Below are 72,089 nucleotides of genomic sequence, written 5' to 3' on the forward strand. Positions count from 1 at the left end.
TTATACTATTCCATTGATTGTATGTATCCTATTAAAGACGTAGCTAATCCATACCTAGGGAAGACAAGTCGTACCGCATCTTAGTGGTTAGGCAGACGATCTGTGCCAACCGAAGATGAATTATACTTATACTTTAATAAGGTAATTTCTTGTTTATTTATAAAGTGTATAGAATAAATTTCTCTAATTAAATATGATTAACCATTGATCTCCAGATAACGGTGAAATCAATACTCTACTCTTTCTCTCTCTTATATTTCAATTCTTTTTTACGTTTATTTATGTACTTTAGTTAATCACAAATTCAACAATATTTTCTTTAGTTAGTTTTAATTTTCATAAACTTGATAACAATACCCCTGCAGTCCTTGAGGTTTGACACTCTCTCTATAGTCTTATCTTACAATGATTCATTTTATTGTGAGTGATTATTTATTATTGATATATTTTGGTAAACAAAAGACCACATCAACGACTGTCAATAGTCAATTGAGAGGGGGGTAACATTAAAAAGAAAGAGAGAGAGAGAGAGAGAGAGAGAGAAAGATAAAGTGGCCAGCACAAAACTATCTACGGCATAGGAATAATCTAAACACAATCAAGGAGAAAACTAACTACAAAAAGCACAAAGAATATAAAAATAGAAGGAAAGTTAAAAGAACAACAAAAACTTCACGGAATAGTAACACCGATAGAGGGAAGGATGGAGGATGGCGGCTTGGACACAGTTGTAGGTCGGTACGTGTAATGCCACTCAGTGGTGCATGAAGACCATGCACCAGCAATGGAGGCCAGTAGGCAGTAGAACACCACAAGATATCGATAGCATTGGTGAGAGGCGACAGATGGGAGGAACGAAGGCGTCACATGCGGCTCAGGGCTGTCCACGCGTTGACGTTTGTTGGTCGGACGAAGATGTGGTTGGTGGTGGCAGGAAATGGAGAGGCCTAGGACGAAGGTGGAGTGTCACGTCAGAGGGTAGACCTTCCTGAAGTGGATAGATCGGGTTTTGAGAAAACCATATCCAAAAATTTTAATAAGGGGGCGGAGTAGAGGTTGAAACCAGACAAATTGCGATGGATATGGAGCGAAGATGAATGTCGTTGGAGGAGGAGCTGGCGGAGCCGCTGAACTGTGAAAAAGGTGTAAAATTGAAAGAGAGAAGAGGAGAAGGAGAGAGGGAAAAAATGCCATCCCTCTTCCCTTGGAATAGCTGCACGAGGTGGAGGAGAGCCTCATAAGTAGGTGGCCGACTTCTACTAAGAGAAGAGAAAAGTCTTCTCTCTCAGAACGTGAGAGAAGTATACTCGATTTGGATTGTGATTGTGTTAGGTTTGTTAGATTTTTAATGTTGACAAATTCAATGTAAAAATATATTAGGTTATAAGCTACAAGTCTGAGATCAGTATGAATTTTCTGTGACATATCGGACTTAGGTGTTTGGACATCTCGTGAATAGGTCCGAACGAGACTTTCAGAGAGCATCAAAGTATTTGCATGTCCGGACGGCTTGTGTTGATGTCCAGACAGATCTTTCAAAGAGCTCCCAAGATTCTTCGTGTCCGGACGGCTTGTGATGATGTCCATATATGATCTATAGAGAGTTCCCATATGTTTTTATGTTCGAACAATGCGGCTTCATGTCCGGACACATGGGGCAATTAGAGTCTCATAACTCTAGTTGCGTCTGGACACCTTAGTGCCATGTTCGGATTCCACCACCTATTCTATTTCATTTAGAACTAGGTTTTACTTTAGAAGTCTATTTAAAGTGGCTTTTTTGCACGGATTTTTTAAAGATTTTACTATACAATTCAGTGTGCTGAGAAATGGTTTTAGACCTGAAGTGTTAACGTTATATCTCTCTTAGTGTTTTGGTTATTGTTTTGGTTATTGTTTAACCATCAATCTTCATCAACATTGAAGCCTATCAGAATTTCAGTAAAAGAGATCAAGTAGAAGAATTTTTCAAAGGTTCTAGGGGACTACTACGGTAGAAGCCAAGTGGGTCACTTTATTAAACCGAATTCTGAAAATAAAGTATTATCATTAGGTTGTATGTATATGTGACCACTTAAGTAGTTTAATCGAGAGTTGTTTTCATAATAACATATTTTAAAAAAAAAAATTGAGCAATTAATGTCTTTCAAGTGGAAGAATGTTAGCTCTTTGTATTTCTTTTTGTATTTGAACTTGGATTGATTATGGATTTTGGTTTCTAAAAGGAGTTGGACATTTCATCTATAATGCTATATAAAGGTAGACCCAATATTATTTATGGCCTCCTAAAAGCAAAGAAAGAAAGATTTGTAGATTCTATTTGTTTAATGTGTTTTTTGCGCTATTTTATATATATATATATAAATATAAAAGATTTTGTTGTTGTAGATATTTTAAATTTTATAAATTTTATAAATGATTATATTGTGATTATAGGATGGTCCGGTTTAAATAGAAGTAGGGAGCAAGATTTGGCATAGCCTGTGCAATACTGGAAATAAAGGCGGCTCACAGTGCGGTCAAAGGGGATGATGATGCTTTGATGGAAACACGGATTCATTGAGGGTTGCCTTTTGGGAAAAAAGGCTACCTTTCGATTCGATTACGACGATTTGGGGACTTTACAAACGCACAACAGTAACAGTAACAGTAAATTCCCTTCAAATAGTCTTTGCACATCTCCCTTACTTCCATCCATTCATCTACTACGGCTTTACTGCACTCACACTAGGTTTGTTTCAAGCTATTTTGCAAATTTAGGTATAATTATTGGTTGATTATTTTTGCCCAAATATTGGTAAGCACGGTAGCAATTCACTTGCACTATTTTATTTAAATGTTTTTCCCTTTATTTACTTTCACTATTCCAAAGAGGAGAGGGAATCATATTGATTTTTTTTAGTAGTATATTCATGCAATAGTGATTATGGATAAATTATTATTATTATTATTATTTTAAGAAAAATCTTGGGCTTGGGGGGTTACCTCAGCCCTGGTGCTAACAACTAGCAATCTTTTTGGCTAAATTAACAAGGCAGATGGAGATGAATTATTGTCATTCTACAGGAAAAGTCAAAATAACCTTTGACTAGCGCAATGAAAATGCTATAAAGCGAATAAATTGCCGGGCCGGATTAAAAAAAAGGAAATCATGAAATGATATGTTTGGTTTACACATGGTCAACAGTTTCCTCATCTACTATAATGAGTCGTCTAGAGGATAGGAGGTCGAAAAGCCTCATGCCTCGTGAAATATTTGTGCCTCAAAACAACATGTTGAACCTATGTATGTAACCGTACTACATTTTGTCCCTAAATTGGACCCTATATATATATATATATATATATATATATATATATATATATATATATATTTAATAATTTATATTATGCTTGAGTGCTTATCTTTTCCCTCCACACCCCAAACCAAATATGAATACCACCAACTTTGTTCCGTACAACCAAAATGTTCAAATTCTTTGGCTTTCTCATTACTCCCAAAAGCAAAACAGCGGGAAATACAAATTTCACATTCCCTCTTCTCTTCTCGTCTTCCATCCCAATTTCTGAGAATTGGGAACCCAACAAAACAAAATACTTTTTTATGATTGAAATATATAAAATTAAAAAAAAAAAAAGAAAAAGAAAAGGGAAACAAAAATCTCAGGGAAAAATAAAATGCCCTAGGAGAGAGTACAAAAAGAGCCCAATCTCACATCATCAAATAATATTAATATACCATCTGTTACTGTTTTTATTTCTACTTTTTGTGCAACAATTGACCAAACGGCAAGTTTTGAATGGCCTATTATATAACTAAAGTAACCCATAAACATCAAACACAGGAGAATTTAACAGCAAAATTAGGATCGATTTCCATTTCTTACACTTCTTGATATTACTCTTCCAGAGTCCCGAAAACAGTTAGTTAAGTACTAAAAACAGCTATAGAAATTAAAGAACAAATTCCCCTAAAAAATAAAAATAAAAAATAAATAACACTAATAGAAGAGCAGACACACTTCTAAGGTTAGGATCCACATCCAACTCCTAAAATTTCTAACGCCTTGTATTTTTTTTCAAGGCCTAAGCATAAACAGAGCCATAAGAGAGAGCCATCAACAGCACAGCCGCTTGTTCCTCCTCCCCCAACTTCTTCCTCTGCCTCTCGACCGACGATCTCTGCATCAACACCTCTCTTCCCAGAGCCAAAAGCCTCTGCTTATTATTACTATTATTGCCGCCGCCAATACTTGTTTTTTTGGGCTTTTTGTCCTCTTTGTTCAAACCCAGAGTAGCTCTTCTCTTCTTCCTGCTTCTGATCCCACACGCATTACATAGCGACTGCAAAATCAAAATCAAAATCAAAATCTGATTAAAACCCAATATCATTTTGACTAATTAGCACTACGAATTTCAGGATTTTGGGTAGATAAATAGCTATGTACCTTGGGACCAGCTGGGCCTCCTCGCCAGAGAGGGGTCTTAGACGTACCGCAATCGGCGCAGGTCTTCTTGTGGCTTTCTTCGGATGAAACCCCATTTGGGTTTTTGTTATTCACGTCCTCAGACTCCGATCCCTGCAGCAGAACACCAAATCAACCCGATCAGCAACTTATTGGATCAAGATCATATATCAAACAGTGAAAAGAAGGTCATGATCACCCACTTTATCGCTCAGATCCACCATGTTTTTGCAATCTATCATGAAGATCTGAACCAGACCCCAGACCCAGATAAGAGAAACCCAAAAGCTGAACTGGGAATCGCTTGGTTTTGCTCTAAAGAGAAAGTGGGTGACTCCTACAACCTCTATTGCGGAACGCAGAACTATCAGGATCAAAACAGAGAGATCAGAGAGACCACTGAGTAGAGCGAATCAGGGCCAGAGAGCACAATAGAAAATGAAGCGTTTGTTTGCTTATTCTAAATGAGAGAATCTACGGTTGCTGAAACGGAAAGTATGGGAATCTAAGAGAAACCGACATGCAGTGAGGGAGTGAAGGACTGTGTGAGCGCGCACAGAGAGAGAGAGAGAGATAGAGAGAGAGAGAGAGAGGACCGAACCGACACACGCACCAGCCGCAGCAGATCTAAAAAGACCACCTTATATAAATGGGACGCGAAACCCTAGCCCCCAGGGTGCGAATGAAAATGACCAGATTGCCCATGCCCCCCTATTACAGCCCAAAAACGTTTTTGATCCAAACGAGCTACCCCGCCAAAGACTGAAAAAGGATTGCTGAAATGAAAACACAGGGGCTGAGGGGTGCCAAGTGCCATGGATTTACAGTGAAAGGCAAAGGTGTGATTTGGTGGTGCAGTTTAGATTCCCATTTTGGGGTCAGATATGTTTTAGACTCTTATTACGTTTTTGATAAGTCAACTGCGGGTACCACACACTCGCCTTCAATTCCTTTTTCCCAATAATTAGTTATGGGCAGCCAATTTACCAAAGTCTCTGTTTATTAATGCATTTTTATGGTTTTTATTATTATTATTATTATTATTTATTTAAAACAATTGTTCTAATAAAACATAAATGTAAAAACAATTTTTTTTTTTTTTGAGTGTTTTGTGATTTCAAGTTTATTAACCATGTGTTTGGGAGCATATAAAACAAAAAATGAATTAAGATGAAATGGAATAAAAATTAGAAACGTTTGGGGTATTCTCTTTCTAGTATATATTTGAGCTTACATACCAAAACATAAAAAAATAAAAAAATAAAAATGAATGAAATTTACGATTTGACAATTCTGTCAAAATAGAATTTCATGTCCTCCCTAGTTATTTAACTGGGCGGTTAAAAATTGTCCCGTATTCGCTATTTACTATTTGTTATTAGTTTGTTTGCATAATTAGATTTTTAGTTTTTAATTCCTAGTAAACAATTATTATATTTGCTATCCGCACATATGTGGGTGGATAGCAAGATAAGTGTATCCGCCTCTGCTTACTCATATATGTTAAAAAAATAATTTTGTCTTATAAAACAACATTGTTTCATTTAGAAAATGCTGAAATGGATTAGAAAACGAAACCTTAATGCCTCATTTTCTTTCTCTCATTCTCTTTGCCGCCGCAGGCCGCAGCTCCCCTTCAGCCCCCTTTCCCTCTCTCTCTCTCTCTCCCTCTATCTGGAATGCTCTGTCTCATTGAAAAAAAATAGTTTTGTGGTGTTACTTATGATTCTGTAGACTATAACGTTTGATGGATTTGTTATGTAGTGATTTTGTAAACACTAAATAATGTAATATGTTTAGTAGATTATGGTGTGTGTGTGTTGCATGCATTTTGTGTGCTGAATGCCTGAATGTTGTGACTTTTATTTTTACGTGCTTCATGCATTTAGTATTGGCTAATTTAGCTTGGTGGTTTGCAAGGACGGAGCTAGAAATTTTTATGGGCAGGGGCCAATGGCCGAAATTTTTTTTTGCTAGGGGCTAAGTAAACTAAATTTTTATTTTTACCTTATATTATTTTTTTTACCTTTAAAATTTTTTTTTTTTAAGAAATTTGAGGGGGGGGGGGGGGGGGGGGGGGGGGGGGGGGGAAATTGACATTGTGTCTCTAATATCCGGTCATGAACATTATTTCAAGGCAATTGAAGTCAATTCGTTTGTAATTTTTTTTTTTTTCAGAGAATATAATTCAATTCAATTGTATTTTTTTTTTTCAATTTACTTGTATTGCCTAAAATTTATAAATATATGTATTTTTTTTTTTCATATTAGAATTTGGTTTAGAAATACTTGTATTGTCCAATGTTTTACAATTCAATTTGTATTTGTATATTACAATTTACAAGTGTATTTAGTTAAAAAAAAAAAAAATTGATTAAGCCCATCTAAAAAAGCTAATTAAAGATGTTTGGTTATATCAATGAAAGTTTCTACTTTCCTTCAAAAAAAAAAAAAAAAAAAAGGAATAGAAAACAACAAGCCCATATAAATTAAGTGTATAGTTAAAAAAAAAAAAAGAAGAAGAAGAAGGAAAGAAAACAAACAAACAAACGAAGCCCAAAATGCAAAGCGAATATAACGAGCGATAAGTACAAAAAATCGCCCGCCTGCGTGTGGTTATGGATTGATTTTGCCCGCCTTGGACAGGCGGGTGGTTACTGAATTCCACTATCCGTCGAGTGGGGATGCGTAATATGAGTATTATCCGCTCATATAGTACCATTTACGATAGGGCTGAAAGAATGGGCGGTGCTGTTAGCGGTTTTACGAGTAGACAAAAATAGTTAATAACCGCTAACCATCTACCCATATACACACACATACATAAAACGATATCATTTTGGTGTTAAACAGCAAAACGACGTCGTTTGAGATAAGGTTTTGGAGAAGTGTGGCTTATTGGGCCAAAAAAGACCCCTTTTTTTTTTTAAAAAAAAAAAAGGTCCATAAACATTTTTAGCGAATCTATAAAAAAAAGTCCAACACTCAAAATAGGCCCAACTTAGTAAAAGCGGTTAGCGGTACGGTTGTAGGTTAAATTACTGTTAACCGCTTAAGACAGTTATTAAATTTCTCCAATTACCTTTTTCATCCTTAGTTTATGCCCCTAATTTTCACTTGAAAATGGTTTAAATTTCAAAAAGGTAAAGAGACGGATCATGGATGCACATTTTAGAGGGACTGTAACATGTAATCGACCTAATTTGGAAGCTTTGAATGATGATCAACACAATAGACGTTCGTTGTGAAGAAGTACACAGTTTTTGGTTTCATCTTTCAAGGGAGGGAAACAAAATATAATAATAATTAAAAAAAAAAAAAAAAAAACATCATTTTTGCCACATTTAGAGCCAAGAGAAGGAAAAGTACACAAAAACTTTTCAACCTATTATATATAATTTCTTTAATTTTTTATTTTATTTTATAACTATTATACTATCTTTGTTGGTACTTATTAGACTCATTACCGACAAAGATAATATACTCTCGGCTTTCTCTCTTTTTAATTTTATTTTAATTTTTGGGAAGGTCCAATCTTTGGCTAATTAAGCAAGCACATTAGTAGCTAGAAGTGCAAACTTGGATGATTGGGCACTTGGTGGGCCCTATCAAACTATAGATTAGAAAGTAATGACATAATAAGCTCTCATATTCGCTAATTACCTGCCTGCCATTCAAAAAGAGAGGGAACTGGGAAGACAAAATAAAAATTTTGTAATCAAAAATCTACTTCTAAACCCTCCCTAACACAAATCACGCGCAAATTGGCGGGAGATCACTATCACCAATTCACCATGGCGGGAAACTCTTAACTGACGTGTCCAATTTTTTTTTTGGACATATATAAAATAGTAATTAGATCAAGGCATTGCAGTTACACATGGGAATGGGATGGAGGCAGGAGGATCCTTCTTGCTGGTCAGCCCTGACAAAATAACCTTTCTCATTTGTCGTCAAACTCCGACCACTATAACCATTTATGTATCTGTCATGAATATATCATCTATAGGATCTCTTAAACCTTTTAGGCATAATTGCACCGTTAGTCCTTGTGGTATGTTATAATCATTTTTTACTCCTTATGGTTTAAAAAGTTCATGAGAGGTCTATGTGGTATGCAATAATTACGTTTTACTCCCTGGGTCGATTTTCCGTCCACAATTTTGACGGAATCTGTTAGCCCTACACGTCAGCACGTGTCACCATCTTATTGGCGACACGTGTCCATTTTAATAAAAAAAATATAAATTTATTAAAAAATAAATAAACTTATTTTTTTTTTAAAAAAAAAAAAAAAAAAAAAAAAAGATAGTGAGACCCGATGGGTATTCTCATGCGCCACCAATCAAAAAGGCAAAACATCATTGTAATGCTCTTGACCCGTTAGGGCTAGGTTTATCATCAAAGTCTCTCAGAAATGCAAAGAATTACAAGATCTACTAAAGTAATTGACTAAATGTGAAAATAAATGCATGTTAATTGAAATAATGTCAAACTCAAAAGATTTATTAAATACGGAAATGTTTGGTCAAAGGTAGTTCCAAAAACCAAGACACTTATTAAATATTCGTAGTAATAAAATTGTTCATGTGCAACTACACTTATTTAAAAATCTTAAAAGAGTTCATGATGGACTCAATGATCCCCACGTCATCATTTCGACCTCCTCTGAGATTATGCTTATTATAACGAAAACAAAAAACAAAAAAGAGTAAGCAAAAAGGCTCACTAAGAAAAATTTAATCAGAAAAACAGTTGGATTAAATTCTTTTTTTTTTTTTTTTTTTTTTTTTTTTTTTTTTTGGGTATAATCAAATCAAGGCATATTTACTTCTTTTTAACATATAATTACATTTACTTATATTTAAACTTTCTCTTGATATGGCCTATGTACACCATTACGCTCTGTGTATTAAGGTTGCACAGTCTTTATGACCATGGTTGCGCTTGTGACCTCAGACTTACCGGCTTACCGGTTAACCAAGGTACACTAAGCATGTTAAACATGGTACTGGATTCCCATTTTCACAGAACGTCTTTTAGTGGTTGCGCTTCAATCCCATTGCCAATGCCGTGTTGTTTTGGTGTTTAATACCTATCATGGGGTGTTTATATTTTCTTTATTATTTTTAAGCTGCAATGTGGAATTAAAATATGGATTTCATCTAAAACACTAGGGCTTAAAAAAAACATTAAACACAAGCCCAAAACATTTTCAAAATTGTTTAAAATAGGCCTTAATAGAGGCTCAAAGAATGCCCAAGAGACTAAAATAGGGCAATTACCTGATATGCGGATAGCGGTTAATAACCACAATAACCCTGCAAATAGATGGTAATAACCGCATGATGCATATGCAGTTATCTAAAAGTGATAACCGTAAAATGAAAATACAGATGCAATTATTGGTAATCACAGCATCTACATTCGCGTGTACAACCCATTTTGACATTAAAAAAATAAATAAATAAAAAATGGAAAACTTCATTTTTAACCTTTGATCTTTCATAACTTTTGAAAAAATGTAGCCAAATTTTAAAAAGTGTCAATTTATGGTATCTATTTTTCAATTTTTTTTCAATTTCAACACTCCGTTAGAATTTTCCGTTAAATCCTGTCAAAATTCTCAAAATACTCCTATATTTATTTTTTTAAAAAAAAATTATAAAATTTTTCAAAGATTCAGGCATGGATATTTTTGCAAATTTCGTTAAATTTTGATTAATATCTAAATCCTAACAATTTTGTTTCTTTTTTCTTTTTCCAAAAAAAAGGGAGGGATATTTTAAAAATTTTGAAGAAAATTTTAATGAAGGGTTGAAATTAAAATAAAATAAAATTAGAGATAGATATCTTAAATTGACATTTTTTAAAATTTGGATACTTTTTTTTTTTTTTTTTGAAGCAATGAAAGTTAGTTATAAGTGATTTTTTATTTTATTTTATTTTATTTTTAAAGAAAAAAAAGGGGGGACGGAATCTATCATATTGATACTTGATAGTTCCAAGAGAGCAAAAGTAAGAGAGAGAGAGAACAAAATACTATTATCCAAAATTACACGTGGATGATTAGCTAAAAGAGAGGGTGAGTGGCATTGGGTTAACCAAGTTGCTCCATAAAAACCACACCTAAAAGATGAGGTTGCACATTTTTACGATACGTGTTAAATTACCACTTATTTTAAAAGTTTAAATTGATAGGAAGAGATAAATTTAATCACTTAATCAATACTTTAACATTCTCCCTCATATGTGAGCTCAGACTTTTTTTTTTTTTTTTTTTATAGATGAGGTTCAAAGCGTGAAATATTTAATTCAAATATGAGGTAAATGAAGGAGTCAAAGTTCGAACTCAAGACCTTTTGCTCTAAAAAAAAATTAATAATAAAAATAAAAATTGTCAAATGGACAAAAGTAATAAAAAAAATCATGTTTTGGGATGGGGATGTATTAGTTGCACAACTAAAAGTGCACAATTTTTATACAATCAAAATACATTGGTGGGGCCTATACATGGTGAGACTTATATGCATAAAACCCATCAATATGTCTTAATTGTGTAAAAATTATACACTTTTAATTGTGCCAAAATCATTTTTCTATCTCGAATATGAAATAGCATATGAATGGCGTAGATATATGTACAATAAAAGAGACAAAATATATATGTGGGGCAACAATTTTGTCTCTTTCATTGTATATCTACGCCATTCATCTATCTATGTTATCTGATAAGGAAGGAAAATGAAAGCTCATGAGACGGACACGTACAAGGACCACAACGCATGATATATATGATCAAAAGCTCAAAACCCTCTTATTAATTATTACAATTATTAGTAATTTAAATAGGACAAATTTGAAAACTGGGCTACAGTTGATAAAACAGCCTCGAATATACTCTCCTAAATGCAATGAAAAGATGAGAGAATGCAATACGAAGGAAACTTTCAATTTTTACCATGGAGAAGTTCTAACAAAAGAAAAAGAGTAATGTTCAATGAATATGAAGAAAGCATCTCATCTAGTTAAGTTATGAGCGCGAAAATTTGTGCTCTTATGAACCTTAGATGCTGACAAGCTGTGCAGCTTGGTTAACAATCCAAAGATGTCAGAAATCAAGAAGGTAATCTTATGCAGAGTCATAGTTGATGCTGAGTTGAAGGGTTTGACATACCTTAACAGAGATGATCAGCGCAAAAATGACAAGAATCATTTTTTCACTCCTGAGAAGGCTGAGAGGGTTGCTAATCTCATCAAAAAGAAATTTTCAGCTAGCTGTGTTGCTAAAATGGAAGCTCCTGTCACTAGAGCTGAGATTAAGAATGTTGTGTTTTCTATGAATCCGAGCAAGGCTCTTTTTTAGCAGGGTTTTTTCAAAAGGCTTGAGCTGTAGTTGGAGATGATCTTTGTGATGCTATTCTGAAATTTTTCACTTTTGGAAAGTTATTGAAAGAAACAAATGCTACTATTCTCACTCTTATCCCCAAAAAGAAGAATGCTTCTTATATGAGTGAATATAGGCCCATTGCTTGCTGCAATGTAGTGTATAAATGTATCACCAAAATCCTTGCTAATAGAATGATCCAAGGGTTGGATGAAGTGATTAGTTCCAATCAAGGAGCCTTTATCCCTAAAAGGGGCATTGCAGAAAATATCCTCTTAGCCCAAGAGGTTGTTTGTGATTATCATAAGACTACAGGTGCTCCTAGATGTACACTCAAAGTAGACTTGATGAAGGCTTATGACTCTCTGGATTGGGAGTATGTGCTGCACTGCCTCAAGTGTTTTGGTGCCCCCAGTAAATTCATTTCTTGGATTAGTGCTTGTATAACTAGTCCCAGTTTTACTATTGCTTTGAATGGCACCTTGATTGGGTTTTTTCAAGGGAAGAAGGGGCTGAGACAAGGGGATCCCATCTCCCCTTATCTTTTTGTTATAGCCATGGAAGGTCTGACTCTTTTGATGGAGGAAGCTACTGCATCTCCTCATTTCGGTTACCATCCGAAATGTGCTGCTGTCAAGTTATCTCATCTGTGTTTTGCATATGACTTATTGGATTTTTCAGCAGCTTTTGCCTCCTCTGTGACCACCATTATTGGAGCCCTTGCTGAGTTTGAGCATATTTTGGGTTTGAAGGCTAATCCTTCCAAAAGCTCCGTTTTTCTTGCTGGAGTTGCTGAGGATGTGAAGCAGAATATCTTAAACACTCTGCATATGCCGGAGGGTACTCTCCCTGTCAGATATCTTGGTGTTCCCCTCATCACCAAAAGACTTACTTCTATTGATTGTGAAGCTTTGGTGAACAAGATTACTGTCTGGGTAGACTCTTGGCTTGTCAAAAAGCTTACTTTTGCTGGGCGACTTCAACTGATTTCCTCTGTCCTCCTCAGCATGCAGGTTTTTTGGGCTAAATTTTTTTATCTTGCCTAAGAAAGTGATCCGGTTGATTGAGCAAAAACTCAACCGGTTTCTTTGGAGTGGAAGGGACACTAAGCGCATGCTAAGGTGGCTTGGAGTAAGCTTTGTATTCCAAAAAAGGAAGGAGGTCTTGGGATCAAAAGAATTCAAGTATGGAATAAAGCCTCTATGCTCAATCATATCTGGAACTTATTCACTAAGGCTGGATCCTTATGGGTTGCTTGGATTAATGCAAATAGGCTGAAGGGTAGGAGTTTGTGGCAACTTCCTATCCCTAAGACTTGTTCTTGGACCTGGAAAAAGCTTTTACAGCTTAGGGATGTTGCCAAGACTCTCTTCCGGTTTCAAATTGGTGATGGGAGCAAAATTTTCCTTTGGCATGATCATTGGCACCCTGTTTGATATTTGTGTGATCATTTTGGATTTAGGGTGATTTATGATTCGGGTTTCCATACAAATGTTAAGCTCTTCTCCATTATTCTTAATGGAGACTGGTTTTGGCTGGGGGTTAGATCAGAGGCTTTGGTGGAAATTCAAAGCAAACTTCCAGGGATTCAGATTGAGGGTGAAGATACTCCCCTTTGGTTATCAAAGAAGGGAACATTTTCTTGTGCTGAAACCTGGGATAGGTTGAGGATAAAGCTCTCGGAAGTTTCTTGGTGGAAGTTGGTGTGGTTTTCCTTAGCCATTCCAAAGCATTCCTTTCTTTGTTGGTTGGCTTGCAGGGATGCTCTAGTCACTAAACAAAAGATGGTCTGTTGGGGGTATACGGGTGATGTTAATTGTTTAATCTGCCATGGTGGGATGGAGTCTCGGGATCACCTCTTTTTTAGTTGCAGTTTTAGCAGGAGGATATGGAGGTCAGTGATGGCTGACTGTCTCTTTGAGAATCTTCCTATTTTTTGGGAGGATGTTGTTGATTGGGGCATTGTTATGCTAAAGGGAAAGAATCTTAAGGCTTGCTTGGGGAAGTTATGTTTTGGAGCTGTGATTTATCATATTTGGAGACATAGAAATGATCTCCAACATGGGAATACCCCTAAATCTGAAGAGGTTATTGTGGCTAGTATTTTATGGGAGGTTAGGTCTTGAATCTTGGCCAAAGGAAGGTTTAAAAATCTGTCCAACCACATGCCTCTTGTACATAGGTGGAATCTACATTTGCTGCTGCCTTCAAGTGAGGTTGGAACCGGTTAGTTGCTGTCAATTGAGGTTGGGCTGCTGACTTTGGTGATACGGATTTGTTCTGGTGTTGAGGAGTAGTGGGATACTAGTCCAAGTCCCTTCGTGTTGTTTGTCTTTAGCTGAGAAAGCTTGTATGTTGAAGCATTAGTTTTTGTTGTGTTTCTGTTGGAAGTTCTACTGGTTTGTAGCAGTTCTTGTGTTTTTGGATACGTTCCAGTTTTTACTGGAGGGGTGTTTTTCCGTTTGGTTTGGTTATAAAGCTTTAATTCATCCAAAATTAAAAAAAATAAAAATAAAATAAAAATAAAAATGACAAGAATCAAAATGATTAGGCGTAATTGGGACTATAACAAGCAATATGCAAGTAAAACATGCATGACTTTTGCTACGAGTATTGGAATCATGCATAAAACCCTAATTCAGAAAACTTACTTCATTGCGCACATCGTGGTCACTCAGCTACACTTTATGAGCGTCGTTTATGAGAGTTCACATCGTGAAGTCTTTATTATGGATGTCTGGACCAGTGCACCAACCATTCAATATTTCAATGCAATTGCAAGGGAGCAGAAGTCACATTCACCATTCATTCATTCAACACTTCTAAACCAGTACTGGTATCTTCAACGTAATCAACATAACGACTACGTACAAGATGATCGAGTAACTTTGTCCCGCATAACAACAAGAAAGAATTGAATAAAAAGATTAATTGTTTTTTCAATGAGCTCATAATCAAGACTGTGAGCACGGAGCAACGTGTAAGAATAAAAGAGAAAGTGGGGGGGAAAGGCAGCCAAGCAGGGAGCACTGCACTGAAAAAGAAGAAGAAAGGAAACGTAAGCTAGAATTAGGTTATAATTATTTCTAATTTTATTTTATATATATAAACCGGTTATCGATTAGCCAATTATTAACCGGATTTTTAAATGCTTATAATCGGTAACCACAACCGATCTAAGCGGTTATCCGATTGAGGTTATACAATTAGCAGTTGTCGACGGTTATTAGCGGTTAGCTGTTATTAACGGTTACTAATCGCTCCGCTTGTACACTTCTACTCAAAATCCCTATTTTTCCCTCTAAATCAATGTTTGAAGATTTTTTTTTTTTGCCATTTTAGAAAATATTTCAATTTGCAATTTAGAATGGATTTTGTTAAAAGATTTCTCCAAATTTTCGGAAGAATCCCTTTTTGTTTCAATTTGTTTGAGCCCGACTTGGGGCTAAGTTGAAACATTTGATTTTATAGTAATAAATTAGTATGTTTAGAGAATATCATGTCTATTTAGGTGACTAGGGTTTTTTCTCAACCCTTTTTGACTCTCTCTCTCTCTCTCTCTCTCTCTCTCTCTCTCTCCTAACATACTTTTTTTTTTCTTTTTTTTTTTTTAATTTTTTTTTATATAGGTAAATAAAGAGAAATTACAACTAAAATAATAAACTAGGGCTGGGCAACCCAACAAGAAATACCAGAGAAAGCAAACAACAAGAGACAATGCATCAAATGAATGATGCAGGCCTATTGATTCTTGACACAAATGTTAAGAACCTATGCCACCAATAAAGGCGGTTAAAGGTGTGTATAGAGTCCTAATGAACCCTACCCAAACACCTGCCAGGTAACAATTACAGGGAATATAGAGAAGATACATAAAATAAAACGCCTAGAAATACAAAAGTAGTATAACAAAAACAACAAAGTATCGGTATGGAGGAGGAGTGGGGGGGGGTCTCTAGTGTCGGCGCATGATGACCACACGCTAGTACTGGAGGGGGAGGGAAGCACAGAACTTCCATCCTCTCATGGTTTTTGGGTTTTGAGGCTTTTCAGATGAGGGCTTTTGGGAGAGATGAAGCGCAGACGGCGTTTTCTTATGTATTCCTAACATACCATTTTCAACCCTATTCTCTTGTTCCCCTTCCTTCCCTACAAAAAAAGGACCAATTTTTTTTTGTTTTTTTTAGACGGTTTTAAAAACCATCTAAAATTAAATTTTTAATGGCGCTTTTCAGAAAAGAGTCAGGAATTAAAAAATTTACAAATGATTTTCTAAAAATTGTCAGTAAAAAAAGAAATTACGACAGTTTCTTTTAAAACAATCAGTGAAATTTGTTGATGGTTTGTAAATGTAAATTTCCAGACCCCAAACCGTCTGTAAATTCATAGGATTAAAAGAGTCCGACCGTCTCTTTTAGCTTCGGTTGAAATTGTACAGACATGGCTCCTAGCGAATGGGATTGGGATTGTGTTTGAGAACGTTGAACCGATAAAGAAGCTAGATCATGCTTCCTTTGGTTACCTATGGTGATAATTTTCTAGGGACTATTCGAGGTTCCCTGGGCCTCTTAAAACAAACGTTAGTTTGTTGAATTTAATTGCTTCCTTTATTCATTAAACTTGCTGGGCTTTATAGCCTTACACTTACGTAGAGATAAAGATCATCCCATCTCAAAACAAAATAGGATTAACCTTCTCAAATTCAAATAACAATAACAATAACAATAACAAATAACAATAAGATAGAATATACTATACCTCTGCAACAACTCTACCTACGCAAGGATAACAATTCCTCTTATTTACTGATAAGCTAACCAATCAAATAATAACCACTTAACTCCTCCTGCTAATGCGGGACCGTATCACTCCATTCCCCTTAGAAGAGTCCTTGTCCTCAAGGACAAAGTGAGGTTTCAGCGTTCCCCACATTGTATGGAGAGAAATTTCAAGAATTTCTTCCTATATTGTAGCCAAGTATTCTTCATCTCGTGGCTCCTCCTCCTCCTCATAGCACCCATCAATCAAAAAAAATCTCTTACATTTGTGCCTTGGAGCGAACTTCTCATCACAGTTAAAGCAGAGTCCATGTGGACGTCTTTCACTCATCTCCTCAGAGTTTAAGCGTTTGATGACGGGATTTCAAGTTTTGGACAGGGACGGTGATGGAATTGGCAAAAAGCTTGGGAAATCCAAAGCTCTTCCGGTATCCGCATCGTAGGGCTGTTGCTGAGAGGTATGTTGGGCCTCAAATAACCTCGCAAGACCCACTGCTGCAATGAGCGACTATGGTCTGGATGCTTGCACGCTAGTACGAATGCTCTCCTTCAATCTGCTTACAAATCCCCCAATTTGTTGTGCTTCTAATAGTTTTCCAACCCTACTCAACAATCTTTCATATTGTGTTTGATAGTCCCTAACCGACGTCTGCTGTTCCAACTTGGTAAGATTGCCAAAAAATCATCGTAAAGAGTTGGTCCATAACGAACGTGTAATCCTTCCTTCAAGGAATCCCACGTCAGGCTTTCATTGGCCTCTCGAAACAATTGATGCCAAAGTTGAGCTTCTCCCTCCAAATGATACGCTCCCAAATGAACTTGCTCTTCTTTAGGGATGTTTTGAAAACAGAAAAACTGCTCCACCCGACAAATCCAACTCGTTGGGTCCATCCCCATTACATTTAGGGAAATGCAGTTTGGCCAACTTTGGTGTTGTGGGCTGACTAGACTCGTGTCGGAATGGACCCTTCCCTTTGTCATGATGAGAGGATTCTCCTTCGCCTTTTCCCCCTGCTGAACCACCCTTGCTACCTCCAGCATTAGGCACTCGAGCCTTAATGGTATCAAACATTTCCTTCATTTGCTGTAGCATTTTTTCTTGGCCTTTTTGTAACTCGAGTTGACCTGAACCCAAAGATTCTACCTCCTTCTCTAACCGTTCCAACCTCTGGTCAGACATATATGGTCGAACCTGACTCTGATACCAAAATGTTACGGGTCTGGGATTGGGATCGTGTTTGAGGACGTTGAACTGATAAAGAAGCTGGATCACGTTTCCCTTGGTTACTTATATATTAGGGACTATTCGAGGTTTCCTAAGCTTCCTAAAAACAAACGTAAGTTTGTTGAATAATTGCTTTCTTTATTCATTAAACTTGCTGGGCTTTATAGCCTTACACTTTCGTAGAGATAAAGATCATCCCATCTCAAAACAAGATAGGATTAACCTTCTCAAATTCAAATTCAAATAACAATAACAAATAACAATGAGATAGAATAGACTAGACTTCTGCAACAACTCTACCTACGCGAGGATAACAATTCCTCTTATTTACTGATAAGCTAACTAATCAAATAATAACCACTTAGCTCCTCCTGCTAATGCGGGACCGTATCAGTTTTCTTTCCTTTCCACAGTTTCTGGGTCTTTTACAGAATATCCGCTTTCTCTATCACTTCTGCGTTTCACTGACGTTTGGTTTGTGCTGACATAATCCTTGTGTGCTTAATCCGGGTTCTATCTGGTTTTCGCACTGTATTAACTGGGTTTTGTGTTTTTTTTCCTTATTTTTCGCAGAAATTTGGTTGGTGTTTGTGGAAAGTTTGTGCCTTTTTTTTTCCCGGTTTTGAATAGGGATCATCTTCATGCTCTTTTTTTTTTTTTTTTTGGGTCCAGTTTTCTTCTGTTGTTTTAATTCCCCCTTTACTTGGTGCATGTACGTTCCTGTAGTTGTGTACGAGATTAATGGAATTTGTTGTCCTGAAACACCGTTGGCGATGGAAGAGCTGGGCAGCTGGCGGTGGGACTGTATGAGCACATTGAGCAGCAAGTATTTCGGTTCAGGGAGAAATATCTTGAGTAGGAGGGAAAACCGGAGAAGATGAGGGAGAGATTGCAAGAGGAATAGACGTGTGGTGATCCGGATTGAGGAATGCCAAACATTCAAATATTTTGTTTTAGAATTTAGTTTTAATTTGATGCGTTACAATTTTATAAGATTTATTTTTTTTAAAAAGTGTGTCATAAAATTGTAACACATTAAATTAAAATTAAATTCTAGAAAAAAAATGTTAGAATGTATGGCATTTCTATACGGTTTTGTCTAAACCGTTCAGAAATTTATTTTTGACGATTTTACCCAAACCATCAGGAATTAAATTTTCTAACGCTACATTCTGAACGGTTTCAAACCGTCCAGAATAAACCATCAGGAGTTGATTCCTGACAGTTTTTCAGGAAGTTCTGGACGGTTTTGAACCGTTCAAAAATATGTGAATTTTTGTAGTGCTTATGCTGTCTAGTTCAATCTTGTGATCTATATTATGGTGTTAGTTGGTATCAGAGTTTGGTGTCATCTTAGGATCAAGGTTTTATCAACTTTTATAGTTGGTAGTCGTGGTCGGCGTGGACAAGTTCTAATTCTGAATTAGCAAGTCCCCTACAGTGAAAGAAGTGTGCAAGACATTATAATTGAAGATTTGCGGAGACAAGTTGCATAAACCTAGCACTCGGCACAAACCTTGGAGTTAAATCGCAATATGGACATTAACAATTCAGAGTCCAATTTTGAGAACCCGTAAAACACTCTGCTCTTGATCAGGAGTAGTGTGGTGGGCAGGATCAGGGTGGATATGGGGACCTAGGCTTCAAAGTAGACATATTAGAATTCTCTTTGTAATTTTCAATAGAAGGTTTCACTGATTGACTGGACGTAATTGGAGTATCTTTGAGTATATGGAGGTGCCCGACAGCCTAAAGGTGAAGCTTATCACTAGAAAAATTGAGTACATGAGCAAGCCTTCATACCGTGATTATCGATTACAGTATAAGGGTCCGTTTGGGTTTGCGATTTTAAAAAGTGCGATTTAAAATAACGATTTTAAAATGTGCGATTTGAAAAAAGTGATTTTTAAAAACGCAGTTAAGCGTTTGGCAAAATCACAGTTTAGCCTTTAAAATCGCGAATTTACCTTTTAAAATTCTGCGTTTTCAAAAAAGCACCATCTGATCTGCGATTTGAAAAAGCAGATTTTCTGTATTTTCAAATCACAATTTTTATAAACGCAGTTTCCAAACGATCTATGTTCTGCGATTTGGTTTAAAATCGCACTTATTGTCTATGAAATCGCAATCTCAAACGCACCATAAGAGGGCCCCAAATAAGTTATATAAGAGGGCCCCAAGTATAAATGTAATCAGTAGAGCTACCAACAAACATGCCTTTAACAGACTTTAAATTGTCATTTTATTGCCCTTGACTTAATTATGTGGTCCACCTCTTTAATCTCAAACATTCAGAGCGAATGTTATTAACTATTCATAATTACAGCCGCCCCCCTTCCTCACCATTATTGAAGGTCGAGACTCGAGATGGAAGGTTTTACTTTACGCCGGTTAGAAATGGTCAACCTATCTGGACAATTTTTTTTATTTTTTTTTTTATTTTTTATTTTTTTTTTTTTAATTTTTAACCATGATCTTCTTAATTCTTATAATTTAAGCCGTTTTTAGGTATCGAAAGTTCAAGATGCTTGAATTGTGTCGCCTATTAAAAATGTGGCATGTTATTGGGGCAGCCAAAAACAATTTCCATCCAAAAAGACTCTATCTTCACTTTTGCAAAGACATTTCATATTCATATAATCAAAATATAGTTTTTGACTGAAAGCTTTTTTACAATATAGAGAGCAATAACCTGATGAAAATGAAAAAGATTATTCCTAAAGTTGAGACTAAGAGGAATGTATAAACCAATGCTTCCATAGATTCGATTGAGGTTTACAATTATAGCTTACATACCTATTTAATTTGGGTAGTCTCCCAGACAACTATAAAGCAAGAGTCAAAGAAAAGACGGTAATTCAAATCAAGATTTATCCGGTACCTTATTTATGTTAAACTCTATTAAAGTACAAAAATAAAGGTGAAAAGTAAGAAATCAATCTTGTATCAGACTGTTTGTCTTTTTGTAGTCGGATCCCCAAGTTTTTGGATTGCTCCAAATTCTACTTGAGCGTCCAAATTTGAGTCAATCCTAGTAAAAACATCTCTTAACAAGGTTCTAGCACCATGCCAAAGGTGTCTGCAGAAGAAGAGTAGAGCAAACGAAGCATGTCCAAAAGTAAACCAACCCCTTGGACTACTACGAAAAACACCATCGGATTTCCAAATAACGCGATCTAATATGTGACATGCCATTTTTTTAATGTATCATTTTTCAAGCATTTCGATGCCTAGAAACGGCCTAAATTGCATAATTTGAGAATCAATAATTTCTTTAAAATTATAGAAAATCTTAATCCAACATTGATAGGCAACAAATTTTGATCATGATCGTCTGCAATTATTTGCCCAAATTGTAGACGATTTAGGTAGGTGATTGTGAAAAGAAATAATTGTATCATTGGTCCCTGAGATTGTCATAAATTACAAATCACTCCTTATGATACAAAAAGTTCATGGAGGGTCCCTGTGATAAACTATAATTACGAATCATTCTCTGAACCCGTTTTTGTCCACCAAGTCAACATATTCCGTTAATTTGCTTCGTTATATCCAATAAGAAATCAACACGTGTCCATTACAATAAAAAAAAAATATATAAATAAACAAAACTTAAAAATTATTTTATTTTATTTTTTTTAAAAAAAAATAGAAAATAGCAAAGAGGTGGTGGTTGCTGGGAATGGCCCGACCATGTTTGGGGGGATGACACGGCCTCTCCTAGGCCTGTGGTGGCCACGTGTCTATTTCCTATTAGGTATGATGTGACAAATTAACATAATCTGTTAACTTGGTGGACAAAAAACAGGTTCAGGGAGTGATTCGTAATTATAGTTTACCATAGAGACCCTCCATGAACTTTTTGTACCACAGGGAGTAATTTGTAATTTAGGTCAACTCCAAGGACCGGTGATGCAATTATCCCTAGTGAAAAATCACTTATAAAACTTACCTGATCAAATAAAAATTAGACTGCCCAATCACTTATAAGTAGGTTCCATAAGTAATCTTTTACAATTACTTGCTCGAATCGTCTACACTTCGAGCAAATAATGTTGACTCCTAATCCACAAATTTGCTGCAAATTGTTTGATCCTCCCTCGCTCAAGTAGAACAAAAAAGAGGAAGAGACTAATTTTGATATAATAACTAGGGTTAAAGTTAAACTAGGGGTGAAAATAACCGTCCGCAATAACCGCCCGCTAACCGTCCATAACCGCTAACCGCTAAACGCCTAAAAACCGGTAACTCCTTAGAAGGGCGGTTAGCGGTTTTTAGAAAGGCGGTTAGCGGTTTTTTATTATTTTTTTTAGATATAAAAACACCAAAACCGAAAACATGTCGTTTTGGAAATTTAACCTAGACATTAAAAACAAAAAAAAAAACCCTAGACTCATCTACATTCTGTCTTGTCTCCCTCTCCACGCCGCCAGCCCCTCAATGCCCTCACCTCTCAACTCTCTCATGATTCTCATCTCTATTCTCTCTCGTCTCCCTCTCCAGTCGTTTAACGCAGTCTTCGAAGAGAAGCTCCAAGGTGATGGGGAGGAGATCGAGGGCGGTGGAAGCTCTATTGATGGAACCGGAGAGATCGGAACAATAGAGGAGTTGGAGGACGGTTATGTGGCACTGGAGGGACGATTAGCGGTGGAGCACGTGGGAGTGAAGGTAGATCTGAGTGGTGGTCGTGGTTGGGTAGATCTGGAGCGGTCGTGGTGGTTGGGTAGATCTAGAATGGTCATTGTTGTTGGATGAGGACTCATCGGAGTTTGAAGTGGTGGTGGTGGCTGGGTCCACGAAGAGGCAGAGGATGACGTCGGCGGTGGAGGGGTTGATTTCCGCACGGCCAAATGTAAAAAAAAATAAACGGTTGCCGGTTGCCGATTTTTAACCTTAAACCAGCGGTTTTTTCATAACCGCCAACCGCCTAGGCGGTTGGCGGAGGCGGTTTGTGATTTTCGGTAACCGCCTAGGCGGTTACGGTTAGCGGTTTTGGCCAATAACCGCTAACCGCCACCGCCTTTTCACCCCTAGGTTAAACAACTTTTTAGTCCCTGAATTTTGACAATTTTATTTTTTAGTCTCTGAGTTTCAATTCTTATCATAGATGATACCTCAATTTTGAGAAAAGACCAAATTAGTACCTCAGTTAAGTTTTCCGTCCAAAACTAACTGTCCACCACATGTCAACCTCTGTTGACACGTGACACTATATAAAAAAATTAAAAATTAAAAAAAAAAAGAAAAAAAAAAAAGAACAAAAAAAAAGGGGGTGGCTCCCTTGGCCAAAATGGGGGTGGCCGGCGACCCCCATGGTGGCCAAGGAGCCGCCCCCTTGTTTTTTTTTTTTTTTTTTTTTTTCAATTATTTTTTAAATTTTTTTTAATATATCTTTTAAAATTTATTATTTTTTTAATTAATTTTTAGAGTTTTTTAATTTTTAATATTTTTTTTATATAGTGCCATGTGTCAACCTCTCAACCTATGAGGTTGACACGTGGCAAACCATTAGTTTTTGAACGGAAAACTAGAATGAGGTACCAATTCAGCGGCAGCCTTTTTTCAAAATTGAGATACCATCTGTGATGCAAATTGAAACACAGAAACTAAAAAATAAAGTTGTCAAAATTCAGGGACCACAGGTGTATTTAACCCTAATAACTATTTATGAGACCCAACATCACTAATTATCCCTAATTCACCAACAAATAAACCATCACTTTCGCTTGCAACTAATTCTACAAGATAAATGCTTCAGCAGAATAATTCTGCCGTTTCATTGAGAAGTCATCCACCTTGCGCTTATGAAAGCTCCCCTCCTCACTGCGATCGAGTGCAGTGAAATTGTAAACAAGCGATCGAGTGCAGTGAAATTGTAAACAAGCCCTCGAGTCTGCAAATAACATGAAGCAACATCGAAGAAATTTGGTGCCCAACATAAATGTACAATTTATGCCAAATTGTCACTCATCAGACTGGCCCCTTCCCTCTGTTGGTGGACTAGTAACACAGATTCGGCTAAACCCATATATAATTTACGTATTTGACTTGCAGCAGCAGTCAACGCCTATCAATGACTCATACAACAGAGCGACCTGAAGCACTCTTTAGGATGGTATGTTTAGCTACAAAGATTATATCAAACGCATAATAATAACTATAATAATCATGAGAAGATGATTGTCACACATTAAGATTCCAATATACCATTGATTCTCTTCCTTCCAGACACAAGAAAATGAGGTGTATGAATACTATATCCAACCGACAAACACAAAACAACTCCAGACTATATATAGAAACTGCTAATACATGACTCCGATAAAAAAAAAATGCAACTGAATACTCGTTTGAAAAAACCCCACCAGCACATCCATCGGGGCGCTGCTTATGCAACAATGAACTTCTTAGGGACACCTTCCACAGCATTCGGTGGTACCGTACAGGGTTAAAACACCAAGACCATCTGACTAGGCCTTCATGCCACAATTAAACCAACCTGCCTCCTTATTGAACATGGTAGTATAAACTGACCCACCTTGGCACTTCTTTGACTACAACGGACACAGGACTGAGACTGAAACGAGACACAGCAAAGGTGCCCTGACCTGACCCAACATATACCTAGCCATCCGCAGCATGAACTTCTGCTCCATCCACAATCATAATCCCTGCAAAATAAAAATTTTTGCAATGAGGAAAATAATAAAGTACAAACGGCGTATGACTCGTGACTTCCTACCTAGGTTAACCTCTCTTTGGCAACATAAATCCAAATTGTTAAAATGATAACTAGAGTTGAATGGATGTGCTACCTTCAGCTAAAGTTGAAACCGCCAGTTGGAACTTGAACCTCATTCCCTCCAAAGCCAAAGCCAGGCTGGGTGCCATCACCTGAAGGTAATGTGTCATCATCATCCTCCAACCAATACGTTTCGAGAATTTTGACTGCTTTCTCATAGATCTCATTGTTGTCATGACTCTGTAGATTTTCAATCTTCTCTAATCCCTCAGCATCATCTATCATCTGGGCGTATAAATTGACATCTCCAGTTTTACCCAAACTCTTCTCTGCTTCCCCAACTCTCAGAATGTTTTCTAACCCTTCTAAACAGACAGTGACAATCCTTGCATCAGGGCATACAAGAAGATCACACAATGGTTTTATACAACCCTGACTCACCATGTACCTATCACCAATAAAGAAAAGGTAGTCATGATATCTTTTTTTTTTTTTTTTTTTTTGATAAGTAAAAGGTAGTCATGATATCTACCAATTAAAAGAAATTAAGGGTGCAAAAGAAGAAAGTACAAGATCATACTTAATTTGTTCATGAGTACCACCCGATGTAGCATTTGATATTGCCCATGCTGCCTCTTTCTTTATATCAAACTCAGCATTTTGAAGCAGATTGACCAAGGGCCCAATAAGACCGGCCTCAATAACAGCCTGCATTATTTCAAAATCAATTTAAAAAGACTTCCAACTACTGATCAACAAGAACCTATACCTCTGCAACTAATTTCTTCAGGAGGAGCATATATAAGATGCTCAGAGAAGAAATTGATTCTTAATATTATTAAATGTGCCACATTAAGACTTATCAATGATTGTCAATGTTACTTGAGACCCGCACTTATAAGATGGTCCAATAACTCAAAACACTCAATATTTCCATTCAGAAATTGAAAAAAGAAAAAAATTAATGCAGTCCTGATCTAAAAGTGAAAGTCAAGGCTCATATTCGCATCCATTACCGATAAACAAAGAGGACTGAGATATTCACACAATTAGACATACTTAAAGAGTGAACTTGCTGGCATATACTTGCCTACCTGTATCTGCTCCCTGTTTCCAGCTGTAATGTTTGAGATAGTCCAGCAAGCTTCTTTCTTGATGCTCTTTTTATGATTGTGGGTCAACAGGCTCAGAAGGCATGGCAGTGAGCCATGGTTGATTATACTCTGAGAATAAGTTACCCATCAAAATCATAGACAAGCAAACAAAGAAACAAAAAAGAAATGCAATCGCATGAATGGTAATAAGATCATCCATGGTAGTACAGATTCACTGGTCAGAGAGAGAGACACAGAAAAATCTCTCATCCTAGTTACTTTTTTCTTCTTTTTTTTTCTGATAATTTGGCCATGTACACAAGGTTAAAATGTTTATTAAACTCTTTACACATTCAAGGAGTTCCCAAAAAATAAGTTCAATCTTGTCAGAGGCCATCATGTCCGTCACATAGTTCTACAAAAATAACAAGTGTTTTCGCCACTGAAGGTTACACAAAGCACAAACACCCATTGAAAACTCATATTTGACAACAACGTTGATCATATAAAAGTTCCACCTAAAACTATATATTAAGAGAAACAATCCATTCAGCAAGGCCACAGCATCCCACTGGTTAGAGGCTTACGAGTTCAATTAATCCTTCAACTTGCATTTTGACAGATTTATGACCGTTAGCTTCAAACCTACAATCTCAAAATACACATTGACCATGTCATGGCAAAAATAGGGTGATGGTGATATCGTTAAATTTTAAAAACTCTTTTTTTTTTTCAAGTAATAAGCCAATCTCATTAAAAGTGTGAGGCGCCTCTTAGTACACTGGGAGTATATATAGAATCTTGTAATAAATTTTTCTCCCTCTTTTCTTTGCTTCTTCAAAACCCAGGAAAAAGAAGAAGCAAAGAACATGACAGATGAGTACAATGTGGCAAGATTGGTGTGACACCCTCTCTCTATTCTACTTGAATAATTTCAAGTCATCATTTTCTACATCTGATATTTTAATCCACCCGTCGAGCAGGGACGAAAGTCAGCCTTAGTGATCCGACGGTGCCGAGCCACATTCACAGTTTCATTTGAGCTTCCAGCTTTCGACTTGCCCTTCTTGCCATTCGGGGTTCCTTATTGGCATTGTTAGGAGATGATTCTCAAACCTCTAAGTATTTACAACTGTATGACTGACAGCCTTTCTCTAACCAAATTTGGGTGGCACCATATGTAATTCATTACGGAAAGAACCAAACTAATCATAAGTCACGTAGCTCCTCAAATTTCAAAACCACCCCTCAATCCTCAAGAATTAATTTTTACCACTTAAGTGGTTTATGTTTTCTTTTCTTTTTTCCTCCAAATGTCGTACTTCGCTTTAATTTAATTCCCATGTTAATCACTTCTTTTTTTTTCCTTTGCATATGCATGTTACCTATGGTATTAAGTCAAGCATAACAAAATGTGGTAATTCATGATTCACACAATTTAATAATATCGTAAACTATCTATAAACAATACTACTGGCATAGATCACAATAGCAGAATCACAATAATTCTTTATTTTGTTACACACCAAAGTGAAAAAAGACAAAAGCTAGAATAATTAAAAACAAATAATTTAAACGCAAGAAACAGAAGCAAAAAGCTCTTACCTGAGTTTGAATGTCATCTCCTGTCACAATATTTCCAACTGTGCGCAGGGCAGGGATGAGCACCGAAGGAGATGGATGTCTGAAACAAGAAGCATATGCAGTACTTGGCATAAAAGCATATAATTGGAAACAAGATAATACACAGACATCAACAAAACACGCTATACTCACAGGAGGAGCTGAATAAGTCGGGCACAGACACCTGCCTCAATCACAGCTTGGATTTTGTCATTTGTACCATCAGAAAGATAAGAGAGAGCCCAGCAGGCATCTGTCAGGACTTCTTCATCATTGGAATGGACAAGACGCTCAAGAGCAGGAAGTGCTGGCCTCACCTACCCATATAAATTCAGAAGTTATAAAGTGCCAAAAAATGACCCCCAAAAATCTATGCTTGAAGTCAAATCAATGAACAGGAAAAGACAACTACCTGATCAAAGGGAGGTTGTGGCTTGCCTCTGCAGAAGTTAGATAGAGTCCATGTGGCATTCCTAAGCATTGAAAGCTTTGCATGCTCATTCAACTGTCCCAGCAATGGAATCAAGGCTCCATGGCTAAGGACAAGATCACGGCATCTAGGGGAATCCCCAGCAACATTTCCCAATGCCCACACAGCCTGCAGTTACAAAATAACGCTTCAGAAAAGGCGCAGATAAAATCAATGATTTTTTCTATTTTAAATGGTACTTTCAGATAATATACAACCTATTGGAAATTCTTCCAAAATTAGGGTTAAACACATTCATTCCAATTTATACCTGCTCACGAACATCATCACTAGGAGAACCCAGTAGCTTAACAAAGATTGGTACTGCTCCATGGTCGATTACCACCTTTGTGTTCTCCGAAGTTCCAGACGCAATGTTTGTAAGGGCCCAAGCAGCCTCAAACTACACAAAAACCAAGAAAAAACAACTAAATAAATAAATAAAAACACAAAGACAACAGAAAGATACCTATCTGCACGAAAAAAAAAAAAGCAATGTCGACCTGAATAACAAACCTGAAGTTGAGGAAAGTCCTCCCTTACAAGAAACTCAACAAACCGAGGAACAACCCCAGATTGAATAACTTCCTCAATTGGGGGGCTTCTTTCTGCAAGTCAAAGATTTCAACATTATCATCAATCACATTCTCTCTTTTCATAGTTGAATGCAGAACTCATAGAAAAGCTAAACAAATATATAAACAAAATACCAATCGAAAGCAGCTTTCGAAACTGCGTAGTAGCCTCAAGCTGCAAATTACTATCGTTGGACCAAACCCCAGCAACCATCGACGGAAGACTCTCCAACTATACAGCAATCAATCAAAAACAATTAACACCCATTATCAATACCAAAACGCCACTTTTTTATCGTCTATTCAGAAACCTAAAATCCCTAATCACACATCCTCCAATCCAAGGAAAGGCAATAAAGAATTTGTACGATCAAACAGTAAACCCTAGAAATCCACGGATCATCAACATTCAAAAACCAAATTTCCTACGATTTAGATTCTTCACCTTCTTTTCTACGGTGGAGGTTTGGAGAGAGGAAGAGAAGGACTGCTGTGACTGGAGGCCCTCGCGGCGCTTCTTCTGAAGGCTCTCCTCGCGCTTGCTCTTGCGGATCTCGACCATGTTGTCCTCGCGTCGCCGGCGGCCCTCGTCGGCGTCCACGGCCACCTTGTACCGGTTCCGGCGGACCTCCGTTCTCTCGCTCGGCCTCAGCGACATGGTTGGTTGCTGCTTCTGAAAGCTCGATTCGTCCCGAAACCCTAGCAGTAGTACTGTGTATATATTTATATATGTATATATGTCTATCTATGAGTATACGTGTATGTGTGTATCACAGTATCAGAATGGGATGGAGCAAGAAAAACCCTAGAGACTTAGAGAGAGCTCAACGGAGAGGAGTGGAGGAATAGGGGAGGGTTTGGATTTGAGTTTTTGTTTTTATTTTTATTTTCAAAACAGCTTAAAAATGGTTGAGATCAAGGTCATATTTGTAAACTCATTTCTTTTCCTTTTTTAAACGATGTTGATGTTTGGGCACCTTCTTTTTTCCCTTCTTGGGCGTCTTATTGATTTGGAAAAATGATTTCAGTAAATTAAAAAATAATAATAATAATAATAATAATAAAAAAAATATCGATCGCCCCATACCATCAATCTCAAACTGATTATTTTCTATAATTTGTAGGACTATAATTTAGCTGAGCCAAATTGATATTTGACTGTTTGAACTCGACTCGACAAATAAGTATATTAAGTTGAACTCGAACCGAGCTGAACCACCCTTATGCGAGCTCGACTCAAAATAGTTTTATAGAGTTATAGCCTGAGCCCGGCTCGAACTCAACAAATAAATCAAAAAGAATCACGTTTGAGCTTGATTGAACTAATGTGTTTGAGCAATCCACTTGTTGATATTCTTAACCCACCCAAAGAAAAAGAAGGCAAATATGGGCAAGTGCTCAGCAAAGCAATTCAGGTTTACAAAAAATTTGTAATTCTTGATTCTTGTTCAAGTTTTTACCCCTAAATATTTCCATTCATTAGATTTGTAGATAATATATCGGATAAAAATACATTTTACCCCAAAGTTATACTACTTTTTTTTTTTTTTCGCCTTTAATGTTTAAAAGTTGGCTATGTACCATAACCAAGTTTTTAAATTTTCCAATGTAACCACTCTCTTAATTATTTATGTCATTTCTAGCGAAAATTATTGTAAATATGTAAATGCCTCCACTTTTCTAAAAAAAAAAAAAAAGAGTAAAGAAAGAAAGGAAAAAAAAAAAAATCTAAGGCATGGCTGTAACCACCCACAAGGGCCATACCCTTAGCCACAAGGAGGTGGTCGAGCCACCCATCTAGTTGGAATTGGGGTGGCTTGCGTTCCAAGGAGGTGGCCGAAACCACACCCATTTGGCCAACCGAGTAGCTGAGCCACTCCATATATATATATATTAAATGTGTCATTTTGAGAATTTAACTCGTGTATATAAGGCAATTTTAAAAAAGTTTGTACCAAAAAATACACGTGGGGCGCACGTGATTCATCTTTCGTCAAAGAAAGACCGAAATGGCTAGCAGATAGATTACATTGAGAATTTTAGAAATTTTGTTGGGAGTACATTGTCAATTTTTAAACATTAAAGGTAAAATTTGTAAAACTTTGGATAGTAGACCGTATTTTTCCCTATACGTTTTAATTTTTGTAATTAATTGGATGAGTTTTCTCCAATTTTTATATTTATTTGAACATTATTCTATCATTTTTTTGTTCTATCAGAACAAGAGTGGAAGTCTAATTATTCTCCAAAAATTAAAACAAATTTACAAAAAAGCAAAGAAGAGAAGAAAAAAAGAAAAGAAAAGAAAAATTAGTTAGCCTCTTATGGAGTTTCAGAGGGTTTTCGCCACCCAACTCTCTCTGCAAAGGGATTGAGGGACCCCACATCAATAGAGGGTTCGCGGAAAACCAACCACTTCCGTAACGGGTTTCGCGAATAGGTGGAGTGAAGGTTCAACCCCCCCCCCCCCCCCCCCCCCCCCCAACTAAGTGGAAGGACATTCATGAAGGTGTGACAGCCTAGAAAATTAGTATCATATTGTGTGAGTGGATTGATCATACTGAATATGTGGATTATGAAGATGCTTATAAGTATTAAGTTTTACATTGATTTTTTATTAGATTAGAAGGAGCTTTAAAAGAAATTTTAGGCAATTCTAATTACAACTTAATTATAGTCATTTTAGAATAGTAATATAGATGTGTCTAATTCTTTATGTTGAATTGATACACTATATGACGTGTATCCCAACAAGAACTTCAGAAATTTGAGCAGGGGAGATTGTGATATTCTAAAAAATTAATTCCACATCGGGTGAGTGGATTATAAAAGAGTTTCTAAGTGCTAAATCTGATATTATTTTCTTATAAAGTGAGCCTGAACTTTAAAAATAATTTTAGAGAATTTCAATTATAATTTAACTAATATTTTTGAATAACAATGCAAATATAACTAGCGTAGGGCCTTGTTACAGAAGAAATGGATGGGTGGGCCTTTCATGTAGGGCCTTCCCTTCACCCTGTCGTAGAGGCCCAAGTACCCCCTTTAAAGAGGGTGGAGGGAGGCAGGGGCCCTTTCAACCCAATACTCCATGTGAAGAGGTGGAGGGAAGGTGATGTCTCTTTATTTTTTTATATTTTTCAACAATTTTTTATTTTTCTTACTTTTTGAAGGGGTTTTTATTTTTTTTTTGGTAAAATTGGAATTTCATATGAGTTTTTATATACAAATTTATAGAATAGCTAAGAACTCAGAAGAAGTAATCTGAAAATCAGAGAAAACATTAACCCATTTAGTTATAAAAGATTAGGTCTTCAAGGGGTAGCTCAATCGGTTAAGGATCACGCCTCATGAAGCGGAGGTCATTAGTTCGAATCTCCCTCCCCCTCTTGTGTGAACATATCAAAATAATAATAATAAAAAAAGAATAAAAGGAAAAGTTATTAAAGATTAGGAATCCAAGTCCCTATCGTAGAGGCCCAAGTACCCCTTTAGAGAGAGGGGGGGAGAGAGGCAGGGGCCCTTTCAACCCAATACTCCATGTGAAGAGGTGGAGGGAAAGTGATGTCTCTTTATTTTTTTATATTTTTTTGCAATTTTTTTTTTCTTACTTTTTGAAGGGTTTTTTTTTTTTTTTTTTTTTTTTTTTTTTTTTTTTTGGGGTAAAATTGGAATTTTATATGAGTTCTTATACAAAAATTCATAGAATAGCTCAGAACTCAGAAAAAGTAATCTGAAAATCAGAGAAAACATTAACCCGTTCAGTTATAAAAGATTAAGTTCTTAAGGGGTAGCTCAATCGGTTAAGGATCACGCCTTATGAAGCGGAGGTCATTAATTTGAATCCCTCACCCTCTATTGTGTGAACATGTCAAAATAAAAAAAATAAAAAAAATAAGTTATTAAAGATTAGGAATCCAAGTCCCCATGAACTAATTTGGATTTTTGTCCTTACAGGTTTTGCAGGTAACCGTTCAAACACAAGAATCAATATCTTATTACTTTAATTGAAAAACAATTAAGATGCCCAGTCTAGATCTTTTATAGAAATCATATGGAGTAGCTAGGATAATTTGATGGCAGAATTTCCTCAAAAAAAAAAAAAAAAAATTTAGTTGAAAAACAATTAAGATGCCCAGTCTAGATCTTTCATAGAAATCATATGGAGTAGCTAGGATAATTTGATGGCAGAATTTCCTTAAACAAAAAAATAAAATATATATATATATATTTATGAGTTATTTACCAATTACAAAATATCTCATAAATTTTAACTTTAAGAAAGCTAATTAGAGGTGTAAAAATCGGCCGGTAACTCAAAACCGGAAACCACTTTGATATCCGGATGAAAATAACAATAATCAATTTTAGTAATTATATATACTCGGTTATAATCGATAACCAGATAAATATATATATATAATAAAATAATAAAAATATATATTAAAATTTAAAAAGTTAAAATAAGAAAATTACTAAAAAATCTGATTCTCATCTCCGCCGATCTAAGTTGCTGACAGGGTTTGTTAACTTTGTTCTCTGATATGGGTCACCGATGATCCGAGTAGTATTGTATTTGGGAGGAAATGGCGGTACAGTGGGGAAGCACAAGGAGAAGTGTTTGGGGTCCTTTTTGGAAAAGAAAACTGGAATTTCAGAAGAAGATGATAGTCTCAATAGCCAAGGCGCCATTGCTTCAGCCTCGTCCTTTGAGCGCAAAATTTCAAGATCTAGATTTGTTGGGTGCGGAAGCAGGAGCTTCTCCGGTGACTTCTTTGAGAGAATCTCCACTAGTTTTGGGGACTGCATTGGTTTTGAGGACTGCACTCAAAGAGTACTAGTTCTCTGCTTCAAGCACTCCCCTCATTCACCACCACAGAAACCATTTTTTATATATTTCAGTACCCGGTCCGGATAACTTGGTACCCACCAATAACCGCCAATTATTATAAATCTGGTTAACCGGCTCTGGGTTTTCACCCCAATGGCCAATGCTGCTTAGCCAAAAGGCTGAGAATGGTGAGGACCATATTTAAGTCACTTAAAAAAGGGCAAATATTCCCATCTCAATAAGTTTCTTGAAGTTTTACAGTAGATTAATTTACAAAAATAAATGAATTACAATTTCGTAATTTTGAATATATATATGTAGAACTTCTCTATGTTATACGACTTGTGCCTTTAGCTTAGCTAGAAGCACAATCTATCCTTTGCTTGCTTCACACTAAATTGGAGTGCTTGCTAAAAGCCTGCAGTGGAAATTCAAACAACGGTTGCTGCGTATGATTCTCGCTGGTTATGGGGTTCTCCCTTGCAATGGTTGCCATGCGATGTGGCGGAGACGCATAGAGTGCGGACGCCTCAAGCACTTCCCGCCGCACATTTTCAAGCTCTTGAGATATTGTTTGCGCACGCAATGCTGTCAAGAATAAACCAGCAGCGAAGAAGACTGTAGCCAATGAAAACACCCCTGCGGCGGAGAACAAACCTTCTCGGATAACGAGGCAACTTGGCCTTTGCCTGTTCCAATTCTTAAGATGCCCCGACTCTACGCTTAATCCAACCAGCAACAAAATCTCCCCAACGGAAAAACAAATCCTACAAGAACCCACACGAATTTTTTGTTAGTGATATTCCACAGTTAACATTGAAAGATTTCTTTGGTGGCTTTCAAAATCCTCAAGAATACTTCAATAAATTCTGCAAATGTTGGATAATCATTTCAAAGAACCTGGTTTTACAATCTGAAAGTACATGGTTTTTTGCACACAAAAGCTCGAAAAGTGACCTTTACAAGATGAAAAAAAACAAAAAAAAGCGAGGCAATCGAAAATGACTTATTACCAAGTTGAAACAAAGAAAAAGCCGGCTTGCCATGTTAGAGACTTGGCAATGGCAGAGCCAGAGTCCCAGTCAACCAGAGCCGAAGGTGGTGATTTGGTCACTGCAATCAACATGTAGGCATGTTCCACCACCATGGCAACCGCTAGTCCAACAAAGGCAGAAGCAGCACACAACAATGGCGTTTTCCCACTGCCACTATATACACATTCATAATTTCCTCCATTTCCTTTATTACCTGTTCCCACCCATGCAACCTGCAACAAAATCCGACACAATTGTCACTTATTTGGGACATCAAATTATATATGGTTGTTCATGTCATATTTGTTCAAAAGTTATACCTCAGAACGCGTGGCTTCCGCGATGAGACAAAGAATGAAGCAAAATAGGCCGGAGAGAATGGTCAAGACCATAAGAGAGACGCCAGTTTTGCTGCCCAACTCGGTGCTTCGACGGCTTGGTTCAAGGTCGGCATGTGTGATCGCCATTCTCTCAAGTCCAACAGAGCTACAACAACTGATACAGCCTCAAGAGGAAAGACATCATGGGTTTTGTTCGAGTTTTCCAATTGACAAAAGAGAATTGCGGAATTGCTTGGAAGAAAGGTTGCTTTAAGGCTAAAGATTCGTGGGTTCTGAGCTTTAATGCTAAGTATTCACACAAAGAACGATTACTGGTCTTAAAATTTTTGCTTTAAAGGTATTCTGCTCGTTACAGTTAAGTCACCGAGTTTTGTTCGGTGGAGCTGTTGCTCGTGAATTCAATACATGGACGCGTGTACTTTTAGCTTTTCCTCTTTTTATTTGTCTTTCTTTGGGCTTAAAAGTACATTTTGGCCTCATCTTAACCTGGTTACGTAGATGTGAAGACTTGTGGGAACAGCTTCATACCACTCAAAAACAATTTTAGCTAAAAAGTGTTTAGCTAGTACGAAAAATTAACAAATATTTTTTATATTTTCATATAATGTAATAAGAAGCTGCGAGGCAAAGAGAAAGAGAAGACAAAGAGGATATCATTATAAGAGTATTTGAGAATAGAAAGCCTTCGAGAATAAGATTGAGGTCCAGTATAATTGTTTGTCTATATTGTTTGTAATTTGGATAAATAATTGTGAGAGGGCTTTTTTAGAGCCCACTTGTATAAATAAGTGTTTGGACAACCTGAAACCTGTTTGGACTTGTAAGCCCCATAAGAGACCTTCTCACAATAGTCCGTCTAGAGGTGTAGGGGAGCGACGAAAAATGGTTTATGCGAATGAAAAATGTAATTTGTAAAACATTTTCAACCGAAAACATTTTCAGATTGACCAATATTTTACGCCGCACCAAACACTCAAAAATTAAAAAGAATAAACTTTTTTCAAAAAATATTTTACATGCTGAACTTCCACTGCGAGCTTAGCCATTTTCTTTTTCCAATGGTAAAGAACTTTCGTGCAACTGTTTGTCACTCAATTAATGAGGTCGACCAAAGTTTAGAGGGTATCAAAACGAGTTGGACGATTATCATCAATTATAAGATTAAGATATACTTTAATTCTCAGCCTCAAATGTTGACAGAGCAATGCACATAAAGTTCAAAAGTCCTTTTGTGGGGTTGGAACTTGGAAGAAAACGCACAAAGGGCTACAAGTAAATAACACCAAAAATGAGAGAATTGACAAATAAAGAATCTCATATTGTCGGTTTTTGCTTTGATGATCTAAATTATTGCTCAAGTCCCTGCATGATAAAAGTCGGTTTGTGGTTGTGAATGCACCAAAATTTGGTTTGACAACATGTATGCCAACATCCAAGCTGAATCAGAATGTCTCGCCGCCAGCGCTGGATTGAGCAAGGGATTTTACACAAAACTATGGATATATAGATGCCTTTCCAGAATGTTAGCGCAAACCGTAGAAATTGAATCTAGTACAGTGCAGGCTATGCAGCCAGCTACACACATTGCTTCAGTTTTACTACAAGCACAAACATTGCTTTTCCACAAATCCAGTGTTAGAAAGGCTCTGATCACTTCTGTCCAGTTTCCGTCCATACAGGACACATTCAGATGCCGACATGTGTCCCAAGACAGAATAAGGTGGACACGTGTCCTCATCGGGCTGTATCCAGTTTGCAGAGGAAAGGGGCATATGCCAGATCCATAGTATCAACACACTGCATGGCACGAGTCAAGAGTAATCTTCTGTGAGAACTCTTAGAACCAAGATGTCACGCGTGCCTGGGTGCATCTTTGGTTCCCAAGTAGACAAGACAACACAAACATATTCCAAGAGTGAGAATTTTGAGGGAATTCTTTATGCACCCCACTAAGGTGGCTCTCCTTCTCAAGCCACTTGTTTCCAACATATTCCTTTGGTGGCCACCTCTATAAGACTTGCAAACTTACCATACAGCTTTTTTCCATACCAGAGTTCCTTATTCATTTCAGTTCTTCAACTCAGAAAAAAATGGCTTCTGATAAGGGCAATGTCAATAATATTGATGCCTGCACCAACAGCAACCAATCAACTTCATTAGATAAAAAGCCTAACTCGAAAGGCACAACCAACGACAATTTGGGAAAAACACTGGCACAGAGAGCACTTTATGGGTCGCACAATCATCGGGTTGGGGGAAGAAAAATTACAAACAGCAGTGCCAGATCACTGCCAAGCAGGCTAAGCAAGGTTTCTTTGGGTGAAGATTCAGCTAAGGTATAGATTTTGCACCATTTTGATTTTAAAAATCTGGGTTGTAGTCAAAGACCGCAAAATGCAAAGTGAATGTTACAATGTTGTGTTGCATGTAGATAAGATATTGAATTGTGGAAATTTTACATGTATTGAAGCGGGTATACGTGAATAAGATATACCTTTTATAAATTTGATCAGAAAAACAACAGGCAAAACCATACTCGACGGCTCAAAAACAAAAGGTAGTTCTTAAGGATTTGGAAAGCGACTGTAATCTTAGGCTTTCCAAATGAAAGTCATATGTTCATATCATTTTATTCAGATGTACCAAACACGGGTTGCAGTAGTCAAAGACATGTTGTGTTATGATGTAAACCATATATTAAAAGAGAAATGCTTGGTGTCCCACTCCCATCCCACTCCTATCTTATCCTTGTCTACGTGGACCAATAATATTGTTAAAAAATCAGAGTCTCACTATACACTCTCTAATATCTCTCACATTATTGGTTCACGTAGACAATGGTAGAATATGAGTTGGATAGGAGTGGGGCACTAAGCATTTCTCATATTAAAAAGATAAATTGAAATGACTTAGGAGGTAGCACAGAATACACAATCGACGCAATTTAAGGTTTAGTTAGTTGCGTCGTATTAATATATCATCCCATTTCTCAATGTGTGCCAATTTCTACCAACATCTTTAATCTTACAAAAAATCGTTACTCTTCCCCATTCAACTAAGAGCTTGTTGAAATGGCGTTAAGGAGCTTAAAAAGTGATTTCAATACATAAAAAGTTGTGCCAAGCAAAAATAGGTCCGTTTGGTAAAAAACTTAAAAAGCACTATTTGACTTTTTTGCTCTAAAAAAGTCTAAAACTATGATTTGGGAGAAGCTTAAAAATGGGGTTTTTTTCTTCTAAAAATCTCTTAGAAGCTTATCCAACGCAATTCCAAACAGGTTCTAAACTTGATCAAATGCACTTACGAGTTAAATGCCTGACCAAACTTACGAGTTAAATGCATTACAGGGAATTGGGAATAAGAAGAGAATATGGATGCCAAAGCTGTGAAAGTTGTTAATCATAATCAAGCAAGAATGCAGGCATAAATAAAATCAAATTTATCCAAAATATAAACAAGAAACCCCTCTGCAATAATTTGGACATATATAAAATCTATGAGTCTTATATCCTGAACCTACAGGTCCAGGTTTCCCAAATCCTAGCAAAGCAAGGCTAAAGTGCAGTAGCACAAGGCATAAGCTAAACAAAGATCAAAGCTAAACAGTGAGAAAATAATATGGAAGGATCTATTATTGTGGCAACTGATGATTTTAATGGAGTTCATCTTATATATATATATCAACTAGTTAACGAATGCCATGATCACAGAAATAAGAGCACATATATTTTGCTTTGATAGTTCATTTTTAGTCAAGATAGCGTGCATAGGGGTGTCACGATATCATGAATGTTAAGCTAAACCTTAACCTGAACGTTTATGAATGCAATTACAACGTAGCTCACATCTTTAGTAGGGAGCATTTTTTTTTTTTTTTTTTTTTTTTTGCATTAAAGAATCTGGAATGTAGACAGAGAGGATAAAGAAAAAAGGACCCTTGGAAAGGCAATGGTCACTAACAAAGGTGATACTATTGCTTTGTACATCTAATACCATTTCCAGTGTCGCACTACAAATACCCTAGTGCATCTCCATGCAAATCATCATCTCCCATTACTGAACAAGCGGATCCATCATGTCCAAAATGCCCACAGCAAGGCCCCGAACAATGCCTCCTCTTTCTGGTAATATCAACTCCATCCCTTGGCCTTCTCTCTTTAAGCTTTCCTAAAGTGATAGAATCATGAGGATTCCCAATGGTAAAACTCTGAACAATTCCATCTGCATCTTCCACCTCTGGAAGAAGCAACGAGTCAGATGGACAATTATAGGCAATGTCATTCATGCCATGTGTTGACCTAGAAAGTTCTTTAATACGCGATAACATCATGGCAATTTGCTCACAAGCAACATCAAGGCGTTCCTCCGTTTCAATTGATTCCGTTACAAGGGTTGAAGCCATGGACTCTAATAACTGAATCTTCTCAGAATGCTCTCTAGTAGTTGCAGTCCGGAAGGGGTTGGTGGAAGATAAATAAACACTGCGCCAACGGGTGGGTAGATATTGATCTGGAATGTGAAAACAGTTATTAGTTGACAGGACGCGTAGAACATGTCTACAGAGGATGCCTGAAAACTCAAACTGATAGCAGCTACAGCTAATGTGCTCTTGACAAGGAGCCCATATCACTTTGCACCCTCCATCCATCTGAGTGTGGTGTCTGACCTGGAAACTACCTTCATCAACCTGAAGAGAGGCATACTGCGGAGCCAACACAAGCTCCTCTTGGAGTTTACTGAAGGCGTAGGGAGTAAGAAGAGTGGCAGCATGGGATTCAATTGGTGAACCAGTTTTGAGGCTGACTTTCTGCAGTTTCCGTTGCATCTTTTGCTTTGCTCCAATCCGATCATTAAAATCAACAATATAAGCTACCTGAGGGAAAAGAAAAAAAAAAAAAATCAGGTTTGAGAGGCATATAAAATTGATAAAAGAAGGAAATAAATGAAATAAAAGTCACACACTTGCTCTACAAAACAATCCAGTTGAGACTCTGCACTCAAAAACCGTTGGATGAAAGCATTAATCGACTCTGACTGATATGCGCTCATGATTCCCGCAAAGAAGTACCGACGCAAGAATGATAAAGCCCAAAATGTCCGTAATGCATACAAGCTGACAATATGCTTATTTGCATGGAGTCCATATTTATTCACCATTTCCCTCCATCCCCCTTCAAAATCTTCCATCGATTCCAGATTATAGAGCCGATGAAACTCAGCTTTCCAATCATCATAGTGTGATCCGAGTAATACAGAAAACCAATCTGAAAACTTTGCAATGATGTGCCAAATGCAAAAGGCATGTTTGGTTTCAGGCATTTCAATAGCAATAGCCTCTTTCAGCCACATGTTGTGGTCAGTTAATATTGTCTGTGGAGCCTTTTCTTTCATGAAGCCCAAAAATGTCTGTACAGAGCAATTAAAATCACATAAACGAACTAAGCTTAGGAAGGACAAGGTCAATATAACTAAGATCCTTAAAAAGATTACATAATAGAAATCTGGTTAATTTTTTTACGATGAATCACATGCAACATCATAATACCTCAGATGCAGCAGAGTCATATATCAGCAAAACATTGGATCAGACACTCTAAGGCAAAATCAAGCATAAATCTATTTCTTATGTTTCTCAGTTTTGTTTTTGCACCCCATTCAAAAGTTGGCACAATTTTTTTTTTTTTTTTTTGATAAGTAAAAGTCGGCGCAAAATTCAAAGACCAGTTTAACACTATTTGAAAAATAAAGGTCAGGCACATTAAATGTTTATTTTGCAGCCCATCCAAGATTTAGCAGTTAATGTCCGACATGAATACTGAGGGCTTACATTTAAAATGAGTTAATAGAGCAGAAAAACATGATGGTCCTCAGTTCCTTCATATGTATGTCCATAAGCTTCTTACCTTCAGTGCCCAAGAAAAAGACTGCAAATTTTCATCCTGTAGCAGCACACAACCCAAAAAGCATGTCATTCCATGATTGTCCACTCCAAGCCAAATGCCAAATAGCATATCATAGGCCTCTAGGCGGTGGGTTGTGTCAAAAACTATTGCATCTCCAAATGCCTCGTACAATTGAATTGATGAAGCGTAAGACCATGCAATATGCTCCAGCCTGTTATGGCCGTCTATTTTGAAGTCATACTTGAAGTTAGGATTTTCATCTTTCAGTTTCTTGCACATTGCAATAAGATCAATGGAATCACTGTCTCTATCAACATTTCTAAAAGATTGTAAAAGATTTCTCACATCTATTTCTGTAAATGGTAGACACCCCAACTTAACACCTTTCTCTAGCTCCAATAATCTCAACATTTGCCGCACTGACATTCCAGCTTTTGCAAACATGCAGATCCGAATCTTATCATCTGGAGATATGGTACAATAGGCAGGAAGGAGACGTACTTCTTGTGGTTTTAACAGTTCATGGTTGTGGACATTGCTAAAGCCTGTAACCCGCCACTCAGGGACCTCAAAGTCTGCCCGCTTAACAATGCGCATATACGCTTGACAACCACAGCGTGATGATTTACGATTTCTCTGCATCTTTCCATCTTCTGATGGTTTCATCTGTGGATATCCACCACGATGGCAAGCGAAATCCCTTCTTGTAACTCCTCGACCAACCCCATCCTTGCCTCGAGTACGATGACGTCTAATTGAAAAGCCACATTGTTTTGCAAAACTGCAATAAAATTCATAAGCGGCTTCTTGGGAAACAAATCTTTGGCCTATAAATGGAACAAGGTTCACAGAAGTTTGTCGTGACAAAATTGTGTTGTCAGGCGTTCCCTCTATGGTGTCAATATCATCCTGAGAATAATCTGTGCCATTTTCAGAAGATTCCATCACTACACTTGTCCCTTCTGACATTGTTTGCTTGACAGATGGATGAAATCACAGATAAAAAACCTGCGGGGAAAAACTTAAAAGCTTAAAAAAAATGCAGCTGAAGGATACACACACATATATAGAGAGAGAGACATGCAGCTTAAATTCCTTGTACTCCAAAGTATATAGGCAATGCAAAAGGGTGGAATACCATGAAGGTTAAAAAAAGAACAAACAAACATTGTCAAGACAGGGTAACATTTCTCTGCTTTCTAGAAAACCATCTTTCTTGATTAGAGAATATAAGTCCTATCATTCTTAAATCTTAGGTACGAGAACTTCATCAAATATGCTCTTTAATCTTAATTTTTTTTACCAAATACACCAATTTCCACCAACTTTGGTGGCATCAAAAGAACTGCATTAGCTCAGTACCCAAGCTAAAGACAGCTCTGGCTGCAGCAATCATAATCAAAACATTTTGTTTCCAAAATAGGAAGAGGCGGATACCAATTACTAACAAGGAAGTCGAGGAAGGCATGGTTATTTTAATCTTAGAACCTTCATCATTTATGGGTATTGGCTTAGCAGATTAACCAAATGAGATGTGCATGTGCAATGCATTTACTTTTAAAAGAATATCAACCAACTAATCCTAACTGAATAAACATCTCCTGCTTAAACAAAGGACTGCTCTCAAAAACATTGTTGGGGGAGATAAACGGTTAAGGAGTTTGTACCTTGAATACATCAATGATTCAATATACATACTTGGACACCACTTTAGCCCAAAAGCCTAAACTAATGGGCTTGAGTCCACTTAGGTATATTAACTACTCTTTTTCTTTATATTTTCTCAACGTGGACGCAATACTCACAGCACTCGCAACAAACATAGGTCCTAGAATGACTTCCTAACCAACCATGCCAAACATTGATTTCCAAAAAAAAACCAAATGCCCCAATTGAATCAAATTACATAAATAAAGCTCCAAACTGAACCCAAAGAACTTTTCTTGAAAACTAAACTCCACAATGCAGCTTTGATCTCCAACTCATTCAAATCCCTTCAAACCCACTGATTCTCACATGGGTCTCTCAGAAATAAACCAAAGCCACAAAAATATTTCATCCCAAAAACTTGATCCATCCGTTTCCAACCTCCACAAGTTCCATATCTCATACACTTATAAAAATCCCACAAAAAGAAATAGAGAACAACAATCACTAACATGAAAAACGAGCTACATTTCTAAGTTAATTCAATTAAATAACACTTCTAAAAAAACCAATTATCAAAAAGAAAAAACACATTTATACGTACCTGGGTCCGATCTAAGAATCTGAAAAGTGCGTTATTTAACGGTCAATAACGGCAAGAAAATTAAAGAAAGAGAGAGAGAAACTGAGAAACTGGCGGGGAGGGAGTAACGCGCATCCCTGGGGAGAACGATAAGGATTTTCAGGGGAGGAGAGCTATCGTGCGCCGCGTGGATGCACGGCTTTATCGAGTGCGCATTGCGATTTTGAGCCGTTGGATTAAAACGGGGCTATATATTTCGCCAGAACGGGCCCGTGATACGTAAAGATCGGTGCTTACGTGCGCAGGGGGCACGAAATGGACGGCCTGGACACGAGAACTTCGTGTTAGTGCTTAGCCTTATCCCCGGTGGCGTACGTTAGACGAAACCCTAATATCTATAACTTTACTAATAGGCCCAAGCCCCAAGGGTTCAAGGCTTTTGTTCAACTATAATAGTATTAGTGGGCTTGACAAGGTATTCGTGTTCTTCTTGCTGAGAAGTTATTACTTTTTTTTTTGGAAGTTATTACTTCTTTTTTTTTTCGAAGTTATTACTAATTATGGCATGAAACCTAATTTGGTATTCGTGTTCTTATTGCTGAGAAGTTATTAGTAATTAAGGCATGAAACCTAATTTGAGGCTTATGCATAGGGGTGAAAACCCGTAACCGATTTTTGGTTATTGGCTAAAACTGTAACAGGCTTCGAGGTAGCCAGTTGGCTAAAACTGCCAATCGGCTCCAGTAACCGGGTAGCCGGTTAACCGAGTTTGTAATAACTGACTATCTCGGTTGATATTCGGTTATCCAGACCGAGTACTAAAATTAGGAAAAAACAGTGTACAAAAGTTTTAAGTCAGAAAGATCATCATTGTTCTATGAAAGCTACGACGTCACCTCGAACAGATTATCCCAAATGCCGCTCTTGTGAACTCACTCCATTAGATGTAGATGTCACGTACTGTGGTGACAAATATTCAGGCAAGCAAAATGATTTAGTTATCAAATGCACAAAATCATGTGAGCTTCGACGACATCTAAGGTTGTCTTGGATGGGCTCGTCCACAGGCCACAGCATGCAGTAGCAACCGCCATTGACAGAGTAGAGAGCGAGAGATTGATACTCTTTGTGAAGGCAGAAAGAGTACGAAGAGGACCAGATGGGACATGCATGGGATTTGGGGTATTCGGCGAAAAGGAAAAGATGAGAATCAAAGTAAAACCTAAGTGCTAAGGCTAATTTAGTAATTTTTTATTTTTATTTTTTAAATTTTAATATATATTTTTTAAATTTTAATATACATTTTTTAAATTTTATCATATATATATATATAACACCCGGTTACCGATTATAACTGGGTATATATAAATGTTAAAACCTGTAACCAGCTTCGAGTAGCCGGTTATCGATTACTTCTAACCGGGTACCAAACTGCTTTCCCGGTTTTTCAGTTACTGCTTACTGACCGAATTTACACCTCAACTTGTGCATGAGATAATTAAATAAATCGAATAACTTCTATAAGAACCTGAAAATTACGAAAAATTTTATATGTGCTAGTTCCTATAGAAGTTATGCTCCTAAATAATAAATGTAGCTTGATCCAATTAGTTTCTTATGACATGACAAGATAGGATTAGATCAATATGTTTGGATTCATGTAGCAAACAATTTATATTTATTTATGTAGTAGGTAAGAAAATATAACATTTGCACGTTATTGTAGGGTTGAGCATTGATGAGTGCAAAATATTGTATATTTGGACCCCCCCAAATTTCCATATGCTAAACCTTTAGCCTTACTATTTTCTAATGTTTTTTGTTAGTTTTAGTATTTTAGTGTTTTGTAGGACATTGAGAGAAAACAGCAGCTTTAAGGTGAAAAATGCAAAGCTTGGAAGAAAGCACAATTTGAGAAGACCTAGATGATGTGGTTATGTTCAACCAAATCAATAAAAGGATTAAATCAAAATTTCTCTAATTGGAGTCAAAATCGGATTAGAATTCAGATTCTGCACATGTCATAGTATTTTGATCATAACTTTCATCTCGAGTATCGGATTAAGGTGAAATTAGTGGATTTAGAAAGCTAACTCAAAATACTAAAAATCATTGTGAAATAAAATTTTTCCAATTCGGATGTTTGGTATGCCAAAAATGTCCCGCAATATAAGACCACAAATGTGAGCGAATCATATTCCGATTTGTACTAAAATTGCTTCCTAATTTGACTAAGAGATTGAAGTACGATTTTTCTGGGATTTCTAGGGCTTCTCGGGCTTGTTTTCTCCCTATAAATAGATTACTAAACCTCAAGAAAAGGGAGAGGGGGGAAACAATTCAGAATTTTGGTTTTCTTTTAGGAGCAAGTTTGAGTTCTTCTTCTTCCACACTTTGTAAGTCTCTCAATTTTAATGGATTCAATTATTTTTGCTTTATATTTCAATTCCATGAGAGGCTAAATCCTTAACCTTAGTTGAGGATGAAGCATCACTTATGATTAGTAACATTCTTCTCATGTGAAATAATATTTTTTTCAATTTAATAGTTTAATTTTTTCAATTGTTTTACTTCAATCAATTTTATGGAATGATTCTTGAATATCTTTTGTGATTCAAGGATATATTTGATGATTTAAGATAGTTCCATAGAATTGATTGTGCTTGGTTTTCTGTGTTTAAAATTTTTTTTGATATCTCTTGTGAATTGTGATTTATTCTACGGATACAATTGATGTTTTAATTTAAATTGGATATCTTGTTGTGATTTACGGACAATCATGATGATTTGATTTAAATTGGATTTCTTTTGTGATTTGTGTAAAGAATTGATACATGAGATGGTTTTGATTAAATTATTTGAAGCAAAAGTAAAACATACTCAAGATTTTATTGTGAGAACTTTGGAAAATATCATTGATCATGATAATATGTTGCTAGGAGTTTGTGAGTGCGGATTCCGATACCTTAGTGCTTTTTATTTTATTACATTCACTCTTGTTAAATTTGTTTATACTTTTGATTTTTATTCACAAAAACAATCTCTTAATTTTTGGAACTAGGTTAGGATTAGATTAATTTAGTAATAAATTTGTTTTCAAAAACACAATTCCCTCTAGGATCGACCTCGCACTTGCAATCCATTAACTGCAAACGATTCGTATACTTGCGAGTATAATTAAAATTCACATCAAGTTTTTGGCGCCGTTACCAGTGAATTGTTTGATTTTTGAAAACAATTTATTTCTAAATTGATTTTATTTTTCTACTAGTTATAGTTAGGATTTTTATTTTTATTTGTTTTTGTTATTCTTGTTTCTTAAAAAAAAAAAAAAGGATAGAATTTTTTTTGGGTTTTTGGCCTGTTTTGCGACTTCCGTGCAACTTTCTACTGTAGCACCATCCGGACAAGCCACTACCTACAGGCATCATCAATAAGTTCAGTAGCTGAAACTTCGTAAAAAATTTATTTTTTGTCGATTTTGTGAGTTTTTGTTTTAGTTTATTTTTGATCAAGTCATAAGTTTTAGTTTTTAATTTTTGGTGTATTAGTTTATGCTTCTGTGTTAATTCTCTTTTTATTATTATTATTATTATTTTACATTAGTTATTTTTGTTTATTTTATCTTGTAATAAAAAATAAAATAAAAAATTGCAGTGCGGGTCTATGGCGCTATCCAAGTATCTATGTAAGTTCTGGTTTAGAAAGTCTTGGGACTTAAGAGTGTCCATGTGACCCCCCTTACTTTCCTGGAAACGAACTTGGGTCATTGGAGAATTCTGTTTCCCCTATTAGTTTATTTTAGTTTTTTTGCATTTTGTTTATGCTTGGGCGGAGATCTTTAAATCTGAAACTTACTAATTTTGATCCTAAGATCGAAAGAATAGCTAGAGAGAATCTAAGCTTGCTGAAAAATTCCGAGTCTGAGTCGGAAAAGTCTGTTGAGATTGGAGAACCGCTTGGGAATAGGAATCCACCCAGGACCCTTAGGGAATTATTTGCACCCAACTACCAACACTCCATCATGCATAGTGTTGCCTAGTACTAATGCTACTCATTTTGATTTGAAGCCGAATGTAATTCAAATCCTTCCTACTTTCAATGGTTTAGAGAATGAAGATCCTTACGCTCATGTGAAGGAATTTTTGGAGAGGTGCAATACTTTCAAATTTCAAAATTTCTAATCGGATGAGTCGGTGCGTCTAAGACTATTTCCTTTTTCCCTAAATGGTAAGGCGAAAGCCTGGTTACATTCCAACCTGCCTGAGTCCATCACCTCTTGGGAAATTCTATTGACTAAGTTCTACAACAAATTCTTCCCAATCTCTAGAATTAATGAATTTCGTCAAAAGATCAGCAGTTTCAATCAGGAGGAGGATAAGAAATTCTGTGATAGCTGAGAGAGATTTAAAGAGCTGACTATGAAGTGTCCGCCCCTTGGTTTTGAGACTTGGAGGCTCATTCAATTTTTTTACAACGAGTTAACTCAACTGGAGCATTACATGATCGAGTTCATAAATGTGGGCGGTTTCTTGAATCTTACAGGAGAAGAAGCTTATAAGACTCTGGATGAACTGTCCGATAATTCACAACGATGAGATTTTTCAAGTCATCGGGGAAAATGTTCCACTACCACCAAGAAGGAAGGACTCTATGAGGTGAAGGACAATGAAGATATTAGGGGGCAACTAAAGGATATTATGCGTACAATTGAAGCCATTGCTTTGAACAAGCCAGTAACTGCAGCAAATATTTACCAAGCTGACGTATGTTCTTTATACGCTAGCCCGATACATTTTACTCAAAACTGCCCATATCTATCAACAAGTGCTGAATATCCTCCAGAACAGGTCAATGCCTTCAATGATTATAGAAAACCAACAAATGGACCTTTTGCTGAGACTTACAATCCAAGATGGTAGAACCATCCCAATTTCTCTTGGAAGCAAAATCAACCACAAAATCAAGGAGGAACCTTGACTGAAGCTCAAAATCAACATCCTTCTGGATTCCCTTCACAAGCTCAAAATCAGTTTTGGTCATCTCACCAAGCCCAACCTCCTGCTTTCCAGTCTACCACTCAAGTGCCACAACCTCAATCGGCACCACAGTCATCATTGGAAGAAACAATCAAAGCATTCATACAGACAAGTAACCAAAATATACAAGAGCTTCAAAAGGTCACCATGAACAATAGCCAAAATCTACAAGAGCTTAAGAACGCCACCATGAGCAATAGCCAAAATCTACAAGAGTTTAAGCAGTTCACACATCAAGCTATTGCTAAGATGGAAGGGCAAATTGGCCAATTAGCCAATCAAGTGGGGGAAAGAGAAAGAGGGAAGTTCCCGAGTCAACCATTGCCCAACCCAAAAGGACAATTCGTCATTGGGAGTACATCCGCCCCTTCTCATGGGCAGGAGCATGTGCAAGCCATCACAACTTTGAGGTTAGGAAGGCAAGTGGATAACCAAGTGGCCATGCTTGAAGAAACCACTGAGGCGGCAAAAGATAAGGAAAACCATGACAAGCCTGAAAGAGATCTTGGACCAGACTTTGTTGTTCCAATGGCGAAAGAGAGTCCCTAGAAGTTTGTTCCCAAAGCTCCGTTTCCAGAATGACTTACGGCTCCCAAGAAAGGATCAAAGTTTGATGATATTTTAGAAGTGTTTAAACACGTGCAGATCAACATTCCATTCCTCAATGCCATCCAGCAAGTGCCTTCGTATGCCAAATTTCTAAAGGATTTGGTGACCATCAAGAGAAGGACAAATGTTCCCAAGAAAGCTTTCATAACTGAGCAAGTCAGCTCTATTTTGCAGTACAAGATTCCTGTCAAGTATAAGGACCCTGGTTGTCCTACAATTGCGTGCATGATAGGTGATGCCAAGATTGAAAGAGCTCTCTTGGATTTGGGTGCAAGTGTGAATCTGTTGCCATATTCGGTATATGTTCAGTTGGGATTAGGAAAGTTGAAACCCACTTCAATGACACTTCAGCTGGCCAACAGATCTGTGAAAGTCCTAAGAGGAATCATTGAAGATGTTCTGATCAAAGTTGATAAGTTCTACTACCCTGTGGTCTTCATCATCTTAGACACAGAACCGATTGTAAATGTAGAGATTCAGATTCCAGTAATATTAGGGTATCCATTTTTAGCTACGGCTAATGCCTTAATCAACTGTAGGACTGGAGTCATGAAGTTATCTTTCGGGAACATGACAGTGGAGCTGAATATTTTTGATATCAGTAGGTAGCCATTTGATTATGAAGGGACCAGAAGTGCATGCGCAATAGAAGAGATAGTGGAAGAGACTGTCAACGAGCCAAGTGTTGAAGACCAGTTTGGAACATGCCTTACTGCATTTGGAGGCGACATGGAACTAGAAACATTACTTGAGCAAGCTGATGTCTTGTTAGACTCAACTCCTGAGACAGAAACTGACACTGGGGAAACCATTGAGACATCATCCCTTGATCCATGTCCATCAGCAGTTGAGCTTGCCAAGTGGGAACTAAAGCCTCTATCGAACACTCTGAAGTACAAATATCTTGACCTGTCTGAATCTCTACCGGTGATCATTGCTACTGACCTGAATGAGGCTCAAGAACAGAAATTGCTAGATGTGTTGAAAGAACATAAAGAAGCCATAGGGTGGTCAATTGGAGACATAAAAGGCATCAGCCCTGCAGTGGTGATGCACAAGATTCACCTGGAAGAAAATGTTAAACACTCTCGTGAGCCACAGAGACGGTTGAACCCAGCCATGCAAGAGGTAGTTCAAGCTGAGGTAATCAAGCTTCTAGATGCAGGTATCATGCATATACCCAATCTCTGACAGTAAATGGGTGAGTCCTATTCATGTGGTGCCCAAGAAGGTTGGAATTACAGTAATCAAGAATAAGGAGAATGAGTTGGTCCCAACTTGTGTTCACTCGGGATGGCGGGTGTGCATCGACTACAGAAAGTTGAATTCTGCCACAAGGAAAGACTACTTTCCTTTGCCTTTCATAGATCAGATGGTGGAGAGACTGGCTGGCCATGCTTATTATTTTTTCCTTAATGGCTACAATCAAGTTCCGGTGGACCCAGAAGATCAAGAAAAGACCACTTTTACTTGTCCTTTAGGTACGTTTGCCTATCGCCATATGCCTTTTGTTTTGTGCAACGCACCTGCTACTTTTCAATGATGTATGATCAGTATATTCTCAGATATGGTTGAACGTCACCTTGAGGTATTTATGGATGACTTCTCTATTTTTGGATCTTCATTTGAGGAGTGGCTTGCACCATCTTACCTTGGTGTTGGAGCGATGTAAAGAGAAGAACTTAGTTCTGAACTGGGAAAAATGCCACTTAATGGTAAAAACAAGGGATTGTTTTGGGGCATGTTGTTTCCCACAAAGGTACTGAGGTTGACAATGCCAAGGTAGATCTGATCTCTAACCTTTTGCCCCGGCGGACAACGAAAGAGATTCACTCCTTTCTAGGCCATGCTGGGTTTTACAGAAGATTCATCAAGGACTTCAGTAAGATAGCAAGACCTCTGTGCAGCTTGCTTGCAAAAGATGATCCCTTTGATTTCAATGAAAAGTATCATGCAGCCTTTGAAAGTCTGAAGAAGACCTTAACTTCACACCAATCATTCAGCCACCTAATTGGACTATGCCATTCGAGATAATGTGTGATGCTTCTGATTATGCTGTGGGAGCCGTGTTGTGGCAAAGAGTGGAGAGGCTTCCTCATGTCATCTACTATGCCAGCAAGACCCTGAATGACGCACAACTGAACTACTCTACCACTGAAAAGGAGTTGTTAGCTATCGTTTTGCTCTGGACAAGTTTAGATCATATTTGCTTGGGACTAAAGTATTGGTGTACTTGGATCATGCTGCTTTGAAGTATCTCCTGTCTAAGAAAGATGCTAAATCTCGTCTCATCCGATGGATCCTGTTGCTGCAAGAATTTGACATTGAAATTCGGGATAAGAAGGGTTCCGAGAATGTGGTAGCAGACCACTTATCTAGACTGACTGTGGACTTCAATGAAGATGCTATGCCAAATGCTGAGACGTTCCCTGATAAACAACTGATGCACATCTCCTAGACTCCTGCACCTTTGTTCGCAAATATCGTGAATTACCTTGTCATCGGTCAGATGCCTTCCCATTGGCCTAAGCACGACAAGTCAAAATTATTGGCAGAGGTAAACATTTTTTTGGGATGATCCCTATCTATTCAAATACTGCCTAGATCAGATTATAAGGAGATGTATTCCTGAGAGTGACCAGAAAAATGTCCTCTCCTTTTGCCATGATCATGCATGTGGAGGCCATTTTAGTTCTAAAAAGACCGCTGCGAAGATTTTTCAAAGTGAATTTTATTGGCCTTCCATTTTTCGTGATGCCCATGCCTACTATTCAGCTTACGAGCGATGCCAGAAATTGGGGAGTATTGGAAGAAGAAACATGATGCCGTTGAACCCGATCTTAGTTGTGGGGCTTTTTTATGTTTAGGGCATCGACTTCATGGGACCCTTCCCGAACTCTTATGGGTACTCTACATTCTCGTGGCTGTTGACTATGTTTCCAAGTGGGTGGAGGCCATTGTTTGCAAAACCAATGATCATAGAGTTGTGCTGCAATTTCTAAAGGATAATGTGTTTGCACGTTTCGGAACACCACGTGCTATTATCAGTGATGGGGGGAAGCACTTCTGCAATAAATTTTTCGAGCAACTCATGAAGAAGTATAGTATCACTCATAAAATTGCAACTCTCTACCATCCTCAGACAAGTGGTCAAGTTGAGCTATCTAACAGAGAAAGCAAGAGGATACTAGAGAAGATGGTGAACTCGACAAGAAATGATTGGTTTCTGCGACTCAATGATGCATTGTAGGCATACCGAACATCATTCAAGACTCCGATTGGCATGTCTCCCTACCAACTTGTGTATGGGAAGGCTTGTCATCTACCAGTCGAATTGGAGCATCAAGCATATTGGGCCATCAAGCAGCTGAATTTTGAACTCACCAAGGCTGGCTCTCAAAGGAAGCTCCAGCTCAATGAATTAGAGGAGTTGCGAAATGATGCTTACGATTCTACCAAGTTGTACAAAACTCAGATGAAGAAGGCCCATGACCAAAACATTTTGCGAAGATCTTTTGAAGTTGATCAGAAAGTCCTCCTTTACAATTCACATCTGCATCTATTCCCAGGGAAGCTCAAATCTCGATGGACTGGACTATTCATAATTCGGACAGTTTTCACTCATGGAGCCATTGAGATAGAGGATCCAAAGAATGGAGATACTTTCAAGATAAATGGTCAACGGTTGAAACCGTTTCTGGAGTTGAAGATCCCTGAGATTGAAGAAATGCCATTGGAGGGCCCAACTTATCTTTACTGATCCTCGTATGCTGTGGAGCGTCTAGCTAAAGACGGTAAACTTAGCGCTTGTGGGAGGCAACCCATCTTTCCCTTTATTTTCTTGTCACTTTATTTTGTTTGTTTGTTTGTTGTTTTGCTTTTGTTGTGTTTTCCAGGACAAGCGTCTGTCATTCATGTTTGGGGGAGTATTCTTCTACGGTACACCCAATTTACATCACCCATTGGGTATTGTATTTCTAGTCACATTGGGGGCAATGTGTCATTTTAGTTTGGGAGTGGGGTAGACATTTTTGTCTATTATCTTTATTATTTTTGTTGTTATTTTTATTGCTTTTGAAAGGAAAAAAAAAAAAAAAAAAGTTGTGTTATATTGTTGATTAAGCATGATTACATCACAACTGTTGTTTGCATATCATTGGTTTGTTTAACATGTTGAACACTGCATGTCTTTAGAAATCTGAATTTTTTGACTCATCTGTTGGATTAGAGAGACTTCAATTGTTTGAATTATTTATCACAATTAAGCACATTAACATTGGTTCTGTAACGTATGAGATTTGAATTGAGAAATGTGTACCTTAAGATTTGTAGGATGATTTGTTGATGAAACATTGGTTTAATTTTTTTTTTTTTTTTTTTTTAAAAAAAAAAAAAAAAAAAGAAGAGAAAAAGAGAAGAAAAAAGAAGAAGAAGAAAAAAAACAATAACATCATCAGTTTGAGTTTTCATTAAGCAATTGGGCATCTTGCATCACTAAGCATTGAGTGTTTGCGTAAAAAGATGAGAAATTCAATTTGGTTGATTATATGACTAGTTTGACTTTGTAGCCTTTTTTACTTGAGTAATTAAGCCATTATGGATGTTTCTACATCTAGTGCCCTAAAACCATCTGGTTTGGGAGTCACTGGCCCAACACTCGTTACATAGGTCAATTAGAAAGTTTAAGGGATCAGACATTGCACAACCTATAATAATAATAATAATAATAATAATAAAAAATGCACATTTTGATTTAAACCTTGGTTATTTTCATCTGATGAGATTCCTATGAATTTTGAGCTACATAAACTTTGAGGAAAATTGAAACCTCATAAATCTATGTTAATCTCACTTTGCACTCATTTGAGCATGAGTTGTCTCAATTTTCCAACTATGAGTTAAATAATTTTTGATGTCCTGATGATGTAATTGTGATGTTCATCTTGTTAAGCCTGCTCATGATATATGAATCATGTGTTTGTGTGGCAGTCATTATTTGAAAATAACATAGTGTTTTAAGATGTTTGTGGGTATCATTCCTGGCAAATCCTCACAAGACTTCACTCGTCCACTAGGGAGTCCTAGAAGTTTAAAAGGCTTGTTGCATACACTAAATGCAATCTTCTCTCCCACAACAGCAGACTTATGTTTCATGCTTTGATTTTGTTTTTTATTTGTTTTGCTAAGGGACTAGCAAAATGTAAGTTTGAGGGTACTTGATGAGTGCAAAATATTGTATATTTAGACCCCCTAATTTGCATATGCTAAATCTTTAGCCTTGTTATTTTTGAATATTTTTTGTTAGTTTTGGTATTATAGTGTTTTGCAGGACATTGAGAGAAAACGGCAGCTTTAAGGTGAAAAATGCAAAGCTTGGAAGAAAGCACACTTTGAGAAGACCTATATGATGTAGTCATGTTTAACCAAATCAATGAAATGATTAAATCGAAATTTCTCTAATTGGAGTCAAAATCGGATTAGAATTCAGATTCTGCACATGTCATAGTATTTTGATCATAACTTTCATCTCGAGTATCAGATTAAGGTAAAATCAGCAGCGTTGGAAACATAACTCAAAAAATACAAATCATTGTGAAATATAATTTTTTCAATTCGGATGTTTGCTATGCCAAAAGTATCCCGCAATATAAGACCGCAAATCTGAACGAGTCCTATTCCGATTTATATTAAAATTGCTTCTTAATTTGACTAGGAGATTGAAGTACGATTTTGCTGGGATTTCTAGGACTTCTCAGGCTTCTTTTCTCCTTATAAATAGATTGTTAAGCCTCGAGAAAAGGGAGAGGGGGGAAACAATTCAGAATTTTGGTTTTCTTTTAGGAGCAAGTTTGAGTTCTTCTTCTGCCACACTTTGTAGGTCTCTCAATTTTAATGGATTCAATTATTTTTGCTCTATCTTTCAATTTCATGAGAGGCTAAATCCTCAACTAATGTTGAGGATGAAGCATCACTTATGATTAGTAACATTATTCTCATGTGAAATAATATTTTTTCCAATTTAATAGTTTAATTTTTCCAATTGTTTTACTTCAATCAATTTTGTGGAATGATTCTTGGATATCTTTTATGATTCAAGGATATATTTGGTGATTTAAAATAGTTTCATAAAATTGATTGTGCTTGGTTTTCTTTGTTTTAAAAAAAATTGGATATCTCTTGTGATTTATTCTATGGATACAATTGATGTTTTAATTTAAATTGGATATCTTGTTGTGATTTACGGATACACATGATGATTTAATTTAAATTGGATTTCATTTGTGTAGAGAATGGATACATGGGATGTTTTTGATTAAATTATTTGAAGCAAAAGTAAAACATACTTAATTTTATTGTGAGAACTTTGGAAAATATTATTGATCATGGGAATATGTTGCTATGAGTTTGTGAATGCGGATTTCGATACCTTAGTTTTTTTTATTTGATTACATTCACTCTCGTTAAATTTGTTTATGCTTTTGATTTTTATTCACAAAAACAATCTCTTAATTTTTGGAACTAGGTTCGGATTAGATTAATTTAGTCATAAATTTGTTTTCAAAAACACAATTCCCTTTGGGATCGACCTCTCACTTACAATTTATTAACTGCAAACGATTAATGCACTTGCGAGTACAATTAAAATTCACATCAAGCATTGGAGATGGTAAAGCATAAATAGGCTTTTCGCTTTCTGTCTTTGCCATTGTTGAAATTTCAGAGTGACCTTCGCGTTTTTTATGATGGAGATTATTTTCGTTTAGCCTCTGCTTCCGAAATGTCGAAAGCAAAATCAGGTGACAAAGATGAGGATGCCTTACCTTCGGCCAATCGTCCCAAGTAAACACAAATACAAACGGAGAAAGAAAGAGAGACAGAGACAAAGAGTGAAACACAAACGGACCCATGCGGGGGTGCAGTGGAAGAAATATATATATTTTTTAAAAAAATAAAGGTGTGTCGGAGTCAGAATTTTGTCGGAAATAGAAACCAACATCCGCTTCCACCTCCGATGTTTGTTGGAAATGAAAAATGGACCTTCATCCCTGCCTTTGCGCACATGTGGTCAGAAACAGATTGTCGACGGGTCGGCTATCGGAATCACCTTCGCCTTTCCATTTTCCCTACGTTTTCATAAAGCAAAATTGTGTAATGTTTTTTTGGATGTGATTTGATTAATTTGTGTAATCATATCATATAGAAAATGCATCATTCTCTCACATACTCATGAGTCACCTTCGTCGGTCAAAGTAGCTATAATTATCTTTGCGCAATACTTTTAAATCCTAAGCCATAGTTGACCTTACTACAACAAATAAAACTCTATGAAGCATGCGCTTAGGTCTTAGCTTCACACTAGATAGATGCAAACAGGACAAGGGCATAGACAAAAAAAGCAACAAAAGTTGTTTAGTGATATGAGAATTGTTAAGGTTAATTATAGATTACATGTTGTATGTTTGCAGAATATGAATTTTCAGTATCTAATATAACTTCATATTGGAAAAATGTACGAGTACTGCCGGCCTCGTACATAAACGTACATGTCGTGTACACATACGCTGGCCCGGTGTATATGAGAGGAGCGTACGTATTATTCATGCTCAAATGCAGTAAGTTTTTAAGCAATGGATGCCTCTAGCTCTGTTGATGTTGAGTCTGCCTTTTCCACACAGGCAAGAATTATATGGTCATTCTCAAGATCACTGAAATGTTCGCCATATATATATAGAGGAAGGTTATAAGGAGCTAGGTTTCTGCTGATAGATTGTTATAAGCTCTGTGTCAGAAGCAACTCCTGCGGTGATGCTACAATTAGAGCTTGAAGTGCATGGTAAAATTTTACCGTTTAATTAAAATTAATGTTAGGAATATTTTAGAATTCTCTCTCTCTCGCTCTCTCTCTCTCTCTCTCTCTCTCTCTCTCTCTCTCTCTCTCTCTCTCTATATATATATATATATATATATATATATACATATATATGCATGCATGAATGTATGTATGTATTTAAAAATTGAGATGGGAATGTTTCCATGTAATTGAGACACAATGGCGAATGAAATGATTCAACAATTGGCATGAATGAATGGCCTAGCTTCGTCAACGGAACGCAAACTAGTCCTGATCATGCCTAGCTTCTACCTTTATGCTCCGACCGGTAGGACTAGTCCCCCATGCCACTAGCCTAGATATCAACTTTTTGGTGCTTTGTGTCGTATCTAAGCAACACATGTTTGATGCGATCTAGACCCCAAATATTGCTCTAGCCATCCTGCCTTTTAAGGGAATAAAAGCTATAGGAGAAAAGAACCTCCATGATATTATATATGATTATGGCAAACGTAGTGCATGGGGGCCAATTAATTGGTGTACTCCAAGGATGTAGAAGTTTATAATAAAGTAATGAGATGTGTTAGAACAGTTTTCGAATGGCTAGCTCGGTGATGGACCTCCTGCAAAACAGAAAAAGCAGTCATTGGCCGGAGTCTATCGATCCCTCGGGAGACCGAAAACAATCCGATGATTAAGTTAGTCTTATGCAAAGAAACTGAATGGAGAATTTGAGAGTTTGAGAGAGAAAGAGAGAGGGAGTACCCGTCTTACCTTTTGAAAATAGTGTTCATTCTATAGCGAGGCTTGGATGCTTGGGCCCTATGTTGAGTTGGCCAGGTATTTGGGTTGTTAGGCCCAGCGGAGCTGCCAGGGCGACAACATGAAAGCAGAGAAAGAGAGACACGTAAATTATGTATGTGTTTGACCATAAGCTTACATTAACAAGTGAAAGTCATAGAAACTACATATTTTCTTGATTAATTTGATTGTGTACAAAGCTCTATTTTTATAGAGCTTTACAAGTCATTTGAACAATTTCAAATGTAAACAAATTACTTAATTTAAGGTAAACAAATTACCAACAAATGATTTCTATCCTTATTATGCCCCCTCAAGATGAACGGTTGGCTAGCAAGCGTTGATCTTGAACATCAAATAGTGAAAGAATGGCTAATCGGCTATTATGGCGTGAATTTAAACATCAGTTGCTATGACCAGAATTTGGACATTGGCAACACTTGTTAACATCGACAACTATGGTTGGAACTTGGACATTAGCAACTTTAGTTAGCATCGACTACTATGACCAAAACTTAATGAAGAGGATGCATGGTTTGGCGATGAAGCGTGTGTTCGATCTGACGGTGGCTCCCACTTTAGTCACTTTAAAGAAGAGTGAGTGAAAAAAAAAAAAAAATTGTGTTGGGATGTGGGAAAATATATTTGTATTTTTTTTTTTTTTTGGAAATATGGGAACAAAGACAATGGGAAAGAATCAATTTCAATTATTTTATTTTATTTATTATTATTATTATTTTTGAAGAAAAAGAGAGAAAAATGGGTATGGATGTGATGTAGGTCGGCTTGATGGTGTTTGTGCTTTGGAAATTTTTTGGGGTTGCAAGGTTGGACTCCGGTAGTCATGGTGGTGTTTGGGAATGGGATATTGTGGGGGCCGGGTGGATTTTGTGGGCATTGTTGATTTTTGTTGTAGTTGAAGATAGATGAAAAAACTAAAAAATTACCCAAGAAAGAAAGGAAATCGATGTTGAATAAGCTTTCAGAGATGGCGATGATGGTTTGTTGACTTCCAAGTAGGATTTTCTATATGACTGAGCCACCCTAAAAATTTCTTTAAAATGTGGCTGAACCATGCCCCCACAGCAAGATCAAGTACGTACTACCCCTTAAACCTCCTTCAGAGGTGCTCGTACCCCCCCCCCCCCCCCCCCCCAACCCCTAGGTGCCACTCCTAGGTGACAGAGTGGAGAGCCACCCATTCCATCATCTTTTTTTCTTTTTTTTTTCGTTATTTTTATGTTAGATGTCAAGCTTTTAATTATGTGAAATTTTGATCTTATATGGCTTTTTATACACGTGGCAACGATTCGTTAGATTTGTGGAGACAGTAAATGGACAAAAGTTTGGAACTACTGATAAATTTATAAAGTGCAAGTATAATGCTGTCACTTTTTAAAATCCATGTAACTTTTGACAAAGAGGAAAACCATATATATATATATATATAATAGTAATTATGCATTTAAATTAAGTTGTACGTTGACCTACCAAACGCCTGGAAGCTGGAGAGAGCTAATTAAAGAAGGGCCATCCTTGCAAACTTATATTTTTAGTTTAGTGCATGACACACAGACACACATGCAGAGATATTGCTATATGTGATCATTAATCATAGTTTCTTGGCTGCATATAGGTATATGCTCAATGGATGTCAGCTTTTAAGGGTATCGGCAAAACCTTGGACGTACACATATTGTGTCTGCTGGGCATGGAATGATATATACCCTATAGCTAGTTTGATGGAAAATGGTGATAAGTAAAGGTTCATGATCATGATCAGTATCGCTTTCGACGGATTTTGGAAAGATTCTACTTGAATACGTTTGATGGTCTGTCAATGAACATGAGTGTGTGTGATTCGTGTGAAGTCAAATGAGCTCGGATTGCGGGGTAAACAGAGTCATCTGTCATCATCCAGGCGCACGGGGAATGCAACAGCGTCCCAGCGCACACACGTAGTGGCCGACACTCACTCTTTCACTCATCATATTTACATCGGCGTTGTGCCGTACGTCGTATGTTGCCAATTTCTGTCACCAAGTGGTTCATCTTTGTTACTCATATAGATACACAAAACCCATCTGTCAGCAAGGCTGTGGCCAGGTCTCAATCCTGAATTCTAGAATCCCGGAGATCTCCGGGATAAGCTTCTATCCTGGGATAAGCTCTTATCCAACACGATTTGGAATAGGAATTTTATTCGAATTCAAATAAAGAACACTGCAAGTTGAATATGACGTACTCCCTATTGAACTAATCAAATTTCTTGCCTATAAATAAGCCTATACCTCAAATATGATAAAAATTTAAAATTATTGTGCTTTGACTACTCTATTGGTATTGTTTAGAGACACTGACTTAAGCATAAGAGTAAAACCGGTTTTGTAGCAGTCGAAAAAAGCACCAAAGAAAGGCGTACGCCACCAAACCAAAAACTGTACCAACACTAATTAAGTCGAAAAAAGCACCAAAGAAAAGCGTACGCCACCAAACCAAAAATTGTACCAATACTAATTAAGTTAACTGTTATACAATTGCCATATATATATATATATATATATATATATATATATATAACTAAGAAGATGTGGCAATCGATAATAGTATGACACTCTATCTAATAAATGACATTTCTCAAAAGACAAACATTTCTCAGAGACAAACATTACCTCTCGGCTCTTGGATGAAAAGACAACTAGCTTGTAGGGTGGAAAGTAAAGCTTAATTATTTTGTAGGTATATAGGTTGAGTGTTAGTGCAAGAGTCACAATCAGTCTTTCATAGCAAAAGACAACAAAGAAACAGTTATACAGCATTGCTCTCTCTCCGTAACTTTTGGATATACATGGGATTTTTTCTAATGCTCAGTTTTGAGGCTATTTGTGTTAGTTTGCATGGCACATTTTACCCTGCTCTATATATAGATACATTGGAGAATCCATTCCCCCACATATCTCACACCCATATAACCTGTCGGGGAGACCTAGCTTATAAGATAGCATGAGTTCATCAAAAAACAAATTCACCTACGTCGTTGATGAGTCTGAGTCCGACAAGAAACCATCCTCGGGGCTAAGGCTATTTGGTTTTCCAATGACTGGCTGTGACGATGTGCCCGCAACAGCACCGTGTGGTATTGGATATAGGAAGAGATCATTTGAGTGCCAGTACTGTCACCGGGAATTCTCCAACTCCCAAGCACTAGGTGGCCATCAAAATGCGCACAAGCGAGAACGGCAATGGGCCAAGACGGCCCAGTTCCAAAACGACTATCATCATCATCATCTTCAACGGTTTGTAGCAGCTGTCCCAATGATCAGTACTGCGAATGTAGGGAGATCAGGCTCGTTCGTTTATTCAAGTGGGTCCCCAAGCATCGGTATTAATACACCTGTTGGGCACCCACATCAGCTTTCTGTTGCCGGCCCAGGTGATCCGGCGCCCCCCAGAAAAGCCCCGTTAATTGCCGAAGTGTATGGAGGAGACGATGTTGATCTCCACTTGAGGCTGGCGCCCTCAAAGACCTTGTAATTAATGAGCTGAAAACCATCATACATCCCTGAAAACCATCATATATCCAAAAACTAGTGGAATGGGATCAAGTCAATAAAAGCTCACATAATTTAAGAAAGAAATAAGAACAAAAACGAGAGATATAGAATTAAGGTGGTTCAGTTTACGGCATACGTACATCCACACGTCTAAGCCTTTTCTTGGCTATATTTTTGCTTGATTTATTTGATTGAATACGTACAAGACTCTATTTATAGAGAGAGTTTGAACGTTACAAGTCTTTTTTAGGACTTCTACATTAACAAACAATAAATATACTTTATCATCTTGTAACTATCGTCTCTTGAGTGCTTGAAACTCTTGTGACCTTGTCATGTAACTCTTGTTTCTCTCGATCATATCAGTTCATTATTTTTCGGATTAGGATCATCTACAATTATCTATCCGAAATTTAAACTGCATTGATTTTTTTTTTTTTTTTTAATGGGACTCTTACACACCTCCTCACGTGTAGCACGATTGTCCAAACACGTGTACAATGAGATGGAAGACCCAACATTGTCCAAAGCCTTGATCACCTTAAGAGAAGGAATTTGCTCAAGAATTATAAAGTCCACAACCCAGATATACCTTGACAATGTGAGATTAGAATCATCTACAAAAGAAAAACATTTTACAAAAAATGTTTGGAATTAATTATTCTTCTGCGTACGTATGCCATATATAAGGTTTTAAAGAGGAATTAGAAGTTACCTTTTATTATGCAGTTCTTAGATCTAATTAAGAAGTCGGTCCCTCATATAATTAAAAGTCTTCAAGATGATGCAGTTTGTACATAAAAAGTATCCAATATTTTGTAGTTTGCACATAAAATTTAGATTTAGTTATAGTTTAGACATGGTAATGTCTGAGATGTTGCAAAATTTGAATCAAAACAAGACTGAGCTCAACAGTTTAAGAGCTAAATTTGAAATTAGACACGTATATAAAATAATCAAGCAATCTGATTAATTTGATATTGAAGCTGTCAAAATTTTGATTGTATCAACCCTCGTACGATCGAGCTAAATGAAATTATTGAAATACACAAGGTAATCCCATTAATGGGTAGACGGGTTCTTGATAACGATGTCACGAAATCGAACGTGAGAGACATTGGATAATAGGTATTGAAAGTTTTGATCGTAAAATTTTATCCAACCCAAAATTGTTCAAGATTTTCGGATAACCAGCAGTGTTGGTTAATTGGTTGTCTAAATATGAAATTTCACATTTTATTCAATATTTTACGGCTCTGTTTGTTTCGGCATAAAATGATTTTTGAAATTTTTTTTTTATGTATTTTTCGGTGTTTAGTGCGACGGAAAATAGTAGTTAACTGAAAACATTTTCGATTTGACTCAAAAAGCGTATTTAATCTTCGTAAAATGTTTTTCATTTTTTCAAAACTGTAATTATTTTCAAGTTTAAACTTGTCGCTCTCTCACTGTTAGGCCTCCATCAGGCCACTACTAAACCACTGTGGATCACTGTCAAGTGATAATAGCTTAAATGTGCATATTTTATCTATTAAAATAAACATTATCATACCTTATTATGATTTAATTCTTGCATTTTATATTTAATTGTGGAATATATATTGTTCAATTATTAATCTTAAGCTTAAATGATATATTAATGCAAGAGATTATGTTTTGTAGGAATTACAAAATAAATAAAAAGAAAAAGAAAGAAGAAGCAATGTTTTGTTTCAAGTGTAAAAGAGAGACGTGGAACAAATAGAAGATTGACATTTTTATAGTTGAACGAATCCCAAAATAAGAAAAACTTTTATCTTTATAAGAGAAGTAACACGGCAACAAACACATGGGATAATTTTTCTGCAGTCTTTTTCTCTTCAACTTAGTGATAGAGTAGATTATTTAGAAAGCTTTTGGAGATTTTTGACTGGTTCTAGTTATTGGTTATTTTCAATTTATTTTCTTTTAGTTGTTTAAATTTGATGTTTAGTACTTTAGTTATGGAATTTATTTCTGTAGGTATGAGGGGCTATTTTATTATGTGTTCTTGAGACTATTTTATTTATCTTCATAGACTAATGATTAAATGTTGGGGATGATTTTTATTTGAGAGTAATTTAGTGAGACAAATTTATTTTGATTCATTATGATTTTTGTTTATATCAAATACTTACTTTGTTTGATTAGTTATGATTGAAAAATATATCGAATGGTTAATTTATTGTAACATATTTTTGAATTCAAATTATCAACCAACCCATGTTCGATTTATTTTGTATTTGATTTGTGTTTAACTATTCTATCTTCCGATTAGGAGAGTTGATTCTCTACCTAGTTGAGTTAAAAATATATATAAGGAATACGTAATATAATACTAAGTGGATCTCTGAAACCTTAGGGCTAGTTTGGCAACCCATTTGCATTCTCTCTCTATTTCTTTTCACTTCTTCCAAAAATATCAAATCAAAAACATTCTAATTTTTTTTATATTTTTTATATCACATCAACTATATTTTATTATTATTCAAATAAAAAAATCTACTACAAAACAAAACTTTTTCACTTTTCTATAAAACATTCTCAAATTTTATATCACATCAATCACTTCTTATTCTACAACACACAAATATTCCACAACACAATTACTTATCAAACAAGCCCTTAGTGTTTTTCATTAATTTTTTCTAATTCTATCTTTATTCAGTTAGTTTAGTTAATTTAATTTTAGTTTACCATCTATCTACTGCCCCACTTTTTAGTGAAAAAATCAATTTAATTTATTTTTTTACACTATAATAAGAATTTTACATAGTAACTACTATTTCCTATGGGAGAAATGATTGACATCCTAACACTTTTTTTCATAGTTTGGTTTCAACCTGATGTGTCACAATCCTATGAAATTATAGCACATTTAATTCCCAAAATGATAAATCTCATGAGACTGTGACACATCATGTTAGAACTAAATTCTAGAAAAGTGTTTGGATGTCTAGTATTTCTCTTCCTATGGATCGACCTTGTACTTACTGAGAATTTATTACTTGCGAAAATCTGCACTTGAGTTTGCACTCTTTTTGACGCAGCATCGGGCAACTGTTGGACCACCACTGGACTATCACCGGGCCACTCAATTTTTAACCAACAACAGTTGCCGAGTGAAATTATTTTTGGGTAATATATATTCACATTACATGAATAATTTTACAAGCCCCTCTCGTATCTCTCTTGTGTCCCTCCAATAATGAAGTGACTTTTTTAAAATTACAATTTCATCAAAATTCAATAATAATTAAATTTTTTAATAATGTGAAATCTGAAGAACAAATTCTGCAAACCAATATTTGTTGGGAGATTGGTTCAAGAATCATGGGAAGGGGGAAAGGGAAATTCAGTTACAAATCAATGAATATCAAGCTTTGTGGAAATTGGGGCGTCCGATCCCATTGAGTGTGTTAGCAGAGAATGGATAACAAAGTTTCTGTTTCTTTGTTTCTTGTTTGGTTGTTTTTTGTGAGTGTTTGTTTGTGAATTCCCTTTATGATAGGGTTGGGCTGTGTGTGGGTAGCATGTTGTTTGGTTTGTATGATAGTGTATTTTGTTTTCTGGTTCCAGTTTGGTGTGATAAACTTGCTGGAGTGTGCATGAGTTGTAATATTCTGTGTTTTTTAATGAAAAGAATATTCATAAAAAAAAAAAAAAAAAAAAAAAATGGTCTTGAAGAATTTTTTTGCAAAATAAGAGGCTAAGAGCATTAACCCTATAATAGAAATTCGTAAGTTTTGGGTTGTCTAGACTTTTTTTTGATTGTGTACAGTCCAGTTGAAACTTGTTTTGAAATTTTCTTAATTCAAAGATATGGAACATATCAAAAAATCACAGCCAAACAAAATTATTTGATACCTTAAATATAAAATGAAAGTCCTATTTTTCTAATTGGTTGAAAATTCCGGTTGAACGTTTGCAGCTTACAGAAATCATAATTTTTCCTATACATGTTCAAATCATGAAGCCATTTTTAAAATTCTCTATTCTCATCATACTAGTATCGCTTAAATTAGTTTCCATTGTTCTTATATATTTAATTTTTGGTGACCAAAATAATGCAGTTTCTTTCTAATCCAAGTATGCCCAGTGCCCTAAGTGTGGCCTAGTATGACATACAAGGGTGAGTACTCTCGACAAACCAGGGTCCCCTGATCGGGGTCATAGGATCGACACCAGGCCTAAAGATAAGGACTAGTTAGTGCATTAAACAAATAAATTTTAATGAAATGACATTTCAATTTTAGTTCAAGTTTTTTTTTTTTTTTTTTATATAAATCATATATGCATGCAATTGTTAGAAAATAAAGTTCTTTACATTCAACAATTATTTTTAGTATTTATCGCTAGTAGAGGTTTATACAATATGTAAAAAGTATTCCAGATTTACTTTCCAGTTTTAGTATGAATGTTAGTAGAAAAGCCAGTTTGAAATAGAACCAATTTCAAGTTTTAGCATTCAACAAAAGAAAACTTCTCTCTAATTGTATTTCAAGAAAAAGAATTTCACCCATGTTTTCTAGACGGTTTTTTCTAGACGGTTTCAAACCGTCCATGAAAATGTGTCGCTAATTTGGGTTATGGACGGTTTTGCCCAAAACCGTCCAAAATTTGTTTTGTTTTGTTTTTTTTTTTTTTTAATTATAATTATAATTATTTTTTAATATAATTGTTATTATTATTTTTTTTGTCCAGCGACTAGCGATCAAAACTTCGTTTCCTTTTAAAACTATTGCCGCCTTCCTCTACCATCTCCAACGCACCCATGCTCTCGCAGTACCCATCAAACATTAATTTCAAACCCAAAACAAACACAAAATGTAAAACAAACACAATCCAAAAAAAAAAAAAAACCAAAGATTCGTTCAGTGGTTTGGAAGAGGGTGGTGACGAGGAGGCCAGAGGGGGGAGAGGAAGAGAGAACCGGCCGGAAATCCACGTATTCCTGCCGGATCTCTCTGTATTCCGGCCACAGATCTGGCCGAGCTTGGGTTTCGGCCGGATCTGCCAAACCCACGCACGTACACCTATGTAGATTTGACAGTTTTGGCTGGATCCAGCCGAAAACAATCGCGAGATCCCGTTCCCGTCGACGCCTGTCTTCAATCGCCGACTGGAGAGAGGAAGAAGAACGAGAGAGAGCTATAAGAGATAGATGGTTTTTTTGGGAGAGAGCTCTAGGAGTTCTTCGAAGATGGTTTTTTGGAGATGCAGGTTTTGTTTTAAAAAGAAAAAACACGAGAAAAAAAAAATGAAAAAAAGAGAGAAGAAGAAGAGAAAAAAAAAAAATGTTGCAGACGGTTCCTTTTGAAACCGTCTGTAACTTAAAGACGGTTTAAATTTATCTGAATTTTAATTTAGAGACGGTTTTATTAAAACCAATTGTAAATTTACAGACGGTTACAATAAAATCGTTTGAAAATTAATATATACAGACGGTTTTAATAAAACCGTCTCTAAATTTAGAGACGGTTTTTAAAAAACTGTATGGATATTATTTTCCAGACGGTTTTATTAAAACCGTCTGTAAATTTACTGACGGTTTTATAAAACTGTCTGCAAAACTATAATTCTAGACGGTTTTCAAAACCGTCAAGAAAAGGCCATTTTTTTTGTAGTGGTTAAGTTTTTATTTATTGTGTCGTGAACTCAACGTTCCACCTGTAAAACATTATTTGATAGAAATTTGAGCTCTATAACGTAGAGTCGCAGGGAGGGACTGGAGTAAGAAGAGGTGAAGGCATATGAGTCCTAGAAATGAAATAATTAAGTGTAAATCATATGTGATTTGAAATAGCTCAGAATTAATGTGTAAGTTTTATGATGATAGAAGTGTTATGATATGTTTCAACATTATTGTGCTACGAGAATTTGGTGCTATAGTGGATTGTCATTTATGTAAAAAGGTAGTTTGTATTTCCGCTGCAACCAGCTCTCATAGCAGGATCGAGCAGCTCAACCAGCGCCTTAAGGCTCGTCGGGATTGATGCCTTTCGAGATGGGTTAATCAGATTTGTGTTTTTTTTTTTTTTACAAGTTTTATATGAAACTAGACCATGTTCTCTAGGGTGTATATGGAATTTGAGGATTTTTTAGTCAATGCTAGTGGTTGTTGTTGTTTTGATTTTTGGAAGAGCTAGCCATGGGTGGCTGCAGCCCCCGCCCCTGCTTTTTTTATTTATTTATTATTTATTTATTTATTTAAAGTTTGTAAAGTTTTAATTTTTTCAATATTTTGGTTTTTTAAGTTTTAATGAGAAATATGGTCAGGTTATAGTTTTTGATTGGTTTGAATTGGACTTTCGTTAATTTTGTGGAAGCGAAGCACCATCTACAATACGAATTGAAATTGAGATAAGCAAAAATAAAATATCTAAACCAAAAGTACTAAAAAGTTGTTTAACCTTTTTTTTTTTTTTTTTTTTTTAAGGGAATAACTATAGCGTCGCATGGATATTGTAAAATAATGCATTTATAAGGCGGGGCGTTTGAATTAAAGTGACATAAGACTGTTAAATAACAGGTGCTATACGCTAGTCATTCGAAATTTCATATCCTAGGCACTATCTTAACATATAAGGATGTTATCTCCTTGCTGCATACGAGACTATGCACACAATGCAGACTAGGATGTGGAGTAAGGAGGGATTTATGGGCATCAAACTCGACATGAGCAAGGCCTACGATCACGTGGAGTAGACCTTTCCGGAAGCGGCTATGGTTAGACTGGGGTTTGCTGAAAAATGGGTGAGTTGAGTGATGACTTGTATTCGGACTGTGTCTTATTATGTGATTGTCAATGGAAACCCAGTAGGGCATATTAAACCTATAAGGGGGATTAGGTAGGGGGATCCTATACAAGGGGGATTAGGTAGGGGGATCCTATCTCCCTTTATCTTTTCCTTCTTTGTGTCGAAGTTCTTAGTCCCCTTCTTTCCAAGGCCGAAAAAAAGGATGTCATAACCAGAGTTCCAACATCTTTTAGGGGCCCTAAGTTGAGTCACCTTTTTTTCACTGATGACAGTGTGCTATGCTGTAAATCTAATGCACACAGTAGAATGGAGAAGAATTATTTGCATTCTGGGCATTTATGAGAAGGGGTCAAGGTAGAAACTTAACTTGGCCAAGACTACTATTTTTTTCAGCAGGAATACTAGCCAAGGGAGAAGGCAAGAAATTCTGGATTTTTTGGGACTTTCAGAGGCCCACAAAATTGATACTTATGTGGGGCTGCCCACCTTTGTAGGAAATCCAGGACACTGGCTTTCAAGGATATTATTGAAAAATTTCCAAATGGCTTGACAATTGGAAGACTAAATTTTTATCTCAGGCTGGGAATGAGGTGTTATTAAAAGCGGTGGTGCAAGCTATTCCCACTTACAGCATGGGGGTGTTCCAACTACCCATAGCATTATGCAAGGAGTTGAACCAAATGATGCAACATTTTTTGTGGAGGCACATGTCAAAAAACTCAAAGATACATTGGATGAGTTGGTCTAAAATGGGGAGATCCAAAAATAGGGGGGGACTTGGATTTCGGAACGGTCAACAAAGCTATCTTCGCCAAGCAAGGATGGAGGCTCATGCAGGAACCTAATTCAGTGGCAGCCACCATTCTTAAAGCTAAATATTTTCCCCATTCTTCCTTCCTAGAAGCACCCCTTGGGATTAAGCCTTCTTTTGCTTGGAGGAGCATTTATAATGCTAGGGAGCTCTTAAGTAAAGGACTTTTGTGGAGGGTAGGGGATGGACGACTAATTAAGGTTTGGGGTGAAAAAAGGTTGCCAACCCCCTCAACCTATTAAGTTCAGTCTATTCCTAGAGGGCTGGATGAGAATTCTCTGGTGGCGGATTTAAAAGACCAGAACACGAAGAGATAGAATGTGGAACTCCTAAAGGCATAATTCATGAAGGAGGAAGCTCAAACAATTTCCGGCATCCCTTTAAACCCGATGATGCCTAAGAACAAATTAATTTAGAGATGTACTGTGACTGGCAAATTTACTGTTTAGAGTGCCTATCATTTGGGCATGGAATTGCAAGAATCAAGCTAGGGGGGTCAATGCTCTTATACAGGGAAGGAGTTAGAATTTTGGAAGGCTTTGTGGGCTTTAAGAATTCTTAATGTGGCAAAGCTCTTTATTTGGAGGGCCTGTAATGAATTATTACCCATCAGAGTGAACCTTGTTCGTAGGTAGGTCATTGAGATGATGAAAGCTTGCCCATGCTGTGAAGTTGAAGAAGAGGATGTCCTTCATGCACTATGGCTTTGTCCAGCTGCCAGAGATGTATGGGGAGCTCTATATCTTGTTTCCAAAAGTATTGCTTTGCAGGTACAAACTTTAAGGGACTATTTGCTTACTGTGTGGAACGATGCACAAAGGAGGAGCTTGAGCTCATGGCAGTCATTGCAAGATGCATCTGGTTACGTAGGAATGCTTGGATCTTTGAGAAGCGATTTGATCATCCCAATGTAGTGTTCCTCGAAGCTTCAAGGTCACTGTTGGATTTCAAAAGATGCAACATAAAAGAGCAAGAGCCATTCCTAGTAGAAGGAAGGGATGAGGCACTAAACAGACAACAGACATGCTAGACTCCCCCTCTGGATGGTGTGATTAAGGTGAATTGGGACGCAGCTTTGAACGTGGCTAAGGGCTGGATAGGTCTGGATATTATAGCACAAGACATCAAAGGTTTATGCATGGGAGCGAGGAGCATAACGCAACAGGTGAAGATTGATCCAAAAACGGCGGAGATAATGGCAGCTTTGCAGGCTATGCAATTCAGCAAAGAAGCAAGTTTTTGGGAGGTGGTTTTCGAAGGGGACGCAGCTCAAGTGGTCAAGGAAATAAAGTCGGATCCTCCATTTTTATCTAAGGTGGGACATTTCATTGAAAGCATTCAACAGGAGATGCACCATTTTTGGTCAGTGAGTTTCCAAGCTATCCCACGTGCATGTAATATGGCTGCTCACAGTCTAGCTAAGGAGGCCTCTCACAACCTTGTCCCTAAGATCCTATTTTGTTAGGATCAATATTGATGTATTCTTTTAAAAGTTGTGATAATAGATGATTTATGTTCCAAAAAAAAAAAAAAACCATATAAAGATGTTATCATATTATAATTTTTTAATATGACATTAATAAATTGAGCAGACCACCTTTAACACTTTATAATAATATAAATATTACATATATATAACGTTGCATTAATCTAAATGAACAGTTAGAGAGGTTTAAAAGTATATTGAGAGTCTATTTAGAATTGCAAATAAAGCTTCTTCTTTTTTTGGATGAATCAAAAAATTTTATAAAGCTCAAACCAACTACACACGCCAGAAAAACTGGCTCAAGTTCACCTCAACAGGGGAACAGCATCCAAACTGTACAAACAGAACAACAACTTAGAACTGCTACACCAAAACCAGCAGCTACAAACCAACAACACATGATAGAAAAAAAAAAAATGGCCTAAGAACCCTCAACAGGGGAACAACATCCAATCTGTACAAAACAGAATAGCTATACAAAGCTGCTACAACAAACCAACAGCTACAACCTTACAACAATTTCTGTAAATTCCATCTAAGAACAAGCCCTATATGTTTCTCAAGGTTTTTAAAGGTTCCCTTAGCAAGAACCCGAGCACGCACTTTTCATTTGATTTGCTTGACAATATCTTCCTTAGTCCTCAAATTGTTGTTATGCACCAAAGCATTCCTCTGCTGCCAAATGTGATAAATACATGCTCCTAAGCAATGTTTGCCCAGACAAGCTTGCAAGCTATTCCCTCTAAGCTTATAAATACTCCAACTAACAACATTATCCTTATCATTAGGAACATCAGAGAAGGAACAAGCATCCATAAGAATTCTCCAAATTCTCATACTAAAGCTGCACTGGAAAAATAAATGCTCATGACTCTCATGACAAGCATGGCAGAACATACAACTCAACTCAAGTTTCCAGAAAACCCCCAACTGCTCATCCGATGTTTAGTCACAATGGCCTCTTTAAACACGAATCAAAGAAAGAAAGAGTGTCTAGGAATGGCAAGAGAGTGTCAAACTAGCTTGACACTCTCAAATGATCCCATGTAACAGCGCAAGAATAAATACCATTGGGAGAAAGCCAAATAAGCAAATCAGCACCTCCAAGAGGTATCTCAGGAAGCCTAAACTGAATTTCCACAATAGAATTAGACCGAGCAAAGGGCCAGTACCAATCCCCACCCTTAATGATAGTAGACAACTTGGCATCTAGCTGAATGCCCGAATCATGCACTGCTCGAGGACCATAACAATCCAAAAGATGCCACATATCATGCCAAAAAAAAAAAAAAAAATACTAGAACCATCCCGGTTTTGAAGCTCATAAATTTTTTAGCATCATTACGAATTCTTCCAGCTCCAAGAGCAATCTTTGGGAATAGAAACCTGCCTAAGGCTCTTTCCTTTCAACCACTTAATTTTTATCCAAGCCACTCAAAGAGATCCAGCCTTAGTGAAAAGAGTCCATATTTGGTTCAGCATAGAAGCAATATTCCAAACTTCTAGATTTTTAATGCCTAACCCTCCTCTTTTAGGAGTACAAATTTTGTTCCAAGAGACTTTAGCATGAGCCTTAGAGTCTTCCCCCCCAAAGAAATCGGTTACATTTCTACATCTGAAGAGTTGTTTAACTGTTTGGTAACTACATGTTAAGTACTTTTTAGTTGTTTAACTAATGGTTTAAATTCATACCTTTAACTTGAAATATGTAGTTCATGTCCAACATTTTGTTTTTGTTTTTTGTTTTGTTTTGTTTGTGCATATACGTACATATAGAATGAACCATTTAATATAACTAACAAAAAACAGGTGAATTTTCAAATCCAACCTTATCCAATATGAGTGAACTTTTATTGGTGCAAAAAATAAAAAATTAACAATGGTTAATATAAGAGAAATACTTCAAATGATACAAATATTTTATAGAGATGATGTGGCAAGGTTTAGTAGCCATTGAATTTTTATTTTTTTTAAAGCAATGACTAATCCAAGAGTTATTATGTTACGTCAATGATTTATCAAATATGAAACCTCAGAACTTAGACCTTAGATTGTGAGGAAACCTAGACTATTTAGATTCTAAGAGAACTTAGACATTTTTAAACACAAGGTTTGTGAGAGAAAGCTACTTGTTTTACAATATGTCACATTTAACTAAAAAAAGAAAATCAAATCAAGAATATAATCTTAGCCCCAATAATATATTCTTACTAGAAATCTTAAGAGCTGAAATAATCAAATATTGGGCTGTTGACATTTAATCAATTGGGAAACTTGAAAATCCAAAGTTTCCTTCTTAGCTTGAAATGCTGAACTATAACATGATTTCCTATTATTTGGAAAACAAAGAGACGCATTCAATAAAGTTCAATCTTTTTTCTTTAATACTCATTTTTTCTCCGTCACCAAACAGGGGAGCAACAATTACAAATTTGAGGAAAAAAAAACCTTTAAAACAGAGCACTATGATATTCTATCTAA

General features: G+C 36.6%; 5 protein-coding genes across 5 annotated transcripts; 1 reads left to right on the top strand and 4 right to left on the bottom strand.

Moving 5' to 3' along the window:
• Nucleotides 1-3,850: 3,850 nt before the first annotated feature.
• On the bottom strand, nt 3,851-5,326 carry LOC133858908 (GATA transcription factor 16-like). Its single transcript, XM_062294358.1, has 3 exons — nt 4,670-5,326; nt 4,449-4,580; nt 3,851-4,344 (listed from the first exon to the last, which is right to left on the bottom strand). Exons 1-3 carry the CDS (start codon nt 4,706-4,708, stop codon nt 4,087-4,089), a joined length of 429 nt encoding a protein of 142 aa, XP_062150342.1. The 5' UTR covers nt 4,709-5,326; the 3' UTR covers nt 3,851-4,086.
• Nucleotides 5,327-24,036: 18,710 nt separating this feature from the next.
• Nucleotides 24,037-29,236, bottom strand: LOC133881178 (importin subunit alpha-2). The gene is made up of 11 exons (XM_062320129.1): nt 28,805-29,236; nt 28,495-28,591; nt 28,301-28,392; nt 28,056-28,187; nt 27,728-27,913; nt 27,469-27,632; nt 27,298-27,376; nt 25,693-25,821; nt 25,179-25,306; nt 24,672-25,046; nt 24,037-24,527 (listed from the first exon to the last, which is right to left on the bottom strand). The coding sequence occupies exons 1-10, from the start codon at nt 29,015-29,017 to the stop codon at nt 24,674-24,676; spliced, it is 1,593 nt and encodes a 530-aa protein (XP_062176113.1). The 5' UTR covers nt 29,018-29,236; the 3' UTR covers nt 24,037-24,527; nt 24,672-24,673.
• Nucleotides 29,237-33,222: 3,986 nt separating this feature from the next.
• On the bottom strand, nt 33,223-34,960 carry LOC133858909 (uncharacterized). The gene is made up of 3 exons (XM_062294359.1): nt 34,545-34,960; nt 34,204-34,457; nt 33,223-33,957 (listed from the first exon to the last, which is right to left on the bottom strand). Exons 1-3 carry the CDS (start codon nt 34,689-34,691, stop codon nt 33,579-33,581), a joined length of 780 nt encoding a protein of 259 aa, XP_062150343.1. The 5' UTR covers nt 34,692-34,960; the 3' UTR covers nt 33,223-33,578.
• A 3,525-nt stretch (nt 34,961-38,485) lies between these two features.
• Nucleotides 38,486-43,024, bottom strand: LOC133881181 (protein FAR1-RELATED SEQUENCE 11-like). Its single transcript, XM_062320133.1, has 4 exons — nt 42,720-43,024; nt 40,469-41,476; nt 39,528-39,971; nt 38,486-39,438 (listed from the first exon to the last, which is right to left on the bottom strand). The coding sequence occupies exons 2-4, from the start codon at nt 41,435-41,437 to the stop codon at nt 38,575-38,577; spliced, it is 2,277 nt and encodes a 758-aa protein (XP_062176117.1). The 5' UTR covers nt 41,438-41,476; nt 42,720-43,024; the 3' UTR covers nt 38,486-38,574.
• A 16,957-nt stretch (nt 43,025-59,981) lies between these two features.
• Nucleotides 59,982-60,512, top strand: LOC133860115 (zinc finger protein GIS3-like). Its single transcript, XM_062295780.1, has one exon. It carries the CDS (start codon nt 59,982-59,984, stop codon nt 60,510-60,512), a length of 531 nt encoding a protein of 176 aa, XP_062151764.1.
• Nucleotides 60,513-72,089: the final 11,577 nt, after the last annotated feature.

The sequence above is a fragment of the Alnus glutinosa genome, chromosome 1, assembly GCF_958979055.1.
Source record: "Alnus glutinosa chromosome 1, dhAlnGlut1.1, whole genome shotgun sequence".
NCBI classification, from domain to species: domain Eukaryota; kingdom Viridiplantae; phylum Streptophyta; class Magnoliopsida; order Fagales; family Betulaceae; genus Alnus; species Alnus glutinosa.

Coding starts and splice junctions, on each gene's coding strand:
- LOC133858908 (XM_062294358.1), bottom strand. CDS start 4,708: ATGATAGATTGCAAAAACATGGTGGATCTGAGCGATAAA. Junction 4,581..4,669: donor TGGTGGATCTGAGCGATAAA/GTGGGTGATCAT, acceptor GTTCTGCTGCAG/GGATCGGAGTCTGAGGACGT. Junction 4,345..4,448: donor GAGGCCCAGCTGGTCCCAAG/GTACATAGCTAT, acceptor TTGATTTTGCAG/TCGCTATGTAATGCGTGTGG.
- LOC133881178 (XM_062320129.1), bottom strand. CDS start 29,017: ATGTCGCTGAGGCCGAGCGAGAGAACGGAGGTCCGCCGGAACCGGTAC. Junction 28,188..28,300: donor AGGACTTTCCTCAACTTCAG/GTTTGTTATTCA, acceptor GTTTTTGTGTAG/TTTGAGGCTGCTTGGGCCCT. Junction 25,307..25,692: donor GAAACAGGGAGCAGATACAG/GTAGGCAAGTAT, acceptor GAAATAATGCAG/GCTGTTATTGAGGCCGGTCT.
- LOC133858909 (XM_062294359.1), bottom strand. CDS start 34,691: ATGGCGATCACACATGCCGACCTTGAACCAAGCCGTCGAAGCACCGAG. Junction 34,458..34,544: donor CGGAAGCCACGCGTTCTGAG/GTATAACTTTTG, acceptor ATTTTGTTGCAG/GTTGCATGGGTGGGAACAGG. Junction 33,958..34,203: donor TTTTTCTTTGTTTCAACTTG/GTAATAAGTCAT, acceptor GGGTTCTTGTAG/GATTTGTTTTTCCGTTGGGG.
- LOC133881181 (XM_062320133.1), bottom strand. CDS start 41,437: ATGTCAGAAGGGACAAGTGTAGTGATGGAATCTTCTGAAAATGGCACA. Junction 39,972..40,468: donor CTTTTTCTTGGGCACTGAAG/GTAAGAAGCTTA, acceptor TGCTCTGTACAG/ACATTTTTGGGCTTCATGAA. Junction 39,439..39,527: donor TGGATTGTTTTGTAGAGCAA/GTGTGTGACTTT, acceptor CTTTTCCCTCAG/GTAGCTTATATTGTTGATTT.
- LOC133860115 (XM_062295780.1), top strand. CDS start 59,982: ATGAGTTCATCAAAAAACAAATTCACCTACGTCGTTGATGAGTCTGAG.